Source organism: Myxocyprinus asiaticus, chromosome 13, assembly GCF_019703515.2.
Source record: "Myxocyprinus asiaticus isolate MX2 ecotype Aquarium Trade chromosome 13, UBuf_Myxa_2, whole genome shotgun sequence".
Classification (NCBI taxonomy): domain Eukaryota; kingdom Metazoa; phylum Chordata; class Actinopteri; order Cypriniformes; family Catostomidae; genus Myxocyprinus; species Myxocyprinus asiaticus.
Window position 1 is genome coordinate 33923914 of NC_059356.1, and position 72089 is coordinate 33996002.

A 72089-nucleotide genomic window follows, 5' to 3' on the forward strand; every position below is an offset into this window, starting at 1 on the left:
TGCCCCGATTGCTCAGTTTGGCCGGGTGGCCAGCTCTAGGAAGAGTCCTGGTGGTTCCAAACTTCTTCCATTTACGGATGGAGGCCACTGTGCTCATTGGGACCTTCAATGCTGCAGAGATTTTTCTGTACCCTTCCCCAGATCTGTGCCTGTGAAAGGTCTACAGACAATTCATTAGACTTCATGGCTTGGTTTGTGCTCTGACATGCACTGTTAACTGTGGGACCTTATATAGACAGGCGTGTGCCTTTCCAAATTATGTCCAATCAACCGAATTTACCACAGGTGGACTCCAATCAAGTTGTAGAAACATCAAGGATGATCAGTGGAAACAGGATGCACCTGAGCTCAATTTTGAGTGTCATGGCAAAGGCTGTGAATACTTATGTACATGTGATTTTGTTGTTTTTATTTTTAATAAATTTGCAAAGATTTCAAACGAACTTTTCACGTTGTCATTATGGGGTATTGTTTGTAGAATTTTTAGGAAAATAATGAATTTAATCCATTTTGGAATAAGGCTGTAACAACAAAATGTGGAAAAAGTGAAGCACTGTGAATACTTTCCGGATGCACTATATATAATATATATATATATATATATATATATATATATATATATATATATATATATATATATATATATATATATATATACACATAGATATATAGATAGATAGATAGATGTGTGTGTCTTTTTTTTTTGTTTTCTATATATTTACTTATGTTTGACCACAGGGTTGTTTTTTTTGGGGGGGTGGGGTTGGGGGGTTTAAAATGTTGTTATATATCTCCTTGTTATTGTATGATTTAATAAAAAAAAAAAAAAAAAAAAAAAAAACCCACCACATAACTGTAAAGTCTAACCCCTTACTCAAACCCTAAACCTTGCCATGACTTTAATAGGTTGTGTACCATGGAAGAAAGAAAATATCAGGTTTGGAATGAGACAAGTGGAGCTTATTAGAGGTTATTGACAGTTATTTGTATTGCTAAAATATGAAATGAGCAAAAAAAGCAAGAATCTAACCGCATGACATGCAAGCAAGCAGAGGCCGGCTACACACAAAACGCCAACTGATTGCACTTCTGCTAGCCAACCGGAAATTCCGCCCACCTAGCGAAATGCAGTGGACTTGCTGAGAATATTGTGGATACTGCATTTATGATTTATTTACTACGCTAACTATGCCCAAACATGTTGTCTAGGTAGGCAGCTCACTATGTTTTGAGTAGGGGCGGATCTAGACATTTTTGCAAGGGGTGACATGCAGACTGTGAGGGGTGGAACACCAAAGCAACCACCCATGCATAGTTCTTATGGATCAAGGTACCAAGCTTCATTGCAACAAGTACTAGTTCATTAACTGGAGTCAGTATCAAATTATAAATATCAATGAATTTGCGATACAACTGCATTTCCACTGGAACCACAAATTTGCTACTGATTTGCCAACATAAAAAAAAAAAAAAAAAAAAATCTCCAGAGCACCAAGTCATTGTCTATTAAACACATCAACAAATTGTAAATGTTCCTTAGCTTGACATAAAACTGACAATCTGGAATAAACAATGTGGAATTCACATTATGCAGGCCAAATTGTTTTGTGTTAAGTGTACCCGTGGATGGAGAGTGCATGCATACCCAATGTTATTCTGCTAATAAAATCCTGTAGGCCTATCAACCTTGTAACAGCTAGAATAATCCATTTGAAAGCAAACATTAACACAGAATTAGTTCAAAAATAAACTCTAGGAAAACTGTACTTTGCGTGGCAGTGCTGCAAAATTCATGAATATTAATTATTTTGTGCACAATAAAAGATCCTTTTAAATCACCTATTTTGATAAACAGTCATTTTTAATTATCAGTTCAAGCACTCAAATAGATATTTCACATAATATGGTTATTTCATCTCTACATCTGCCACCATCAGTCTTGGAATTTTGTTAGTCAGTAGATGAACACATAGATCAGCAATTTAATCAAGAACATAACTGACTGGTCTAGTGGTTAATTTTTGCATCTAGTTTTTAGTGGTTCTGGTTTCTAATTCACCCAAATATAACTTTATTTTAATAAAACAAGATTGCATCTGTATGTCAGTGGATGGGTGTTACACTTTAAAAATAAAATGCAATAAAAGATGCAGGGAGACGAGAGTAGCGGAAACATCCGAGACACATTTATTGACCGTTCTGTATTTTAAAAAAAACAGCTAACTCCGAAGTTCAGACAGCAACAACCACAAACTCTCCGCTCCAGCAGCGGGAATCTGCACGAGAGCAGGACCAAGATGACACAGCTCACGAACACTCATTTTCCATTGCACAACCCAGCCATGAAACACTCTTATATGTATACTTGTATATAATTATACTTATATAGGAAGGAAACACACTGCACACCCGGCGCGCCTCATCAACAATCAGCTCACCTGGATACCCCTCACCTGAGAGCGATTAAGAGAGAGGGAGATAAAGACAAAACACACACTCTACATACACACAAACAATACGGCAGAGAAGGCCATCACAATGGGGGACATATTTTGCTTTTCTATTTCCCGTAAGAGCGTGAGCTGCAGAAAAAACTGCTGACACTAAACGACACTAATAACAGCAACAACAAACATTTATCATAAAATTAAAAACAACACATTCCAGTGCCGGATCGCCAATCAGAACATACACACAGATGAAATAGATACTCCTATTCTGTGAGAACTGGAGATATTTCATCTGGATTATAAACATACCTGACGAAAGCTATTTCAGAAAGTGCTGAGGACATGTCTCAACTGACAGCAATACATTGAGTAATCATTCAGTGAAAACATGAGAAAATAAAAATAATCTCTTACCTCTTTTTCTCCATGTATTTGTCCATATTGTCATATTGTTGTTGTGGAAATAAGCTCAAAAAACCTAAACCAGCGAGTACGCGATTGGCTGCTGCTGTAACTCATCACGCCATTGACCACTGAAATAGTTTCACGGGATTGGTCGCTGCTGTAATCAATCACGCGATTAGTCTCTGTAGACATTTGTGCGTTTGGTGAGAATTGAGGCAGTTAGACATGAATAAACCCCTACACAATGTCAACATCTTACATTTATATTTTATACATTTGTATACTTATACTTGGGTGGCAATGCCTTTTTTTAGGGTGGCATTTGCCGTCGTGTGCCACCCCGGTATATCCGCCCCTGGTTTTGAGGCACAGCCAGTGTGTATGTGTGTATGGGGGAGGTACAGTCCGAGCGCAGCAGTACGCAGATGTGAAAGCTCAGCGTGACAGTGTGCGATCTCATCTGTGTGACTGAACATGGGACATATTTGGATATTCAAGAGCATTTACAGCACGAGAAATAATATCCAGCACATCAGATTATCTATTAATCCCTCACCTTCCGCGCTTGGCTCCAGAACCGACTCATTTCTCGGAGGGGCAGTGTGAAATTACATGAATCTTTGTTATTCAGAGGAAAACAGAGAAAAGGAGCCATGGTTTCTACCAGACGCGCTAGCATTGGCTGCTCAAGCTAAATTAAGCCCGATTGTGGATATTCTCACTCTCTTTAAATGTCTTGGGTTTTCCTTAAATTTCTAAAGGGATGAATTGTGTTTTTGCGACTGTCTGCTGCACTAGTTGAATGAAAGCAGCGTATTAAATCAATGTTACGCGTTTGTTGTTGACTCGCGCTAAGCTTGAAGCTAGCGTTAGCCGCCGCTGCGCTGCTGCTCGCATCTGAACAACTGCTCGCTTTAATACATTTTAATTCGTTTTAGGATAACAGATATTTATTCTCGTCGGCCATATTTGTATAACGGAGTTGCTAAATAGAAGTGAGTTTAGATAAATTATTTCTTGACATTTGGCAGGCGCGTGCTAACAATGCAATAGCTCCATAGCTTTTATTGTTGTAGCAATAATTTGCCGTGATAAAACAGATGTATTCGGCAATTTCTGGTGATTTTTAAGTGTTTTGTTTTTATTATGTTTCTGTGACTATCATTTGAGCGTGTGTGAAGAAATGTAAACAACCGAGCAGTTTGCCAGTCACCACCAAGTGTTTATACACAGGGTGATATCATAAATAAAAAAGTTAAGGTCAGAAAAGTTAACAAGGGTGGACTTTTTAAAGTTAATAACCTATAAACGACACAAGGTTGCATTTTTGCATTGTTGAACCTGGCTTGGAAGGGTGGGAGATGGTTTGAATGGGTCTGTCTGCTGATTTGGCTTAATTACCCATTCAAAGTGAGCAATCATGGGCACTCAGGGCAGCCCTGTGAAGAGCTATGACTACCTGCTCAAGTTCCTCCTGGTGGGAGACAGTGATGTGGGGAAAGGAGAGATCCTGGACAGCCTTCAAGATGGATCTGCAGAGTCTCCATATGCCTACAGCAGCGGTGAGTTGCCCAACACTTCCCACACATATGCACAGCATGCTTGAGTAACAGATCTCTTTCAGCCAGAATAATCTAAGATGGCATTACAGAACAAAGCCATCTCTCAAAGTGACTGAGTCAGAAATTACTGTGGCTTTAACAGGGGAATTGGCAAACATTGCCAGCTCTGTAGTATTACTGTTGTGTATGGTGGTGAGTCTAGGTGGCATATGCTGGCTTGCAGGGGGGCGGAACCATTGCAAGTAGGAATTTACTGTCCTGTTTGTATCTGTTACAGTATTGCATATTGTTTAATCCTGACTTTATGTTGTTCAGATAAAATATAAATAGATTTGTGTTAAAGGTGCCAACCCAGTCTCACAATGAGCTAAATTGAATTTTGGAATACAGTTCATTTTAATAACATTAACCTTCCCAGTCATAGATAAATGTAATGAAGCCCACCTGCCCACATTCCTCAAATCTTTTTATTAAAGGGTCAAAATTAACTCATTAACTAAATCACACAAATTTGCTGGGAATAAAATACTCAAATACTTAATGCCCTGTTTAGGCCACTGGAAAGCGCCCGGCTGGAAAGCCGTTACTGGGCAGTACGCTGTCAGAGCCAATACTTCGGATTTAGACCAATTGACTCTGTATCCTGAGAACTTGGAAAAGGAATTAATAATCCTGTTGAGACAAGGCATAGATCTAGTGGGGTCTGAGACGAGTAATAAAATATCATCTGTGTAAAGCAAAAGCTTATGTGCCATACCTTCCGCCACCACCCCTGGAAAATCAGCTGCTAATGGTTCCAGGGCAAGACAGAACAATAATGGGGAAAGAGGGCATCCCTGCCGGGTGCCCCTATCCAGAGTAAAATTATCTGAAATGAATTCATTTGTTTGTACCGCTGCTACCGGATGTCTATAAAGTAACTTGATCCATCCAATATTTTGTCTCTTCTTTAAAAAGAGCAAAAATGGAGGTTACAGTGAGGCACTTACAAAAAATTTAATTGAATGGGGCCAATTTCTGGAGGGTTTAAAGGCAGAAATGTAAAACTTACAATTTTATAAAAGCACACATTAATTTTTCTGTTAAAACTTGTGTGATATTTAAGCTGTACAGTTGTTTAAATAATTGTTTTCATGGTCGTTTTGGGGTTAAGGGTTTACAGCATTAGATAAAATATATACAGAAAAGGTTAGTAAAATATTTTATCACACTAAAAGCATGTTAACATACATATTGTATACGTCTTGTTGTGGCTTTACTTTTGAAACATTGAGTATTTTAACATTTACAAATGGGCCCCATTGACTTCCATTCTAAGTGTACACTGTAACCCAGATTTTTGCTTAGGAAAACGACTTGTTTGGAGCATGGAAAAAGAGAAACATCAGGGTTTTGATTGGGGTGGGTAAAAATATAGTTTTTACGATTAAGCGCAATCTTCTTTTGAATGATTTCGATATCGATTCTTAAATCCCAAGATCAATCTTTCACTCAGTGCGCAACCTTCTACTACAATGAGAGGAAATCACTCACATTTGCAACCAAATTTCGTGCTATGCGACTAAAGTGAATATATTTGGCAACTGGTTGGTAAATGTTTAACATTTCACTCACCAATAATTGTGTAGGCTATTTGTGAAGTGTTCAGAAGCGAGATCCTTTCACAGCGTGTTGAGTGTAACAGTTGTTCTGTGTAATGTGTGTCCAAGATGAGATCCATACAACCCATTAGTCATTGAATACCATCTCTTTTGATACCCTTTCTGTTCTTTACAGTCAGGTGTTGATAAAAAAAAAAAAATTCCAGTGCGCTTTTAAGTCCTCGTGGTGGTGTAGTGATTCGCCTCAATCCGGGTGGCGGAGGATGAATCCCAGTTGCCTTGTTGAGTGCGTTGCCACGGAGACATAGCTTGGAGCCACCAACCACGGCATCTGCGCTCGACTCACCACGCGCCCCACCGAGAACGAACCACATTATAGCAACCACGAGGAGGTTACCCCATGTGACACTACCCACCCTAGCAACCGGGACAATTTGGTTGCTTAGGAGACCTGGCTGGAGTTACTCAGCACACCCTGGGATTCGAACTAGCAAACTCCAGGGGTGGTAGCCAGCGTCTTTTACCACTGAGCTACCCAGGCCCCCCACAAACTTTTTATTTGTACTTTTATTTTTTTATTCTAATCATGCATCGCACAGATGAGGTAAAGCCATTCGAGTCCTCTCTAGTTAACATGCAGTCATTTAAAGGCGCTGTTTACAGAAATGCCATTTTTTTTTTTTTTTTTGTTTGTTAAAGAGACGGTACAGGTTTTAGCATGTGTTAAATCAATGTAAATACTTGTAAATAGTACAAATTATGCAATTTAACAATAAATATGTAACAAAAATAATATATAAAATATAATATCTTATTTGTTGATTGAATACATTTATGTTTGTTTTTAAAAAGCCAAAATGTGATCAAAATAATGATAAAGTAATAAAATATGAGTAAAATGAATTTTTTCCTAATATACCTACTTAAAAGGTCCCCAATTAATAGCATTAGCTGGGAGATCTTTTAAGCAAATGGGACATTATAACTGAAATAAACCCATATGAATCCATATTGAATCGAAATTGAAATCAAATTGAAAATCTGTGATCAATAGCCAGCCCTAGTTTTGATCAAGCATTATTTCTGTACTTAACCATGATTGAATTGGAAGATAACTTGTGTGTACCACAGAAGAGAGGAAACATCAGGGTTTTTAAGGAGACATGAGAAGTTTGTTAGGTACATCAGTCATTTCGGATTGCATAAATAAATATGGAATGAGTAACCAGATTTGTTCACAGACGTTTCATTTCTTGGATTTCTTTGGATTGGTGGCTAGCTGAAATTTGATGCCTGTATTGTATAGATTTGAAATTCTGTTTGTTGATTTGTTGGTTGGTCCTAAAGCCAGTCGTACGAGCCAAGTCATACAATATCTTATGATTTTGCCATTTTGGACGAATTATCACGAGTTCTCATGACACTTTGACATTTTCCACTAATTGGTTGTTTAGCATACAGTTTAATGTTTATTTGTCAAAATTATTCCTGCTGTCCATGAAATTTCCAGGAGTTTGCTTCTTAACATCTTGATTTTGCAAACAGTTTTTTGGGTGTGTATTTAAGAGCTGTGAATGCCCTCAGAATACAAAAAAAGGGAATAGTTGTGTTTACATGACTATGTTCGTTGAGCTTTTGAGAAAAAGCAGAACAGGTAGCCACAAACTCTGTATAGCAAACCGTAAAGACCAGTTTTAAGCTTTTTAATTTTTTTATTTCACAGCTTTCGTTTTGCTGTGATGAGATAATCCACACTCTGTCCTAATGCTGAAATGAATGAGGTGATCGAGAGACCAGTTTACTCCCACTAGTAAGGACCTATGCCTTTCATATTCAAATGAGACGCGTGTGTACAGGCAGGAGAACCGGACCCGAGTTGCTCTTGTTCCAGACCTTTTCATACAAATGTGCTGCTGTTTATCTTGTTGGCTCAACGTATGAGGGAGCAGTGTGTATTTTATGAGTGTGAGAGCTCTCACAACGACAACTCTTGCCTGAGCTGTCCTGGGGGAGCTTGCTGGTCCAGCTTCAAAAGAGCTGCTTTGCACAATCACTAAAAATCAACACAGATGTCTGCATGAACCATCCATGGATTTCAGCCCTAATAAGGCTTGTGACGGTGAATAATAGGGGTGTAAATCGGACGTTTCATCACGATACGATCTTGAATGGATTCTCTTGGCCTGCGATCTGATATTTGCCGATACTTCAAAGTCTGCCGCGGTACGATTTGATTCAGTGGCCTGCGATCAATATTCCGATATTATGTGCCTATTTTACACAATCAGTGAAATTGTTTTTTTGCCCTCAAATGCAACCAAAATATAATTTGATTATTTTATTCAGCTCTCTCAGTACACATTGGGACATCCACAACAAAATAAGGAACTTCAGATGTTGAAAAAAATTATACAGATAAATAATATAAAAAATTAAGTCACGCACAAGTAATTTTTCAGTTTAGTCCAATTCAAAGTACTTACATACCCATGACTTGTTTCCAACTATCTGTGCTATCCTTGGTTTTCTTGGCTACAACTTCCACAGTTGTAATGAAAAATTCTGTTACCGTTAACTGGGATAAATGTTAGTAAGGGGGTGCTGATGTGTAGATGTGTAAAGTCTTATAACTGATGCTGGAACTGAGCAGGTGTTTCTATTTCCCTTGTTAGTGCTGTTCAGAATGTCGGTGTCGTCAAGATGTTTCACATGGTTGAACTTCTCAATACTTTAAAATAGCAAATTCTCATGTAAAATTCAAATGGGTCGCATGTGCAACAATATAGATGGAAGCCCGAATTAATCGTGCATTTGAGCCACGCTCAAAGTGCTTGGTTGATGCGCTCGCACGGATCCTGTCAATGCAGCTGGCATTTCGCGTGAAGCTCGGTTGATGCATGCGCATGGATACCAGAGCACAAAGACCTCGCGCACATCCGTGTCCCACATGAAAAGCAGATTTAGCGCTCATAAAGGTAAATTAATGTAATACGGTTGCTTCACTGCCTGAAGGAAATGCGTACGGACGAGGCTGACATGAGAGTATTAAAATAAACGTACATCTTTAAAAAATGTCTATATTGATATTTACGCGTTGTATCGATAACATTGGATCGTTGGTCATTGGATCGATGCATCATTACACCCCTAGTGAATAACGCTGTAGGCATATGTCCCTGAGGGACATGCTGTCTTGATGTGCTCAGATGGTTTACACACACACAGTTTCAGAATGGCACATTCTAACTTTCTCTCTGCTTCCTGTCACATGGAGATCAGCGAAATAACAGCAGGAGTATCGTGTGAACATAAACAGACTGAATAAGGATGCGATCCATAAAGTAACTTTTCCCTGTGTATGTGTGTGATTGTGTATTTTTCCCGTTGGGGCTTGCCGTAGAAAGTGTTATGGCGCTTATGTGAGAATTTTCTGTCTGTAATTGCATTGTTTTTTTACACTTTACCGTAAATTATCCTCATTTTAGTGTATGAATATCGCAGTGTTGCATCACGCCTGGTGTGGACAGACAGATTGCTTGTCGCTGGAATCTTATCACATCATGTCTGGGTAGGACAAGATGTAAGGGACGATCCATGGACCACCACCATGGTGCCCTTGAGCAAGGCACTTAACCTCATGTTAAACCAGGGGGACTGTCCCTGTGGTAAGTGTACTGTAACTTGCTTTGGATACATGCAACATCTAAATGGCAAATTAGTAATTCGATTTCTAGAGTGTTCTAGTTCAAGCAAGCCAAAAACCTGAGTATATCTGTCCTATATTCTACTCGAAGCATTGTAAAAAAACGCCTTGCCCTATGAATTGATTTTGGATCTAGCTGTTTGTGAAAAAAATAAAAATAAAAAAAGTGAGTTGTGTGTTGGTTCTTCTGTGTTTACTCATTTCATGCTGGTTCAGAGAGGACATCTGTAAATATTTAGAGTAGGGATGCACCGATCATGATTTTTCAATGGCGATTCCATTTGTTTTTTGTTTTTTGTTTTTTTTAAGCAACGGAGAAGAAAGAATGAAAGAGTTAATCAAAAAGATTTATTTTACAGGCCAGACTGGCATTAAATGAAAAAATATCTGTAGCTATGTGAAATTTGAGGCAACAACTGCATATTAAGCACTAGTGGTGCGATACGATTTCCTATTTTTTTTAACACTAGAAAAAAGAAAAGTGCCCTTTGCCACACTTTTGCAAGTTATATGCTGCAGTTATGTTTATGCCCCACACAGTAAAATTACAGTAACACTTTACAAAAAGATCTATGATTTGTTTACTGTCTTTGGCACCTTGTTGTAACAAATCACTAATTATTAAGCAAATGTGTGGAGACGCAGTGCCTTTATTAAAGTTTAAACAGTTACATCTGTTATTATGACTAATATTAATCTGATTTAAATTGGGATCCTCAGAGAATAGCACTGGGATGAGTGACTGAGATATTGAGAGCATGTATGTTTGATTGACACTGAGAGCGCTCATGTTGAAGAGAGTGAAGCTGAAAGTGATCGTGATCGCTCAAACAGTCTCTGTGTTTATTTCTAATGTTTATTTGTTGTTTAGTTCATTTTTATACCCGTTAGCAGCCTCTTTATCCTCGTCCTGCTCACTGTGTAGCGAGTCAGAATTACTACCGTAACGACTCTAGAAAATGGGCAACTTAATATTCATACACGTGTAATTCTTACATATTTAAAATACAAAACGGCATTTTCATCTGAATTACAGCATGTCTGAAAGTTTAAATTCGTGAATGCTTAGAATTCCCAACTCACCCTCCAAAGGCCACTCTGTCATGCATCGAGGGCTGAGCAAGCGCTCATTCATTAGAGGAGCAGTGTATGTGTGATTCCCTGCGCTGCAAAAAAGATCAGTCCTAAATCTTGGCATGATCGGCCTTAAGACTAATATTGGCTGATTCCGATTGGTGGCCGATTGATCGGTGCACCCCTAATTTAGAGTCTAAAGTTGAGGAGAAATGCAGACTGCTGCTAGTACTAGTGATAGACAGACTAATTTGGAAGATAGCTCAGTGGGAACTACATAACCACAGAGTGCTTTTCCTTTCCCCTTCTATGTTAATATTTGAAGGATGAATCTTTAATTTCCATTGGATTTTTGAGCATTTAAAGACCAAGTAGTCCAGTCAGTGAAGATATAACTTTTGTAAATGAATTCCATAGTTATTTGTAAGTTCATAAGGAAAATGGAGAGTTTTTTTGCAGTTACTGCACTGATTTTTTTGGGGGAAATCTGCGGCACTCTGCTGAAGGGATTTAAACATAGCACAATGTATCAAATGAGCCTTAAAATACTACTCTCTTTTTGGTGGCTAAAAGCATCATGAAATTAGCCAAAATATTTAATAAACAAACATGAAACATCTCGCAATTCAGAGTTTTCTGCAGAGTTCAGATTCCGCCAGGGCTGCACTTCCCAAAAGCATTGCAAGCTTAGCTTAAAACTTGTAACACTAAAACATACAACAAACTCACCTAAATGTCACTGCGGGGGGTGGGCATACTTTTCTCTATTCCTGTATAGGTCAGATGGAACCAGGGTCAGAAATCAACTTTTTCAGTGAGGGGCAATATTTGATTTCCAGGTACATTTTGTACCTTTACAATAGGGCTGCAACTAGCGATTATTTTAATAATTGACTAAACTAACGGTTATTCGACCGTTCGGTGATTATTGCAATGATTAATCATTAGCTCTTAACCGACTATTCAGCTTGTGCCCCGACTTAAAAGGTTGTATTAAACATGCTTACTAACAATAAAGAGAACAAAATCATCTTTTAAAAATACCTCTAAATGACATGCCCTGAATTAAAGGAAAAAAAATACTTTTTATTAAATTTAATTCAGTAAAAACTTCACTGCAAAAAATCCTATTGTTATCAAGTGTTTTTGTCTTCCATTTAAAATAGTCTAAAAATCCTTAAAACAAGATACATTTATTTGAGAAGCAACATATAAGATATTTAGACTTGCTTTCAGAGACTGTATCTTAAATATAAGTGTATTTCTTCACTTGGTTATACTTCTGCGAGTGCAGTAAAGACAAAATATATTCAAGATCTATTCTCTAAAAGCAAGTCTAAATATCTTATATGCTACTTCTCAGGTGAATGTATCTTTTTTTTAAAGGATTTTTGGATATTTTAAAATATTTGTATTTTTTATATTATAAGTGCTCCCTCACTGCACGAGCTCACACTAAACTCAAGCGCTCAATACGCTGCTGACAGCTGCACGTGAGAGAGAGAAAGAGAGAGATTGAGCAGATTTACTAGCGCATCTTCTGAAATTTCAATTTGATAAAAGTTTATTGATTTTATTTGTTCCTCTGTATCTATTGGTTTAGTAATTCACAGTTGCACTTTAAAGTGAATGTGGAAAGTGAACGCGCTGAATGTGGAACTTGTGGGAATTATTAAAATTGTGCACAATACTCTTAATCCCGTGCAGAAGTTTGGTGGTTCTGCTTTTTTAGGCTCCCTTGTTTCAAATCACTGATAATTACACAACTTAATAACTATTTTCAGTGTCTCTACAGGCGTCTTTACACAGCCGAGTTGAGGCTGCCCTGTTCCTGCTCAAAATTCTGTGTTATGTTGCAGTGCTGCCTAAAAGCCAGACTAAATAATGCCTGCTCGAACCCACCTCAGCCCCTTGTATCAAAGGCAGTTCTGATGTAGAGGCCTGCACTCCTGCAGGATCCACAGAACCCAATGCAACAGAGTGTGGTGATCGGTGATAGTTGCTTTTATCTGACAAAACCGATACATCTGTGTATCTTTAATAGTTATAGTCAGTATTGTCAATAGATCTGATCTCTGACCAAACTGAGGCATAAAACTGTGAACAGCTAAACCTTAGAGTTATTCTGAGAGTGTGATTTGGAATCTTTTAAAAAGGCTTTACATTATGACACTGCTCTCATCTTATGTACCTTTTTTTAGTGGAAAGAGATTCTCTCTAGTTCAGAGTCATACTAATTATAAAGTGATTATCAGATGGAAGTTTTGCTCAGTGTAAAGTGATAGTCTCCATGTGTGCTGTTTATCCTGCCAAGTGCAGAGTAAACACACACACATGCTAAATCTGTTGCAATGTTGGATCTCAGTTAAACCAGCTTTTCTACCCTTCTTAGCCTCAGGCATGTATGTTTTAATGCTTTCATGTGCTCCAGCATTCTTTTAGATAACACTCTCAGACTCACCCTTGCATGTTCAAAGCTCCTCAGCATTCATAAATATATGCATTCCAATTCAGAGCTTTAAATATATCATGAACGAGCACAACGAGACACAAAGAAAACATGCTCTGTTCTCTCATTCACATTTGTATTTGACAGTAGAAAAATATTACATTGAAAACCGTCCTACTGTGAAAAAATCCAACGGCACTACATTCTCCAATTGTAAGCATCTTTGTTTCCTCCATTCATTAATAATAATAATAATAATAATAATAGGCTGTTCAAATTGAATTAAACATGCCCGCACATGTCAGTGTACACTTGATCCCTCTTAGGTGTCCTCAATTATATAACGTGCTCTGCGAGCTGAAAGCGCGGATCTCTTTCCAACGAGAGATGAGGGACTGCTGCATTATCTGCCTTACGGAAACTTGGATGTCTGCGGAGATTCCAGACTCGGCCATTGAACCCGCGGGGTTCTCCGTGCACCGAGCGGACAGAGCGAAAGACCTCTCAGGTAAAAGCAGAGGTGGTGGTGTATGTTTTATGATCAACAAATCCTGGTGTGATCAGAGGAACGTACATTCTATCAAGTCATTCTGCTCTCCTGATCTGGAATTTCTCATGCTTCTGTGTCGACCATTCTGTCTACCGAGTGAATTCACAGCGGTCATTATCACAGCTGTGTACATCCCGCCGCAGGCCGACACAGACCGGGCACTCAAGGAACTGTACGGGATTATAAGCAAACAGGAAACTGCGCACCCTGAGGCCGCGTTCATTGTGACCGCGGACTTTAACAAAGCCAGTTTCAAATCAGTTGCACCAAAATACCACCAACACATTAGTTTTAACACACGAGGGGACCGGGTTTTGGACCATTGCTACTCTCCCTTCCGGGATGGCTACAAATCCCTCCCCCGCCCACCATTTGGCAAATCGGACCACTCTTCCATTCTGCTTCTGCCCGCTTGCAGGCAGAAACTGAAACAGGAAGCACCCGCCCTCAGAACGATCCAGTGCTGGTCTGACCAATCAGATTCTACGCTACAAGACTGTTTTGATCACAAGGACTGGGGGATGTTCCGGTCCGCCTCTGATGACGACATCGAGCTTTACGCTGGTAGCATAACGTATTTCATCAGAAAGTGCGTAGAGGACGTCGTTCTGACCAAAACAATACGGATCTATCCGAACCAGAAGCCATGGATTAATAGCGATGTTCACGCGGCACTTAATGTGCGGACCTCCACTTTTAATTCCGGGAACGCAGAGGAGCATAAACGAGCCAGTTATGATCAGAACAGCAAAACGCCAGTACAGGAACAAGATTGAAGGACAGTTTAACACCACCAACTCTAGAAGCGTGTGGCAGGGAATTAATATCATCACAGACTTTAAAGGGAATAAAAACACCGCCATGAACACCGCTGCCTCTCTCCCGGATGAGCTAAATACTTTTTATGCTCGTTTTGAGGGAAATTACACCGCCCTCATGGAGAGAGCTCTCGCGGCCGAAGCTACAGAGGTTAGTTCATGCTCCGTCTCTGTAGCGGATGTATCCCGATCCTTCCGACGGGTGAATATCCGCAAAGCCGCGGGTCCAGACGGCATTCCGGGCCACGTCATCGGAGCACGCGTGAACCAACTGGCTGGTGTTTTTACGGACATTTTCAATCTTTCCCTCTCTTTGTCTGTAGTCCCCACATGCTTCAAAACATCCACCATTGTGCCTGTTCCAAAGCTGGATCCTGGACTTCCTGTCAAGCAGACACCAGGTGGTTGGAATAGGCAGCAACATCTCCTCATCGCTGACCCTCAACACTGGAGCCCCGCAGGGCTGTGTTCTCAGCCCACTCTTGTATTCTCTGTACACACATGACTGTGTGGCAACACATAGCTCCAATGCCATCATTAAGTTTGCTGATGACACGACGGTGGTAGGTCTGATCACTGACAATGATGAAACAGCCTACAGAGAGGAGGTGCACACTCTGACACACTGGTGTCAGGAGCACAACCTCTCCCTCAACGTCAGTAAGACAAAGGAGCTTGTGATGGACTTCAGAAGAAAAGACAGAGAACACAGTCCCATCACCATCAATGGAGCACCAGTGGAGAGAGTCAGCAGCTTCAAGTTCCTGGGTGTCCACATCACTGAGGAACTCGCATGGTCCATCCACACTGAAGTCGTTGTGAAGAAGGCTCATCAGCGCCTCTTCTTCCTGAGACGGTTGAGGAAGTTTGGAATGAACCGCCACATCCTCGCACGGTTCTACACCTGCATCCTGACTGGCTGCATCTCCGCCTGGTACGGCAATAGTGCCACCCACAACCGCAAAGCCCTGCAAAGGGTGGTGCAAACTGCCAGACACATCATCGGAGAGGTGAGCTTCCCTCCCTCCAGGACATATATACCAAGCCGTGTGTGAAAAAAGCTCGGAGGATCATCAGAGACTCCAGCCACCCGAGCCATGGGCTGTTCTCACTGCTACCATCAGGCAGGCGGTATCGCAGCATCAGGACCCGCACCAGCCGACTTCACGATAGCTTCTTCCCCCAAGCAATCAGACTTTTGAACTCTTGATCTCCCACAATCAAAATACGTCAGCACTGCATTTTATTACTCTTATATCTCACACCGGACTATCATAAATTATATTATTATTATATTAGATTCTCTCTTAACAACTTACTATCAGCCGACAGCCGAATGTCAGTACAGTACAATACAACCTACTGTACATTCTATATATACTATGTATTGTATGTATTGTATACTGTACAGTGTATGTTATTATTTGTATATTGTGTTGTGTGTAATTATGTGTATATTAGACTTTAATTGTGTTGTGTTAATCTGATGTTTATTGTAAATTGGTATATGTCTCATCACTTTCACGACTGCTATGTTGCTCGGAACTGCACCCAAGAATTTCACACACTATTGCACTTGTGTATATGGTTGTGTGACAATAAAAGTGATTTGATTGATTTGATTTGAACTCCAGCTGGATCATTCACTTCCAGGCTCTTCCTCAAACCCAGCTGCTTTAGGCTGTTTTTGCTCACTAGGCTGGGAAGGGTTAGTCAGCGCCCCATTAGCTGGAACCTGAGATGATAATTACACTGTACTGCCTTTGTCGGGCCATGTTGCAGAGACATCTGCCCATACAATTACCCAAAAGTGCAGAGGAGGGGGGATCGAGGAAGGAAGTGTGATGCGTCTTTGGCTTAGTGTACATTGGTACCTGTGCAAATCATTTGCAGGATGGGGAGGTTGAAGAAAAGCAAGAAAACAGCTCCCATATTTTTTTTTATTTTTTTTTTTAAGTGCGACCCATGTAGCTTTTGTTACATTCTCTTTAGATATTTAATAATTAAGGATAAGCAAACCCTATGGGCTCAAAACCAGTCGCTGTTCGCCTGTCAAGAGCTCTTAGGGTGCCTGTCTAGCTGAGTGTGAGCAGAGACCCTTCTACAGGCATGTTCTGTCACAAAGTCGTCAAAGCTTTACGAAGGATCTTAAAAAAAGGCCCCATCTTTCCTCTTTCGTCTCTCTACTTAAAAGCCTCTGCCATGTCCCCCTCCTTTTCTGCCTTAAAGGGACAGTTCACCCAGAAATGAAAATTCTCTCATTTACTCATCCTCACACCATCCCAGATGTGTATGACTTTCTGTCTTCTACGGAACACATACGAAGATTTTTAGGAGAATATCTCCACTATGTAGGTCCTTACAATGCAAGAATGGTGACCAGACATTTGAAGCTCAAAAAATCACAAAGGCAGCATAAAAGTAATCCATAAGACTCCAGTGGTTAAATCTATGTAATCAGAAGCGATATTATTGGTGTGAGAAACAGATCAATATTTAAGTCAATTTACTAGAATTCTTCTCTTTCACTTTCAGAATGTGAAAGTGAAAGTGGAGATTTATTGTAAAAGGAAATAAAAAGATCCTTTTGAGATTTTAGGCAAAATGTTAGCTTCAGTCACCGTTCACTGTATTGCATCTTTTTTTCCATGCAATGAAAGTGAACGTTACACCACGCATACTCGTATTTGTTCTGTGTTTAATTCATTGTTACGTCTGTTTGCATGTTATTGTCCTCTTTGTAAATGCTCTGCTACCCTAATACTATTTTTTATAGGAGCTGTTTCATTTACAAAAAACAGTTTATCCTTAGTGCCTTTCAATGAGAGAATGAATTTTCACACAATTAAATTAAGTTGTGCAAAAGCAAACAGTACACCAAATGCAATTATGCTACCTGGCCACAGCTTTTGAGTTACTATGAATCATCTGTTTTAGGAATTATCTTTACTGTAGAAAGCTATGCCTGATTTCTGCTGGTAGTCTAAATGTTCTCTCTCTCTTTCAACAGGAATCGACTACAAGACCACCACGATTCTGTTGGATGGGCGAAGAGTAAAACTAGAACTTTGGTAAGTAGATCGTAACCCCTTTGCACTATACAACACATACATGTTTTATGTGTTTTTGGGGGGGAATGTGGAAGAGCACGGGGGAAAGTTTTATCTCCATAAGAGCTTTGAAAAGAGCTAATAATGCAGCGACTTGTTTCACTCGTCAAGATAAAACAATGCATCACTGGCTTAGAGAAAATATATGCCTGTTGAAAGTTGTCTGGTTCATAGTGATGAGTCAGTGGCTTGACTTACAGTGGAGCTCCATTCCCCAGGCTTTCTTTGCCATTGCATTGGAAATTAAAAACCCTGAGACAGACGGGACTTGATTTACAAAGCAATAAATCACTGCACATGTTCATCTTCCGCACGGATATGGGTTTAGGCTGTTTCCCTGTCAGTGGGACATGTGAGATAAGGAAATCTGTGGTGCAATAAAAAAGGGATGCAAGTAGCCTTATATTTGTTTTTTAATAAGACATAAATAGCTCATAAATAACCAAAGGTTCCATTAACTGAAAGTGGCTGAGAAGTATCTAGCTCACCGCCTGCAGGAAAACCTGTTATACATCCATAAAAGCATTTAGCCATTTCCCCAGAGACAACGAAAATTTTCTTGATCAGGAAGGCATTGTATATTAAGACAGCAGAATTACACATTATGAAGACAAACAACAAGCTAATTTGCGTTCACACACAGGGTTGTAAGTGCCTGAGGAGTAATTCTTAAAGCCCTTGAGGAAATTGCCATGGTTTGCTATAATGTACTGGGATATATAATGGAATGCTTTATTGTAATGTGCCACATACAGTACATTCCTCCTTTTACCAATGACTCTCAAGCTCCGTTCCTAAACCTAGTGAGCTGCCTGCTGCCTCCGCATGGGAGACTCATCTGTTGAATCATTTCAAAAGAGATGTGATGCTGTACTCTAATAACAAAGGAGAAAAATAAGCCATTTTTAATTGCACTGAAGTATTTATTGGTATTTTTCATTATTAAAGGCTATAAAAGTTTAATTTGTAATCAACATTGCTCTCCCCTCGTCCGCCATCTTGGGTTTATGTTTTCACCGAGCTTGTTGCAGTGTATTCTGTGATTGGCTTCTTTACAAAGGATGCAATGCTGCCTTAGGGGCCCTTCAGATCAAATGCGTTCTTGCGTTTAAAAAAAGCTATACGTAGCGCAACAAATGGAACAGAATACAGCTGTCTCGAAACACGTTTTGAAAAGTTGAAGTTCTTGAGATTTGACACAGCATCTTGAAAACATGGCGCTCCTGCACGAAATGCTGAAAAAACAGCGAGACACGGCATAACGGTCAAAGAGGTCCATCAAGCGCATATTTACATAGAATTTTTTTTTTTTTTTTAAATCTCTGATGGATGCAAAAATGTGAACTGCCCCTTAGAATTTGGTCAAAACAAGTGTCTTATGTGGCAGCAATAATACGTTTCACGTTGGTAGCGCACCTATGATGCCTTAAAATGCTGTTTCTGTAGGCAGCTCACTAGTTTTTGGAACAGAGGATCCAATCGCTTTTTTAGGGCTTTAAACTCGACCTACATCTTTTCCAGCACATGTTTCAGAGCTCCCAGGTATCTGAGCCAGGTATATCTGATGAACTCTCTGATGTGAATGTGGCACTGCAGCGGTAAACAACATGGATGCGGTTAATGTACCACCACTTCGAAAAGCCAGCCGTCACAGTAAATCTTTGTGCAGATGCATTTGACCCATTAGGGCCAGTTTAACTGTGTGAGAAAGTTCTCACAGATAGAGCGAGTAGGCAGCTGACAAGGTTGTTTGGGTGCGGGTGTGCCACAGTGGAAAACTAGTTTTTCTGGGTTGTGACGCAGACATGAGTGCCTGAGTCGATTTGTTTTTGAGTTAACTTCAAACTCCATGCAACATCCTAAACATTCTAGATTTATTTTCCAAAACCTAGTGAGCTGCCTTGCTGTCTACTGCCTACATAGGTAGCTGCCATCTAAGGCAGCGTTCTAACTGAAATAGAACCTCATTGGTGACTGATTTAGGATGCTCCTCATAGGCAGTTTTGAGCAGCACACAAATAGCTCACCTCAAGTGAAATGCACGGGAGACTAAACTAAATTGATTCTAATAGAGTTGGACATTAGAGGAGGAACTAAACTTGAATTTTTACCTTAAATATTATCAAAAATGAATTAAATTAAATTTTAAAGTCACCAGGGGCCTCATTAATAAAGACTTTCATAAAATAATCTTAGATGTGAACGTACAACAATTTCCTAAATGATCCTACAAACGATTTATAAAATGTTCGTGTACACACATTTTTTTTCTAAAAGCATCCAACTTTATATATCCCAATTAATCTTAAAAACTTGCATATGTGAACAAGCACACAGACTCCACCTACAGAACGCCCACACATATCCTAATATGGTGAGACAGAATACAATAAAAGTGCATGTGCAAATTATTCATTCATTTTTTGTGGAATATTCTTGTATGGTTGGCAAGGTTTTCTAAAATAGTGAGTGTAGCTACCGGTTTCTGCACATATGCAGCCTATTTAACAACTCCTCATCAGTTATTCATTTTTATTATCAATAACAAATCCATTCATTGACCATGTTAACTGTAAATCCACACTATTCAATCAATGTCCATATTCTTGCTAAACCTTAATTTCAAAAAGGAAATATTCATATTTCTACATGGCAATCGTGTTCTGTATAAACTACATGCTTGCGCAGCTGGAAAGCTCTCTTCCCACTGTTCTCTTCTGCTCGCTCTTGCCATAGATCAAAAAAATAAAAATGTAAACAAGTTTTATATGAGGCTGTTGCGGTGCTTTTTAGCCATCTGAATATTGATTTTGCTATGTTTAACTATAATCTCTCCTCTTCACTCCAAAAATGTGCTTGATATAGTTCATACCGTATATTACACCTGCCTGTTATCGGTCTCAGAATTTTTTATTTTTTTTTGTTTTTTTTTTTTTTTACGGAAATGTGCAGAAAGGGCTATAAATAAATATTCTGTTGCAAGGGATATCCAAAACATTTACATTACGCATACATAATCTAAATATGACCACATTCTGACTCGTATCGAAATGTTCTTGTTCACGTTAACGTTCTTACTCATTTTTTTTTTATTTATAAATTTTTCTCCCCAATTTGCAATGCCCAATTCCCAAAGTCCTTGTGGTGGCGTAGTGACTCGCCTCAATCAGGGTGGCGGAGGACGAGTCTCATTTGCCTCCGTGTCTGAGACCGTTAATCAGCGCATCTTATCACGTGGCTTGTTGAGCGTGTTACCGCAGAGACATAGCGTTTGTGGAGGCTTCATGCTTTTCTCCACGGAATACATGCACAACTCGCCACATGCCCCACCGAGAGCGACAACCACATTAAAGTGACCAGGAGGAGGTTACCCCATGTGACTCTACACTCCCTAGCAACTGGGCCAATTTGGTTGCTTAGGAGACCTGGCTGGAGTCACTCAGCACGCCCTCTATTTGAACCTGCGACTCCAGATGTGGTAGTCAGCATCTTTACTCGCTGAGCTACCCAGGCCCCTCTCATTTATTAATAAATTCAGTCAGTCACTGATATGTATTTGCATCACTAAAAATAAAAAAAATCAAGTCAGTGCACCCTTGCTCTGGAGCATAAGCACAAAAAAAATTTGTACGCATGCTTGTCAGTTGATGTACTCATTTTCACTTAAGTTTCTGCCTTTATAAATCCCGATTTGTTCCTCAACTTTGGCATAGGATCAAATCCATAAAAATTTAGGATCAGCTCTGATGGTACATATGTTTTATAAATGAGGCCCCGGATTTTCAAATTTACGTTGTTTCCTTAGTCCACAGGTGGGCGCAACTAGGGGGTCAGGAATTGGCTGGTTAGCAGGTCCCTGTTAGCACCTGCTGATAGATGCTGGAACTACACCACCCGATGGCAAAAAGCATGTTTCTCCATAGACAGCCATTCAAAAGTAGCCATGTTTTATGACGAAATAATACATTTTCCAAGAACCATTTCAATTATTTCATTACATTATAGCTAGGGTGACCAGATTCCTGCTTGTGGAAATCAGGACAGCCCCTCCCGGCAAAAATGAAATTGACGTATCCTTACCTAGGCACAGATCAATGCGAAGTAGAGGGTGCATCCGCATCTGTAACTGTTGTCACCTTGTACTTTTCACCAGCAGCAATATTTCTCTGTCTTTCAAGAGTTTATCGTAAACTGCAGAGCAGTCCAGTCCAAAATTAAGACGTATGAAATGCATTGCCTTCATGACTGAGTCAAGATTTATCTGGTGTCCATGCTGCGTTCATTAATGAGAACACACACTCCACAGATGCAGATGTCCCAGGCAGGCATAAAACAAACTCCACGATTTTGGCTAAGACTCAAGTTGATGGTCTTGCTCTCCAGCTCATGAAAAACGTCTGTCCATCTGTTCCACTCAGTAATGCTACGAGTGACAATGTTTTTCACGCAAGCCCACTCATCAAAGAGCGTGGTTTCCTCAATCAAACTGAGAGTAGGGATTCTGAAGTAGAAGTGTTTGAGGCTGCTCTGAATGTCTTTCCACTCTGGGATGTCACTCTGTAGGGCCCACTCATGTTTTTCTGTGTTCTCCAATAAGTGGCTCCAATTTTGTAGGTAATCCACCGATGCTGAATAGAAGTTTCTGTCTGCACAAAAGAAATCATCCGCTCACATGACACTAGCTTCAGCCAGGGCATCCAGATGCTTTTTAATGTCAGAGGGTATGAATGATTCCTCCAACCTGGCCTGCAAGACTTTTCTAAGGTCATGAATGTGCAAAGCTATGGCCATGCACAACAGAATGATAAGCAAAAAGTCCTTCACTTGTATGCACCTTGTCAGATTCAGAACTTTGCTTCACCAAAAAATTGCTAACACTTGGTGTGGCACACTTACTTTTAGCAGCATCCACATGCTTTTTTGTATGAACATGCTGCACGATGTCGGTGCGGCCTCCTTGGGCGATGGAAAAGCGAGCTCCACAAATCTCACACCTCATTTTACTCTGCTCTGTCTGTGACTCCTTTTTTAGAAATTTAAACTCTTTTTGAAGATCCTCATAAAATGTACATGCACGCTTCCTTGACATTTTTCCAGCCGCAATTTCATCTACGTGCTCTTTCAAACTAACTCTTCAATCAGTTCACTAACTGGACATCTATTGATAGGGGATTGTGATTGGATAGTTTAATCCAATCATGTACTTCAAATAACACGGTGTGATTTTATTGGTTTTACAAACCGTATCCTTGGCTACCTTTGATTAGAATACTTACGTGACTGAGAAAGCCGCATAGGCGATCGAAGTTTTAGGATAGGGGAAATGTGGGACAAAACACGATTTTTTCAGAATAAGTTGGGACACTAGGAAAAAGTGCTTAAATACGGGACTGTCCTGGGAAAAACGGGACTTCTGGCCACCCTAATTATAGCACATCATCATCTGGTGACGGATTGTTTTTGAAGGGCTCTTAAAAGCGTAAAACTGATTTATATTTTTCCCTATCTATTCCCACTGACGAGTGATCAGTCAAGTGACACCCATTCCTGGAACTGAGTGCTCATGAGCAAAGATGGCAGCCTCCATTTCGCTAGATTTCTGGGAACTCTGCGCTAGCTGAGCACAGTCATAGTGATGAATGGGGATGCTAACGGATAGCTCTCTCCAGGTACTTTATAGCTCCATGGGTGCAACAAATACATTCAAGTCAAAAAAGCACTGTTATATTATTGCAAAGAACATTCTCGGCTGTGCATTCCATTTAATGGGGGGAGGGGTGGAGCTTCAATAGACAGTTCTATGTTAACATACTTATACTAGATGAAAGTCTTTAACCGTTTTGCAGCATTTTGTTGTTTATTCAGCATCTCGTGCAGGAGCAAATTAACTTTTTTTAAATTAAGACAACTGCGTTCTGTTAAACTCTATTTGTTGTTCTGCAACTAGCCTTTTATAGTGCAAGAATGCAATCGTCTGCAGTCATCGTCAGTGGTTGGCACATATCCAAAATTCAAATGCACAGTTTTAGCGTTCAAATGGGTGTTTTTATTTGGAATTTGACAAATATTTGAATTTAGAATTTTAATTTGACAGCCTTGTAACACAAACATTTTGGGTAAAATAATCAATTTTCGTGGAGCTATTTTTATCTATACAATACATTTATAATTTACATTTTTTTTTTTTTGCCCTTTTGGATGAATTTTTCAGTGCATTCTTGAATTGCCTTCTCTGCGAAGGATACATGCAAATCTGTCTCTGGTTTTGGCCAAATTTTGCTGCCTACCTTTTGGAACAGCCTTCATATTGGGATGCCTTAATCTACTGCCTAGGCAGCTCACAAGGTTTTGTAACCGAACTCATGTGTCAAGCTTAACTGAGGTACTGTTGACAGACTATGTGCTCTGTGACATTGTCCTAACTTGTCTGTGTTTGGTTTTAGGGATACATCGGGACAAGGCAGGTTCTGCACAATTTTCAGATCATACTCCAGGGGGGCACAGGTAAATGCACATTAGCTGTGTCAAATGTCATTGTTTGATTCGTGTTCATAGAGAGGAAGTTTTGCTAAGTGCACTGTCACAGTCTGCACCAATAGACATATTCACTTACTGAAACATGAAACAAGTCTAAGTAGGATGCCCCAGTATGTTATATATCATTTGAATTTTGGCCTGTAAACAGTCTAAGCCTTTCTGAAGAAAACTCTTAATTCTCTATTAATAAAGTCTCCCAATTATGAGTGTATTTTAAAAATATTCTTTGTGTTGAAATTACTGTACAGACTGGAGTTCATGTCCTGTCACTGCTGTTAACCTCCCATCTCACTCCATGAACAGGATACTCGCTAACAATAAGTGTTTGTTTGTCCTCTACAGGGGATCCTGTTGGTGTATGACATCACCAACCGTTGGTCGTTTGACGGGATAGACCGCTGGATCAGGGAGATTGACGAGGTGAGGATATGGCTGATAACAGGAAGTGAGAGAACAGATGTTGAGAGGTTGAGACTGATAGGATACAGTGTATGTATATGTATATTTTGTTAATGCTCCAGGTCTCATCTGAGACCTACTGTAGATCAGCAGAGCTCAGACATGTACCACAACACGCAGTGTCACACTTACTTCAGATGACATCCTCCCCTTCCTTTTCCTCGTGCTGCTTTTGGCCCAGTGCTTGATATCCAGAGAGGATGTCCTCTCTTACTGCAACCCTCTTTCTTGTAGATTACCCCATCTCACTCTCTTCCTTCTATCCTCCTTGGTTGGTTTGAGTATTGTATGTTGTTTCTGTATATTTAGGTGGATATTTGTGAGAATATCTGTGCGTGATGGGGGTGTTTGTTGAATGGATGAAGATTTATTTGTTTCTCTTCTGCCAGGGTTGGGCAAAATTCAGAATTTAAGATTTGGCTCCCTTTCAGTTCATGAATTGGAATTTTTTTTAATTGAATTGGCCATGCCCCACAGGATGTTGATTTGGAGTTTGAATTGGCATGGTAGGAAGAGGAATTTACTGACTTGTAATTCAAAGAATGTCATCACAGATACATGGGAGGAATTTAATAATGCTAGTTCAACACAAAAAAATAGACATGAAAACCTGTTTCTTGTTGTTTGGGTCCATTTTGAAGACCTTTAAGTAAATTAAATAATTCTGGGAGATGATGTGTTATTCCAACCTTGGTCCATAAAATAAAAGTTAATTGATTAAATATGGTGAAATGTATGTAAATTAAATAACATTTTCTATTGGTGGCATTTAAAAATTGTATTATTATGGTAATATCATCTAATGTTTCTTGAAATACCCCGTAATTGTGTGTATGATATCATCTTTATGAGTAATTCACACTGAAAAATAAAATATATGATTAGAAATTACACTTCCAGCGTAAAATGAAATTCTTTAAATGTAATCTATTTTAATTCTTCCTTAAATTAACTTTTAAATTATAATTTTGGAAACGTTATGCTACCTTAATTAAATTCTGAATGGAACTCAACCATGTGTGCTCCACAAAGAGTTGAACAAAGAGAGATAGAGTAACTGTATAAGTTGGCACCAGAAGCAGGCTTTTGATCTGCTTTGGTAAATATTATAATACTTGAGGCTTTACTTTGACTTTGCTGCAACTACTTGTGACTTGACTCAGAATAAGTAATTTCATTACAAAATGAGCTTTGACCTTGCTGATCTTTGGAAGGGCGCATTATGCAGTGATTTGCAGAAAATATTACAGAAGTATAGGAAAAAAAGCTTAGTGTTCGCAAAAATCCAATAATGTGGATTTAAGAGTATGATTTAGCTTTATAATTACACACGACTTATCTCAAGACTGTCTCACTAAAATGTCAGATTTGACTGACTTGCACAACAGTGATTTGCGGCTGGCACAGTCATTGCCCAGTTCAACTCAGATGAGTGAGTGCTCTTTATGCGTTGGACTAGAGGAGAAGACAGAGAGACAAGAAAGTGGGAGATACCCAGATACACAGGAGGGCACAGGCTTGTCATATCTGTGCCCTCCTGTGTATCTGTGTATCTCCCACTTTCTTGTCTTCTGTCTGTCTCTCTCTCTCCTCCCATCCCTCTTTTCTAAACCACCTTTTTGTTTCTTTTCTCAGCATGCACCTGGTGTACCTCGTATTCTTGTGGGTAACCGGCTGCATCTGGCATTCAAACGGCAGGTGCCCACAGAACAGGCGCGGGCGTACGCGGAGAAGAACGGCATGACGTTTTTCGAAGTGAGTCCTCTCTGCAACTTTAACGTCATTGAATCGTTTACGGAACTCTCGCGCATTGTGCTGATGAGGCACGGTATGGAGAAGTTCTGGAGGCCCAATAGAGGTGAGTCTTTCTCTTCGGGTGAGCATGTGTACATGCATTTGTTCATTAAGAGGCAAACTCTAACATCATAACTAGTGGCCAATATTTGGCCATTTTGATATTATTGGCCTTAGGCGAACAACAGAAGTTGTATTTCCCCTTGTGTCAATTCCAAAATCTGCCAACAGCCTTGTCAATTAATAGTGTTTATAAATTTATAGTGAATACTGTCTCAGCAATTTAATGCATCTCCTATGCTAAATCATTAAAGTGTTTTAATTATATAACACCATTATGTCAGCCATTAGCCATCCTGATCTCTAGATATTGGATATCTTGCATAATTTCTTGATCCAAATCCCGACTTCTGGATCATTTCTCGTCTTCTGTAGTTTCAAATGAATGAAAAAAAGACCAAAACTGCCTTTCCTGGTATTTTAGACCATAATCCCACAAAAAACAGTGGAAACCTTTGCCTTTAACCCTAACTTCTCTATTGAGACCATGTGCCTTTTCTGCTGCTTCTGGGTGATGCAGGAAGACTGCCATGGTCAGCATAGCTTTCCATTAGTTCAAGAAAACCAAACTGAATGTCATCCAGAGCTATGTAATTAGAGGCAGAAAGCTTTCAGTGAAGCACTTCTTTCTCTGTCTGTTTCTACTGTGTTGTGAGATTTTCCCATGAGATTCTGTAGTGCCCCAAATGAGCTGTTTAGCAGAACAGCATCCTGCAGTTCTGAGAGCAGGAAGTGCTGCTGATGTAGCCTTTCAAAATGGCAGCAATTTACATTCCGTCTCTCACTTTATCTTTTTGTAACTTTATTGCAACACATTGTTTCACATGTTTTTGCTAAATGCACAGATCAGCCTCCCTAGAATAATTTTTTTTTTTACATAAAGATCACATGCAGTTAAAGGCACGATTCACCCAAAAATCCAAATTCTTTCACCATTTACTAACCCTAATGTTGTTTCATACCTGTATGACATGGGACACAAAAGATGATGTTAGGCAGAATATTTGCCCTAGTCACCATTTAATGTAATTGCATCTTTTGGTGACTGAAGCCCTGTTCACACCGCAAACAGCATTGTCGCTTGGTGTTGCTACACTCTGCAGTCTGTCTCGCTAGTGGGTGCCCGTACTGCTGTCGCTTTAACGTTATTGCCCGTTATTTGTCTTGTCGCCCGCCGCAGCGATATCTGTTGCAAACGGTTACTGCAGCTCATGTCACCATCATTGAAAATGAATGTGATCAAGTCGCTTTGTGGCACGATGCCGCCTGTGGTGTGAATGGCGCTTGAGGCTAACAACATGAAGGTGAGTAAATGATGAAGTTTCATTTTTGGATGAACTATCCCTTTAACTGAGGCTCCCATCTCTCAGGCTTGCGTTGAGTCTAGTCATTTCCATTTGATTCTAACTGAAAAGATATGCAGGGAGTGCATTAACATCTGCTGAGGGAATGTTGAATAATTTAAAACATTCTCATTACTTCTGTAAAGAGAATAAAATATGATCTCAGTGTGTAGATGCATCAAGGCAGCCACTGGGAAATCCCTAGAGTATCAAATGCTTTTGCTTTTTATTTATGATATAATGTAACTGTTCAACCTTGAAGATGTTCTGATCACAGTCTTTTGTCTTGTAACTCAAATATATGTGTTTTTCTTGCAGTATTCAGTCTACAGGACTTGTGTTGCCGTGCCATTGTGTCCTGCACTCCTGTGCACCTTATTGATAAGCTGCCACTTCCTGTGGCCATCAAAAGCCATCTGAAGTCCTTCTCCATGGCGAATGGCATGAACGCTGTCATGATGCACGGCCGGTCCTACTCGCTGGCCAACGCTGCTGGAGGCAGCAAAGGCAACAGCCTCAAACGTTCAAAATCCATTCGGCCTCCTCAGAGCCCGCCCCAGAACTGCACCAGGAACAACTGTAAGATCTCCTAGCTGGTGGGCACAGGGGCGGGGCAAGGCCATCCCTTCCCTTTCATAACACCGGTGCACACAGACAAACACACAGGGGCCGGGTCGATGTGCCACTTCCCAGTGTAGCAGAACAGGTTGTGAACAAACTTCCTGTGCCCAGGGACGGCTACACTTTCTCCCCCACCTTGCTGCAGTACATTCAGTAGGCACATTCAGACCTGTTTGATTTCTCACTCGCAGACCATGACTAAAGGTCAGCTGTTCATCAGACTCCTTGATTTTGTTCCAGTGACCACTGATTTTATGTTTTCCTGCTGCACTAGCTCCCTCTGCTGGAGAATTAATGCAGAACAAACCCCTGAGTTGGAGAGTCAACAGACATTTTGCTTTACTCTGAGTGAAGAGGCCTCTTTTGAAGTTGTTTTATCGGCTTATTACGCTTTGTGTTCACATTGTTTTGCACATACTGTACATCCTCAGTAAATACTGTGCTTTTCAAATGTTGTTCCTCCTTTTATGGTCTTTGTATGGGCCTGTTCTCCATACAAAAACTGAAGTATCTCTAAGGGTCACATGGTCTTGCATGCTTAAAAATAATGAGTGTTTGAGGGCCGGTGCGAAATTACTTGTAGTGCGTAATTCTGAACTGATGTATTAAAATTTTATTTGCACTGCAAATGGTTGGTCTCTAAATTGGTCAATGCTGCACGATGGCTTCTACAAGATAGTGAGTATATTGTTGAATGTGGACTGTTAAAATGGGACCACTGATTGTTTACGAGCCCAAGAGCGAGAGCACAAGCATTTCCAGGCAGACAGGGATACTTCATGATACGTCACCATCTCTCTTTGCTGGAAAGTCCTTGAAGATCCTGAAAATGATTAAATGATCCCTCTTAAGATGGATACAGAAAATTCTTGCTCAGGGGACATTGTTGGCCAAGAGTTTTTTTTTTTTTTTTTTTCTTTTTTTTGTACCCCTCACTTTTGCTCTTTTTTTTTTTTTTCTGCATGTCTTGTGGAGCATTCTTCACATTTACAATAGTTTTTCCCTATAATGTATGTAATCACACCTGAGTTCAGTAAACCGGCCAACCTGATGCCCAGTTCCCTCATTCAGAATCAAGCATTGCTACACATTCAGCACCATTTTAGTACTTTCCATTTTACCTTCTGTCCAGGGACAATTTTTTCACCCTCAAAATGTTTCAAAGCCTATGTGTTCCAGTGTTCAGTGTTGTAGCATGAGTTCAAAGCCTAAAGGGTCTTTGCTTGAAGCCCTTTTAACTGCACATACAGCAAAGCATGGTTTCTGTATAGTTATACTGAAACAATGTCACAATGAAGGATTACGAACCCATTCAAGCTTGCGTCTTAATATCAAGCACAAACTTAAGTGACGTCATCAGTGCTGGAATTTGTTGGTAGCAGAATGTTAACTGCTGTTTTAATCTACATACGTCCTTTTTGCTTTTCCCTGTGGTATCAAATCCTGACAAAAGCAGCAGTGCATCTCGTCCAGGTCTGATGATCCATGGTTGTTGAATAATGGATGCTCCTCTCGCAGATCTCCAGAGATTTCACTTCATCAACCATCCCCCGCCCCCCCGGCCGCTCCCTTAGTTGCCATTTCTGTTCATAGCACCAGAGAACAGCTCTTTGCCCCTTTCTCTCTTCTCCACCCCTTCTCTCAGGGACGAGTCCCAGCCTCCAGGAACAGACCTGCCCAATGAAGCCTGTTTAAACCAGGCTGAGCAACAGGCTGCCAGCAGGGGGCCTTTAAACTTTCCCCGGAGAGCTGTGAGCTCTCTGTGTTTGACCTATAAGCTATCTGCTACAGGGCTTTTGCAGTCACCAGAGCTAATAGAATTAACTTGGCACTTGCTTTTAGAGCAGTTGTGCATATTAGTGTCCATCTGTTGTGTACACAGTGGGTGACGTTAAAACTAAAGCATCCACATAAGGTGTTACTGGCCTGAGAATGGTTCCCCCTTAAAGGGATAGTTCACCCTAAAATAAAAAAATTCTGTCATCATTCGCTTACCCTCGTGTTTGTTCTGAACACGTTTGACTTTCTTACGATGAACACAAGAATATGCTGGGCAGAATGTTAGCTTCAATTCACTGTAATTGCTTTTAATCTTTTTTCCATACAATGAAAGTGAATGGTGATGAAGATAAATCCACGAAGAAATTAAGCCATATAGGTTCAGAACAACAAAATGGTGTGGGATTGGTCACAGAATTTTAATTTTTGGGTGAACTATTCCTTTAAATCTTTAAAGGAAATGCTACAAATAAGTTTTATTCCTTTTTGGGCATCTTCAGAATCTGTAGGTAGTTTGAGCCTCTCATCTGAGAGCAGTGGTTGTTGTTCTTTGTAATGCACACCATATGATGCAAAGAAAATACGTGACTTAGCTAGAAAGTTCAATTTCAATGGTTTTTTTTTGTTTTGTTTTTGTTTTTTGGTAAAGTGTTCTTCCTCTTACCTAAAGCCTCCAATGTTGTTCTGATTTTTTATATATATATATATATATATATATATATATATAAAAAACATGCTCATATTAAGTGTAACAGTGGGCAGTCAAGCATGACAAGACCCTCCTGCTGTTGTAGGAAGGTGGTCTCCTCTGTGCGAGCAGAATAAAGGGAAATGTGATTGGTGAAGCAGTAGGGACACAATTGTAAACACTATTTTCCTTTGGTTGAAGCTAAAAGCTGCTGAATAACGTACATAAAGAATGATCAGATATCAGATTATTCTTGCAACAACAAACAACAATTTTTTTAAATTATTGATTGTACAGTGTATGAAAAGCAACAACTTTTTCACAATAAAATTGATAGTTATCTTTAAAACAAAGCTTTGCAGTTCTTTTTATTCAGCATACTCATCACCAACAACACTTTAAATATTTATTAAAATATATATTTGTTAATATTTACAAGGATAACACTTTTAAATTTCAGAAACAACAGTCTGCTACAACTGTGCCACCTATGTATAAGGATATTTATTAAAAGTAAAATGTTGACAAACTGTTCGATTAGTACTGTAATTTGCCCAAGTGTCATGAGGAAAAATACTGTCACCTGCTGAACAAGAACAAAATATCATTGTTGTGCCATCACTGTTGATGTTTCCAAATGATTCCACTTTCCATCCAATGACAGTTAGAACTTTCTGAATAGGTTACGTCAAAGAGCAGTGTTATACAATATTTACAGAAAAAGGCAAGTACTGAATAAAATAATCTGAGAAGAACGTGTCATCACATGTCCAAGGGGAGAGTATTCATCCAGCTTGAGTTGAAATGTGGTGCCTGGTCAAAATCCTAAGTAATAAAAATAATGGAATATGCCGTTATAAATAATCAGAGAGATTGAGAATGTTAGAAATGCTTTCGAGTAAACAAAATCTGTGTTCTCCCACTGCTTGGTTTTAAAGATGTAAAGAGAGCAAATACTTAAAGGTGCTGTAAGCGATTTTAGCGTTCTGAAGCTTTCACTTGACTGAGCCGTTGAATTAACCACACCCCTTCATTCCAAAACCCCACCCTTCAAAGATCATTTTGAGACCAAAACTGAGCAAAAGAGCAGCATTATTTGTTCCTGTGGCTGTCAAATTCAACAGTAGCACAATAGCACCCTCAACTGACAAATATTATGAATCATAGCCTCAGTGATCCACTTCAAATACAACACTATGAGAAAGAGCAAAATGATTGACAGGTGAAAAGTGTCAAAGAAACCGGTGAGATATCTCAGGACACTCATTTCATTAATATCTTTAAGGGATTAGGAACATTTTTTGCATACTTAACCATGAAAAAATTGCTTACAGCACCTTTAATGTCAGCTTTACATACTGTGTAAAATACTTAAATACCTTCAATTTTTGTACCTTTGCCTCTACAGATCACCAGTTATATGGAACAAGATAACATTTAGTTTAAACAGGTTTTACTTAAAAATAGACTATGTTAAATACCTACTGCTTACTATGCAGTATGTACTATTACTGCCTACATTTTTTTTAGAAACATTATATGAAACTACACAATATGCAACGATAAATGGTTAAACAAAATGTATGCTACATTGTCACATGACCTCATTATGGAAAGTCCTGAGTTTCACACATTGCGGGATACAGTTTCCAGTGCAGTAGGCTTTTGTATACTGCATATTTTGCCAAATGTAGTGCAGGAAGATTTGCATACTATTCACAGTACACATATTGCAGAAGTAACTACTAGTATAGAATAGTATGCTAGTATTCTATTCCAAATATAGCCACAGTATTATTCTAGGTGATTTTGATGCCTGCTGCATTGATGGATTGGGTGTATGCTCCCTGCCTGTTAAGTAGTTGTGGAGACTGAAGGCACCCCTGGCTATAGAGTATCCTCAGTAGTTTGGTGCCCTATTCTGGGGTTTCTCTGAAGCCTTCGAAGGACTGAAGTACCCTGAGCTCTGCTTTGTCTGGAGAATTGTGGTGATGTCTCATCTTCCGCCCAGCATTCCAGTCTACCTCGCTCTCTAACTCTTCCTAGACCACTTCCTCTGGGCCTCAGGTTTCGCCCCTGACCTGCCTTCAAGGCTTTGGGTTTTGGAGGCAGAAGCAGAGCATCTGGTGACCTCTTAGGCGGAGCATCTTTGTTCTGCCCTACTGTTCTACTTGTGCCTGCCCTCTCCTGTCTCTGTGAACTCTTTGCTGATCTGTGGGATTCCGATGCCCCCTTGTCTGTAACTGAGGCTTGCCTGTCTGTCGTTTCCTTAGAATGAACCTGAAATGTACAAACCAACTTATGCATGTGTACAGAAATCTTCACAATCAAGTTTTAAGCCTTGATAAAGGCCTAGGCCTTGTCAGAAAGTCAATTTGGTACCGTACAGACGGTACGAGAGGGGCACTTTCTACGGATTGTGATTTCTACCACCAGTCTTTAAAAGACAATTATTTTATTTTGTTTCAGACTGCCCTGATTTGTTTAACAGTGTCATCTCTTTCGATACAGTATAGTATTTTACAGCCAATTCTATTGAACTCAAACTAGCTGCAAAATGACACGAAAGCAGTGGTAGAAGGTGTGTGCTTAATTTGTGCCTGCATTTCATTAGTAGCTAGTTGGATTAGGTACTGTTCACACCGATTAAGTTTTTACTTACTTGAATAATTACTACTTATCTGCTCTGTTTTGCCATAGCATTTCTATGTAAACCTTTGATAGATGGACGTTTTTGACTGTTCCTCCACATCCCGCCGTTATGTAGAAAGCTTCATTTCAAGAACTTTTACAATTTTTCAAAACATCAGGTTTTTGTTCCATTCATTGTGCTCTGTCTAGCTTTTTGTACACATTCATGTGAACAGCTCTTAGACCTGCACACCTAAACAGACAGAACACATGCAAAACACTTACCTGGGGTCTGAATGGTGTGATCTCCCTTTTCTGCTTCTGTATATTCTGTAGTTTACTCAGGAGAAAGGCTTTGTCCTTTCCTTCCTGACAGATAGATAGATGAAAAAGAAAGGAATTACAAAGGATAAAACTATTTCCATATATACAGGTATGCTCAAAAGTTTGCATACCCTGGCAGAAATTGTGAAATTTTGGCATTGATTTTGAAAATATGACTGATCATGCAAAAAAACTGTCTTTTATTTAAGGATAGTGATCATATGAAGCCATTTATCATCACATAGTTGTTTGGCTCCTTTTTAAATCCTAATGATAACAAAAATCACCCAAATGGCCCTGATCAAAAGTTTACATACCCATGAATGTTTGGCCTTGTTACAGACACACAAGGTGACACACACAGGTTTAAATGGCAATTAAAGGTTAATTTCCCACACCTGTGTCTTTTTAAATTGCAATTAGTGCCTGTGTTTAAATAGTCAATGAGTTTGTTAGCTCTCACGTGGATGCACTGAGCAGGCTAGATACTGAGCCATGGGGAGCAGAAAAGAACTGTCAAAAGACCTGCGTAACAAGGTAAAGGAACTTTATAAAGATGGAAAAGGATATAAAAAGATATCCAAAGCCTTGAAAATGCCAGTCAGTACTGTTCAATCACTTATTAAGAAGTGAAAAATTTGGGGATCTCTTAATGCCAAGGTCAGGTAGCCCAAGAACGATTTCAGCCACAACTGCCAGAAGAATTGTTCGGGATACAAAGAAAAACCCACAGGTAACCTCGGGAGAAATACAGGCTGCTCTGGAAAAAGACAGTGTGGTTGTTTCAAGGAGCACAATACGACGATACTTGAACAAAAATGAGCTGCATGGTTGAGTTGCCAGAAAGAAGCCTTTACTGTGCCAATGCCACAAAAAAGCCCGGTTACAATATGCCCGACAACACCTTGACACAGCTTCTGGCACACTGTAATTAAGTGCCATAAGTTAATGTTTGGAGAGGGGTCAACAAGGCCTATAGTGAAAAGAATACCATTCCCACTGTGAAGCATGGTGGTGGCTCACTGATGTTTTGGGGGTGTGTGAGCTCTAAAGGCACGGGGAATCTTGTGAAAATTGATGGCAAGATTAATGCAGCATGTTATTAGAAAATACTGGCAGACAATTTGCATTCTTCTGCACGAAAGCTGCACATGGGATGCTCTTGGACTTTCCAGCACGACAATGACCCTAAGCACAAGGCCAAGTTGACCCTCCAGTGGTTACAGCAGAAAAAGGTGAAGGTTCTGGAGTGGCCATCGCAGTCTCCTGACCTTAATACTTAATAGTGTGGTTCATGCAAAATGATCAAAGACTTTGCATGACCTGGAGGCATCTATACCACCTATACAGTATATACCAGCTATACCACCTGCAAGAATTTGGGGCCTCATGGACAACTATTACAAAAGACTGCACGCTGTCATTGATGCTAAAGGAGGCAATATACAGTATTAAGAACTAAGGGTATGCAGACTTTTGAACAGGGGTCATTTCATTTTTTTCATTGTTGCAATGTTTTATTTTATGATTGTGCTATTCTGTTATAACCTACGGTTGAATATAAATCCCATAGGAAATTTGTTTTGCCTGCTCACTCATGTTTTCTTTAAAAATTATATATATTTTACCAATTCTCCAAGGGTATGCAAACTTTTGAGCACAACTGTGTGTGTGTGTGTGTGTGTGTGTGTGTCTATATATATATATATATACAGGTGCATCTCAATAAATTAGAATGTCGTGGAAAAGTTCATTTATTTCAGTAATTCAACTCAAATTGTGAAACTCGTGTATTAAATAAATTCAATGCACACAGACTGAAGTAGTTTAAGTCTTTGGTTCTTTTAATTGTGATGATTTTGGCTCACATTTAACAAAAACCCACCAATTCACTATCTCAAAAAATTAGAATATGGTGACATGCCAATCAGCTAATCAACTCAAAACACCTGCAAAGGTTTCCTGAGCCTTCAAAATGGTCTCTCAGTTTGGTTCACTAGGCTACACAATCATGGGGAAGACTGCTGATCTGACAGTTGTCCAGAAGACAATCATTGACACCCTTCACAAGGAGGGTAAGCCACAAACATTCATTGCCAAAGAAGCTGGCTGTTCACAGAGTGCTGTATCCAAGCATGTTAACAGAAAGTTGAGTGGAAGGAAAAAGTGTGGAAGAAAAAGATACGCAAGCAACCGAGAGAACCGCAGCCTTATGAGAATTGTCAAGCAAAATCGATTCAAGAATTTGGGTGAACTTCACAAGGAATGGACTGAGGCTGGTGTCAAGGCATCAAGAGCCACCACACACAGACACTACAGTTGTTGTATTCCTCTTGTTAAGCCACTCCTGAACCACAGACAACATCAGAGGCGTCTTACCTGGGCTAAGGAGAAGAAGAACTGGACTGTTGCCCAGTGGTCCAAAGTCCTCTTTTCAGATGAGAGCAAGTTCTGTATTTCATTTGGAAACCAAGGTCCTAGAGTCTGGAGGAAGGGTGGAGAAGCTCATAGCCCAAGTTGCTTGAAGTCCAGTGTTAAGTTTCCACAGTCTGTGATGATTTGGGGTGCAATGTCATCTGCTGGTTTTGGTCCATTGTGTTTTTTGAAAACCAAAGTCACTGCACCTGTTTACCAAGAAATTTTGGAGCACTTCATGCTTCCTTCTGCTGACCAGCTTTTTAAAGATGCTGATTTCATTTTCCAGCAGGATTTGGCACCTGCCCACACTGCCAAAAGCACCAAAAGTTGGTTAAATGACCATGGTGTTGGTGTGCTTGACTGGCCAGCAAACTCACCAGACCTGAACCCCATAGAGAATCTATGGGGTATTGTCAAGAGGAAAATGAGAAACAAGAGACCAAAAAATGCAGATGAGCTGAAGGCCACTGTCAAAGAAACCTGGGTTTCCATACCACCTCAGCAGTGCCACAAACTGATCACCTCCATGCCACGCCGAATTGAGGCAGTAATTAAAGCAAAAGGAGCCCCTACCAAGTATTGAGTACATATACAGTAAATGAACATACTTTCCAGAAGGCCAACAATTCACTAAAAATGTTTTTTTTATTGGTCTTATGATGTATTCTAATTTTTTGAGATAGTGAATTGGTGGGTTTTTGTTAAATGTGAGCCAAAATCATCACAATTAAAAGAACCAAAGACTTAAACTACTTCAGTCTGTGTGCATTGAATTTATTTAATACACGAGTTTCACAATTTGAGTTGAATTACTGAAATAAATGAACTTTTCCACGACATTCTAATTTATTGAGATGCACCTGTATATATATATATATATATATATATATATATTAGTATTTTCCCCCCGTTTTTTAATGAGAATGAAGTGCACTGGATGCAAAAGTAAGCAGGCCTGGGGCTGTTCAGTGACATCAGCACTCACATTTACAATCTGCTCTCTCAGAGTCTTGATTAGCTGTTTCCGTCCCTGAGTGACTTGCCACAGAAAATAAGTGATGACTCTGAAAGAACAGAGAAAGGAATGAAGAAAAATGTGACAACACACTTTAATATCTGATCTGCCCAAGACAAAGGCCAAGTTTGAACTTTCTTGAATATTTGGGCATAGAAATAGACTTTTCCTATGGCCTAACAGTGCATTAAGTATGCATGGGATATTCTCAATTTCTGGCTTTTAGCCTTACAGGATGATGAGGGTAATCAAATAGTAGAAGAGCTCATTTCTCAGCACATTTGCAAATATCCACCAGACCCAACTGGTTCCTGGGAGGTTCCGGATATAATCAGTCCAAATGACAATGGCCATGAAGGGCGTGTCGAGCCCCTGAAAGGGCCCACACTGATCTGAAGGCTTTAGACTGCAAGACAAACAAAAGCAAAAGTAACATTTAAAGGGACAGTTCACCAGAAAATGAAAAATCCATTATCATGTACTCTTCATCATGTTCTTCCTAACCCGTATGACTTTCTCTCTCCCACAAAAGCCGATGTTTGGCAGATTGTTAGCTTCAGTCACCATTCACTTTCATTGCATCTCTTTCCATACAATAAAAGTGAAGTATCTGAAGCGACTGTCAGACCCTAACATTCTGCCCTTTTGTGTTCTAAAGAAAGTCATATGGGTTTGGAACAACATAAGGGTGGGTAAATTATAACAGAATGTAAAAATATATACATAAGGAAGAAGATAAAGTATCACACCTCCACACTGTGTATGCCACCATGGACAGCGCACCCACAAACGAGGGGAAGAAGAGTAAGGCAATGAAGACGGTCTGCATCTGGGCAGCTCTGCCAGTGTGTTTGGGAGGCTGGCAGTTTATACTCAGACTAATCTGAAACAGGAACCAAAAGACTGAGGACAAAGTTCTCACCAGACCAGTACACGCTATATGTTCTTGGCTACAAGGACAAAGAGATATAATGTCGCTTACCTTTTTCATGTAAAAAATTATAAACAGTTTTATGACTTGCATTACTGGAAGGAGGGGGGAGAAGTAAATTCCAATCCTGGGGTGACAGTAAGTGACAGATAACAGAGAAAGAGACTGGAATCAGATGAAAGGTATACAGTATATGTATACCTATATATGTATATAGAACTGAAGATATATCAATATGGGCTTACCAAGACAGTGTCTGGGCATAGATCAAATCAAGTACATTCCTAGCAATGTCAAACTCTGGGATGCCAAGACTCTGGACACACGTGGTTCCAATTACACTAGCAATTTTGAAAAGTGAAATGAGAGTGAATATATTTATTTTGTTTCAGACTCAATCAGTAGTTACTCATTTCATATGATAGAAGCCACTGTATGCTCATGAATAGAACTGTAAAGCAAACCAATTACTTTGACTTTTTTTAAACTCAGTCTATTAATACAACATTTCTAGAACAAAGTGGAAAATAAATGTATTATTTGCTAAACCTATAATTAATCTTTGGAATAACAGTGAAGCTACAAAACAGTTATTTATTTATCAAACATTACTGTTGAAGAAGATGGGTTTATTGTAAGTGTATTATCATTAGGATTTATCCCAACAATGATCTGGCCTTCTAACTTAGATTACAGGTTAAATCCTAAGTAAGAGCGACCATTATCTGGATAATTACAGAGAGCACATCCCTCTATCTACATTGTAAGAAGCCATTCACACAGAACGTGTTTTTGGCATACATCGCCACTCTTTTGGAATTGTTTTTCTACGTCTTTGACCATTGCAGTGCGTATCACTGAGCGCAGTGCTAAAAGAACTGTAACTTATAAAACCAAGTCTCCAGAACTGCATTCTGTTCCATTCATTGCGCTGACTCTAGCTTTTTTTTTTTTGTGCCACTTAGGGCACCTACACACTAGAGATTACATTACATCAGAGAATGTTGTGAATCCATTGAATTATTTGTGGAAGGTGCTTCGACGCACTTGTAGACTTGTTGACCAATGAGAATTTCAGAGAGGCAAGTCAATTTGTGCTTTTGGAAATCCAGTTTGCTGTATCACTGCTTGATTTTAAAAGTGAACCGGCTCTTTGCACACCCTCAAAACAGATTTTTTTCATTCATCCAACACTCCATCAGCGCATTCTCTAGTGTGTAAGTGCCCTTACTTTAAACAAAGCACTTAAACCCAGGTTGCTGCTATGGGGCAGTTCCTGCAGTTGCTGACCTACGTCGCTAAAATGGTAAGTAGAAAGTAACTAACTTTTACCAGCTCTGATCAGCTAAGGTTTTGAGTTAATGTTACAAAGAATATTTTTATAACCAAAATATACTTGACTTCCTTAATTTGGCTCACTTGCGTAGGAATTCCCCAAAGAAAGTGCCAAGTAGGCAGAATATGAAGTCCGTTATCAGCAGTCGATACACACTCTGGCCCACAAATGACTCCCAACACTAGATCAAGAAAATATTACAATACACACAAGCTTTTAAGCAACTTAGTGTAAAGAGATACATAATCATGCTGGACTAGTAACCTATAATACAAAAATAACTTTCTGTCCACCTACTGAGATTCTCGTAGGCACAAAATTCAGCCAGTAATAGCAAAGAATTCCAAGTATGGACATCTTTAAAATAACATTTCTAGGAAAAAAAACAAACAAAACAAAAAACAATAAGTTATGGCACAAAGGTGAGATCAGCTGAGGAAATCTGATGCTTCTCTTTGGGTGTGGTGACTGTAACATTATAGCGAAGATCGCACCTTATGATGCTGATGTAAATCTTTGCCCGCGGGTTGGTGTAATGCTCCATTTTGTTAATTAGGGAGTAGAGAAGAGGCACAATCATGTTGATGAGAGACACGACCACAGGAAGAAGCAAAGTAGATGCCTCAGCAACCAAATCATTTGGACCGTAATTCAACCTGGATGTCTGCAGCACAACAGAATTGCAAGAGTGGTAAATGCAGGCAAAAAAGATTGAAAGTAGAATACCAATAGAATTTAACAGCGCTCAATTCAACTGGAATTGAAATAAATTTAATTCTAGGTGTTTCTAAATGCTAAGAACACAGAGAACGGACTTGCCAAGCTACCTTGGAAGAATGAACTCGGAAGGACAGCAGGATGTAGAACACATCTATTGTGAGCTTTGAGATGTGCTGCAATCTTCCTGTTGTGCAACTGACCATCCCAACACATTTGTAGCCAGTGGGAGAACTACTGGCATTATCATACACGATCAAGAACACATCCTGATCAAGAACACATCCTATGCATTCTCGGTCCTTAATTAATTAATTCCTTACATTTATCAAGAACTCAAAGTGGGGGAATCTCCTCAACCACCACCAGTGTGTGCAGCATCCACCTGGATGATGCAACAGCAGCCTTTTTGCGCAAGAGCGCCCACCACACACCAGCAATTGGTGGAGAGGAGAACACAGTGAGCTAATTTGGCCAGGACACGAGGTTTACACTCCTACTTTTTACGAGAATTTCCCTAGGATTTTTAATGACCACAGAGAGTCAGGACCTCGGTTTAACGTCTCATCCAAAAGATGGTGCCTTTTTACAGTATAGCATCCCCATCAATATACTGGGGCATTAGGACCCACATAAACCACAGGGTGAGCACCCTCTGCTGGCCTCCCTGATACCTCTTCCAGCAGCAACCTTAGTTTTCCCCAGGATGTCTCCCATCCAGGTACTAGCCAGGTTCAACCCTGCTTAGCTTCAGTAGGTAACCAGGTAAGAGCTGCAGGGTGATATGCTGCTGGCTGCTTGCATTCTTGAGTATTGTAATTGAACTTCGGTAGTAGATAATGACGTCGAACAAGTCCACGAGAATGTAAGAACACATAAGAAAGCACATTGAAAAAACAGCCTCTGTGTTAGTAGTTCACCAAGTCCTAATAGTTCATTTTAAATTAGCTGTGCTAAAAATATTATGTAAAACTGTCATAAGCACACTGTGATTGCACATTTGTGAACTTACCAACTGTTTCGTCCCTAAGAAGTAGATGCCTGCGCAGCAGCCTAAGGCAAGTCCTAAAGAGAGGAGCCAGGAGAGTAGGTTGAGAGATAGATGCTTTATCCTGTCAGACACAGACATTGTGTTGTTCTTCTGTAACCTTTCTGATAAAGACTCCTGGAAGACACAGCCAAAATGATCCAATGTAAACAAGGGATGACACTGAAGGATGATCTCAACAAGACTGTCAGGTATGAACCTTCAACTGAATGCCAAGGTTGTTCTTGTTGTTCTGTATGGCTTTCTCATTGACAACACTAAAATCCCAGCTGCACAGCAGACGCCACGCTCCTCCAGAGACAGGTCCTGACTCCAACACAAAGTTCTGCTGAAAGGATCTGGACATACTGAAGAGGTGGAAAACAATACATTTTCATAGTGCTTACTGGCTTTGCATCAGTCACAATATTATCCTCATACCCTGTCTCCATTATTAAACATATTATTTATACATTTTTATTAATTTTGTCAAAATTCTAGTGATGGCTACTGGTCTGAGTGACCTTTTTAGGGAAAGGCTGTCACAAAATGCAAATACATTTGCTAACACAATCATATTTTCTGGACAACACCCATACACCACTGACTTAAACACCTGTAAACAAATACATAAAAGTTCCATATGCCATTCAAATGTGAAATATTTCACAAGAGCAGTTTGGGAAATGTGTAAAAGCTAAATAATAAGAAAGCCATGCTGACAAATGCATTCAAGATAAAACCAAATACAAAACTACAAGGCAAGCCTTGAATGGTCATAAAGCATTAAATCTTATTAACCTAGTGTACCACTAAATACCTTACCTGTAGATAAGAGACACGCCACACAACACCAGATATGCAGCTATAGTGAAAAAATAAGCCAACTGCATGTTGTAGGCTGGACTGGATACAATCACCTCACCATTATAACCACCATAGAACAACACTGTCTGGTTGAAATAACCCTATGGACACATATTGAATGTCATTCCAAATGCAACAGATCTTGATAGCAAAAGTTTTGTTTGAAGGGGTCATGACATGAGGAATCAAATTTTCCTTGATCTTTTTACATATAAAAGGTAATTGTACTATAAAAACATACTGTAAGTTTCAGAACTCAAAACTTTCTCCTCACAGCAAAAAGATTATTTGTTGAAAACAAGCTGCCAAAACGACTCGTTCTCTACTCCCTCCACATTGTGATGTCACACTGAGATAGACATTTGTATCTGACCACCTCCACAACACATCAATGCCTACTTTACCTTATCACTTCCTCAGTCCCACCCAGTAGTGTTGAGCGGTGAGATGGCAAGGAGAGAGCCAATCATAACTGGATGTTTACAGTCAAGTCTTAAAGGAGAGGCAGCACCAAAACAGAGCATTTCTGACAGAAGGTCAGAATGAGGGTGGAAAATAACTTGTTTTACAAATACATTACTGTTTTTTGTGTAAAAAATCTTTACTAATATTATAAGTGAATCTAAAGGAACATATTAAAATAATAAAAAAGGCATGTCAGGACCCCTTTAATGAGTGTAGTATTTAGACTCACCACTCCAGTGAGGAGCTCAAGACCTCTGAACCCTGTGATACTAGTAATATTGGGTGCATGCACAATTTGGGGGATTGTGATGAGGCAGAAGTTGATGATCAAGGAGAAGAGGTTGAACTTCAGCAGCCATTTAAGAAACAGGAAGTATGAGAGGACAGAAGTGCCAAACCTGCCCCCTATCTCCTTTAGAGTGCCTTGCCATACAACCAAATGTTGCCTGGCTGATGCCAGGGTAGCACCAAATCTGCGGAAGGACTGAAGAGAAGGCTCTGTTAGAGATGCATGCAGCACTTTGAATTTGAAACATAATAAAATCTGATTTTGAAAGTGGGTGTCCATCTACTTTAGGGCTATAATTTTAAACACCACACCTTTGAGTGTATTTTGAGCATTTATTTGAAAATCATTGGCATTAATGGGGAGCTGTTCCTCCCTAACTGCTTCTATTCTTCTGGAAAGGCTTTCTACTTCCATTCAGAGCAACAGGTCATGCACTGACAGGATTGGGAGGGTTTCTTTTGAAATGTATTCCACTACAGATTGCAGAATACATTCTGTAAAATGTAATTTGTAACGTATTCTGTTAGATTACTCAAGATCAGTAATGTATTCTAAATACTTTGGATTACTTCTTCGGCACTGGTAGATTTTTTCACTTGTTTTGACTATAAAAACTCTGCCAGTACAGTAAGACAAAATACAAGGATTTTTAGATATTTTTATATGAAAACAATACAAAAATGATCATCAAGAATATGATTTTTGCCTTAATATCAAAGGTCTTACTAGAAAAAAAGAAATTATGATCCAACGTGAATTTTCTTGATAAAAAAATATGATCGCGCCTGGTAACATGTGCATGTAAAATGGCTAGAAATAGCATTTTAGCTTAGCGTAAAGCTGACAATTTACACAAGGTTATTTCTATTTCTTCTGCTCCAAACTTACTTCAAATGTACTTCTCTGTCTGCTCGTATGAATGTAACACATCAGAAAGTGTTTCACCGCTGTTCAAATGCACTTTGGATCACATCATATATATGTATAAATGTTTTCCATCTGAAAGGACTCAATATTAAATGAAACAAATGACAATAAAATGCAAAGTAATCTCTTCAGTAATCACAATACTTTTTGAATGTAACTGTATTCTAATTACCAATGATTTAAATTGTAACTGTAGTGGAATACAGTTACTTATATTTTGTATTTTAAATACGTAATCCCGTTACATGTATTCCGTTACTCCCCAACCCTGTTCACTGATGTTGGGAAATGGGGTCTGGCTTGTGGTTGGCCTTCCAATTCATCTCAAAGGTGTCCAGTGGGGTTCAGGTCTGGGCTTTATGCAGGCCAGTGAAAATTGTCTACACCCAGTTTAGTAAACCATTTTTTTATTGATCTCGCTTTGTGCACATGCTAGAGAAATAGGCCCTCCCTAAACTGAGCACAGTTCTCTAGAATGTCATTATATGACACTACTACACCACTGCCCCCTTCTAATTATATATATATATATATATATATATATATATATATATATATATATATATATATATATATATATATTTAACCTATGCAATTAAACTAAAAAATACTGCATGTTATTGCACCTGTGCTAGTTTTTGATACTCTTTACAGATGCTGGACAACTGTGTCCCATAATTATATCAAATATCTTTTTTTGTGTGCCTTTTGCTGCTGTCGGTGGTGCCTTTTTCTCATAATATGATATCAATCATATTATGAGACATTACAGTTTGAATGTAGCCGTCACAAAGTCTTGTGACAGGGCCCTTTGTGAAAAAATGGACTTTCTTAATTTTGTTTGGAATTACCCTTTGAGTGGTGTCCCCTTCTCAAGGTGCCCTTCAAGTGCGCAAAAATACAGATTGGAAAATGACCAGAATCTCTGTACACTTTTTAAAATAATAATAAAAAACACAATTCACTCGTCATATGTATCATTACTTATTTTAGGTGGGCATACGCAATTCCTAAGAAAGATAGGTGGGCATATGGCGTATGCCTGCGTATGCCCTAGACTACACTACTAGAAGGGGGCATCAACATTTGGCCAGTGTATTGGTGTAGTTCTCTTTAATCCTCTTACCCGCAAGACCTGCTGACTACAGTCCACAGGGAGAATGGTCTTTGAGAGTTTGACAGAGATCACTCTGCTCCTGTTGAGGAAAGTGTAAATTCGAGTTAAGAGAAAAGCTAGAATTACAGGAAATCCATATTGTGTATATAAAGATTTAACCTGATTCTTCTCCTTTCATTATATGACATAGGCAAGGACCGTATGGCTTGAATTCTGGCACTGGCTGACAAGTCAACAAGATCCGATACCAATTCAGATGTATCTGTTGTCACATTTAAGAAGAGGCTGTCTTACTAAACACAACATAGCTTATTCATTCTGTATTCTTTTCTGTCACACAATATAAATTCTATTTAATCCTATATATCCAATTTATGCACCACCATCCATATCAGACAAAAACATGGCTTACTGTTCTCAACTTCCTGTTGGATTTCATTCGCAGTAAGTCCCAGGTTTCCCAGAGTTGTGCCATTCTGAGGGAAGACACTCATTCTTCTCATCCTCCTGATTAGATCTTATATTTGTCCGGACAGGAAGAAAAAATATCCCTTTTTAGATGTTACATTTGTGTACACATTCCAATAAGAGTCCCGGTCATGAATAACAGACTTCTGAGTTCGCTGGAGGAACAAGGAAGTAGTGGTTTAATTGTGCATAATACAAGGTACAAGTGGGCTGTATCTCTTTTTATCATTGTCCTGTTGTCTGGGTGACAGGTTTCCGCAACCAATACCATGCAGGGGGAACTCTGTGGCCAGGTATTATATTACATTTTAAAAGGTATTCATCAGTTATTCATTAACTGTCTTCGGACTCGTCAGCAGCAACTTACGCAGTCAACATTAGGCATATACTGAAAAACAACTGTTTTCTTTTTTCTTTTTTGAGTAATGACAACAACCATTAGCATTTGGCAGGAAGTTGTAATTGTTTTGTTGTTGTAAGTAAGTTTGGAAACACTTGAACTCAACTGTTATTGCTTGCCACTTTTACTATTCAACTGTGTCCACTCTTGTACAGATATTTTCTGAAGATGGCAAACAATCAGTTAAATCAAAATAAAATGTTAAATCTTGTGATTTTGATGGATAAACTACTCACTTATTCTTTGCTGTATAGGACTTCCAAGTTGGTCTGATAATAGTCTTGCCTTAATTCTGTTGATCTAATTTGTCCTGTCTGAGATCTTTATGGCTTTATCAGGTGGTCCTGCTGAAGAACACAAAATCACAAAACGTTCAGTCAAAATGTGCCACATTTATCCTGACTGGGAAGTCTTAGTTACACAACGTTTTGATCATGGTCAGAAATTAAGGGGGCAAACACTTCAGCAAAAATGACAAAGTACCCCAAAATTCAAAATGTTGGGGCAAAAAAATAAAATGAAATAAAAAATCCTCAAAATAAATTATTCTGGGTTGTTTTTTACTTGTAACATTTTATATAATTCTTAATATTTAATTATAGTCATAGATATACATATTCTATAACTATGAGTTAATGTTGGTTTAACTCTTTGAGTAAGAGGTAATAAATTCATATTCTTGAGAATTTGTATTCATGAATAGATTAAATGAATGTATTTGTCATAAACAGAAGAAACTCAGTTTATGTTTTAAATAGGCCTAGTCTGAAAACAATTAATAAAAAATATGCCCTCTTAAAAGTAAAAATGAAATGAAAAAAGTCAAAATCAGGCATAATGTGAAACTTGTTTTCTAACACTGTTTTTTAAGGCCATTTTCATGTATTATTTATCATTTAGGTTACTTGATCAGGGGCTAGCCAAGCAATACGTTTTTTTTTCTTCTTCTTCTTCTTTTTTTTTTCTAGTTTATCTTCTAATTTCTGATCATATTTTTTGACGATTTATACAGTATATGCGAGGACATTTTCAAAGTTTGTTTAGGGTGTGACAGAAGCACAACCGTTAGGTAAACAGCAACATCTAAATTATTATTATTTAATTAATACTAGACTATTACTATCTTAGTGTGGTAGTTGTTTGTGCTGTTGTTACGTAGGTCAAAGGACAAGAAGAAAAGGTAGACAGTCATTTAGTTAGCATGTCTGTCATAAATGTAAATCGTACTTCACTAGGTTTCGCCATTTTCCTTACAAAAAGCCATGGCAACAACAGTTATAATAACTGTAGCGTCTGGCGTATTTGGCGGACATTTCTGTTAGCATGGTACCTTTTTGTTATGGTTGACAGTAAAACTTCCAAAAAAGTTTTACCATTTACTTCATAACGGTTACTGATGATTTGCAGATTACTTGCTGTGCCGTGTGCGACGTCAGTCTTGATGTATGTTTTAAATGTAAACAATCATGCAGTAGATGGCAGTATTTGAGCATTTTTTTCCCCTCTCAGAATTCAAGAATTTGACAGTTCTCTGATGGTAATGGAATAGAAAGTTAAAAGACTTAAAAGTTTGAATGTTCTCACATATTAGAACTGAATATACATAACTCGAGGATCTTCAAGCTGTCTGAATGCTTTTAGTCAGAGTTAAAACAATTACACAATTTAAAATGGTAATGGTGTAAAAGTGAACATGTTCATTTTAAATTTCATAAAACCAGCCAAGATAATCTATTCCTTTTCTTCCTTACAGGGTGAAAATGAATACTGATAAACATGTTAGGAGGTTAACTGTGCCCCTGCATACCGGTAATGTAATAAGGTGAATCTTTCATCGGGATTGTTTTTAAAGATACTATTGTGCAGAAACTGCGTGATGCTGGCTTTATGATATTATTACTGTCCTTTGTCTTCACTTTGTCTTTATAGTACGTGTCTTGCATTTGTTGATAGCCCCCCCCATTTGCTCGCCCCATGCCATCTCAGATGTGTATGATTTTCTTTCTTCTGCTGAACACAAACAAAGATTTTTAGAAGAACATCTTACCAAATCTTTGAAGCTCAAAACACACACATAACGGCAGCATAAATGTAATCCATATGACTCTAGTGGTTAAATCTATTTGTTTTCAGAAGTGACATGATAGTTGTGGGTGAGAAACAGATCAATATTTAAGTCCTTTTGTTCTATAAATTCTCCTCCCTGCCCAGTAGGTGGCAATATGCACAAAGAATCTGAATCAGGAAAACCAAATATGGAAGTATAAGTGAAAGTGGACATTTACAGTAAAAAGACTTAGCCTTTCGCACGTACATCAAAATGGTGTGATTACACAAGACTTGGCTCAGACACGTACAATCAAACCGGTGCGATCTGCATTCATGCTGCTGTTTACCAATAGAGAGGGACTGAAGTGGTTGTCATAATGAATCAGCTGCTCATACTTTTTATGTTACAAATGTTCAAATAATCATAGAATAAATGTATAAAACTGTTATCGTCGGTGCTGGCTGTTTTGATGCAGCACTGCGGCAATGTTTTTGGAAGTCAAACAAAGAATATATAAACTAGTTAGTCCACTTGAGTCTTCTCCCATTCCATCCGTCACTAATTCTCACCACTTGTTGGGCTGGAAAAGTGGAAGGACAAGTTTTTTTGGAACCTTCTATGCTTCTAAGCTATGATGAACTAAGAATCCCATACTGCACTGCATAAACAATATGGCGGCACACATACCCGGCAATCGCTTTCGTGATCGCATCTTATCTATCATAATCAATCATTATAAACATCTAAAAACCACATTATATGTTTGATAATATACTGTATAATCTGTCCTCCAATACATCTGCTGTGAAGTGTACGGTGAATTATTATTTTTTAATTACAGCGCACATTAAAGTACTCATGCTGGGGGATCCATCAGAACAGGAGAAATTAATGTGTGAAAGGGTTAAATATTGATCTGTTTCTCACCCACACTTATCATATCTCTTCTAAAGATATGGATTTAACCTCTAGAGTGTATGGATTACTTTTATGCTGTATTTATGTGCTTTTTTGAGCTTCAAAGTTCCAGCCACCATTCACTTGTAAGGACCTACAGAGCAGAGATATTCTTCTAAAAAAAATATTTGTCAGAAGAAATCAGAAGAAAGAAAGTCACACATCTGGGCTGGCATGAGGGTGAGTAAATGATGAGAGAATTTTCATTTTTGTGTGAACTATCCCTTTAATGCTTTTTTGTTCAAATTAATCAAACATTGAAATACAGTAATGTAACATATTATCTGACCACAGATCAGGCATATGATTCCAAGGTCCATGTTATTGTAATTGTGTCATTACTTTGCCCAGAAATGTCCAGTAAAATCCCTTTCCACACTCAGCTGACCCTCCCTTTCATGTCAGTGAGGCTGTGTTTAGTCACAGCTGATAGTATTAGTCTGACATGTGACTCGAAGGCAAGGGCCAATTAACTGGTGTGAACTTTTCAGCAGCAAATCCAGGCACTGCCAGAATCTCAACTGCAGCTTTGTGATGTGTCTGACCTGAGTAGCATGCCTGTCCAAGGGCAAGCCATTCACACACACACACACACACACACAGAACTGCTTTTCACACAGAACAACATGCTCTGAAGGATATGCTGGTCGATGTGCCTACACTAAGCTCTTAGTACTTACCATGTGTCACATAGCATCATGCACAAGATGTACAGTAGATCCAGTCTGCTAGATCCATGGCATGGACCAGGGCAAGTCAGGGCAAAGCAAAAAATCTAGCAGATTCCCCTCAGCTAAATGTCATGCAAATTATTTAAGAATCACCTTCTTTGACCTCACTGTATACAAACACATTTGGAGAAATAGCTGCTTGGGTGCACTTATTCAGCCGTCTTTCGGACGATCATTGTGGCAGAGAGCGTCACGGCCATGACAAATGTCATTTGCTTTGGGGAGATTGCGTAAATGTGCCAGAGCAGTGACCGTTCAGGGCAGGGGTGACACTGAGGGCAGACAAGGCAATGGGCCATCTTCCACTTAGCAACCAGTCACATTTTGTTGATGAAGACGTAAACAATGTAAGACAGAAGGGCAGGGGCCGCTGAGGGTGGGGGGTCATTATGGCGATATGGCTTGAGGATGACAAGCAAAAAAAAAAAAAAAAAAAAAAAAAACCATCATCAGATTAATATAAGGCCTCAGTGACTCCTTTATTCTGTCCAAATGATTCATGAAATATTTATGGCAATAATGGGAAGGATTATTCTAGTGCAATTCTAGTGAAACCCGATCAGAATGGGTAATGTATCCACTGCCTCAGTGCTGGCTGTGAGTGGAGTGGGGGGTCGAGAGAAGAGTCGTGCCTCTAAATCAGAATCAAATAGTTCAGGCAAGGGAACACTCTCTGTCACTGCAATGAGAAGCAAATCAAGGATGGATGATACTTGGCATAATTAAATGATGTTTTGGCCTCTTCCTTTGCCTGTGCACTCCTTTTACTTGTTTGTTATTGTTCATGTTCTGTTCTGTTCTGCCTCCCTGTGCTTCAGCTCTCTTATTTGGCATTGGGAAACTTGCATGACCCTGGGTTAAGAGCTCTGTGCTAAACATCACAAGCATACATGTACATCATGCCAGGAGTGGACAAAAGAAATAGATTATTTATGGACTTTTATAGGAATTTAAGGTGGAGGTCTCTTTTGAATTCTTACATTACATGAATTCTTTATTCTTTCTTTACTGTACTGCAATATAGTGGGCTCCCCATATAGGGTCAGAAATAAATTACAAATTTCAGGATCAGAAATTAACCAGGGCTGGGGGCAAAAATGACACTAAAAGGGACAAAAATGCCCCAAGTCAAGTAATTTTTATTTTTATAGTGCTTTTTACAACACAGATCGTTTCAAAAAAGCTTTACAGAAAATATGCTGTAACAAAAAATTATGCTGTAATATCTATAATGCCTTAAAGTCCTCACTGAGCAGTTTAAATGAAAAACGTGATTAAAATCATGCTTAAAAATGATTTGCCATTAAGCCCTCAGTGAGCAAGTGTAACGGGAGCCAGCTGGTACGTGATAGCAGTGCGGTATGTGAAACCTAACTCCCCTGGTCTCAAGAGGTGCACAAGTGACCAGGGGCAGTGGTGGCTCAGTGGTTAAGGCTCTGGGTTACTGATCAGAAGGTCAGGGGTTCAAGCCCCAGCACCACCAAGATGCCACTGTTGGTCCCTTGAGCAAGGCCCTTGACCCTATCTGCTCCAGGGGTGCCATATCATGGCTGACCCTGCACTCTGACCCCAGCTTAGCTGGGATATGTGAAAAAAAGAGTTTCACTGTATATGTGCGAAATGTGTGATAAATAAATACAATTATAAAAAAAATATTATATTATAGTGATTGATGCTAGAGGCTGTAGCTTTTAGCCTCCTCATTAGCACGCACACCTCCCATGCTGGCTGACACCGGTTCGAATCCTGCTCGGAGTGGGTCAAGCAGGACCGGTTACAGTGGTGCCGTGACCCAGGTAGGAGTGAGGTTTGGGGGGTGAGTGTAACGGGAGCCAGCTGGAACAAGATAGCTGTGCGGTATGTGTAAACCTCACTCCCCTGGCCTCAAGAGGTGCACTAGTGACTGACACTAGGGGCTGTAGCCTTTAGCCTCCTAGTTAGCTTGCCCGCCTCCCATGCCAGCTGACGCCAGTTCAAATCCCGCTTGGAGCGGGTCCAGCAGGACCCATCACACAAGCCAAATTGAAACGCTCATTTTACACGTACATGTACTGCACACTGGACCACTACTCTGTACTTTAAAGACATACAGTGATAAGGTCTATGCTGTTAATTTAATTCAGATGCAGAATCAGCATTAATGTCCAAAGACATATGTACAGTTTACAAGGTAATTTCAATTTTCTTCCAATTCAGTTTCATGGTTAATTCAACAACATTTAAAGGGATAGTTTACCCCAAAATTAAAATTCAGTCATCATTTATTAATCTTAATGTTATGTAATGTGTATTACTTACTCTCTAACATAGAACGCAAAAGGGCAAACTAACCCTTTAAACTCATTGTTCATCTAAAAAGTCGTAGGCATAGATGAAATTACCGTAACATCACAAAGCAGTCGCTGCGCTTCCGAGCTGTTCAGAGCAGTAGCTTTTAATGGTGGATATGAGCAGCCCTGCGGTTTTCATATATAATGTAATGATGTTTGTTAATGTTTATGAAAGTTATTATAATGGAATATCTATGGTTTGTAGTGAATAAATATATGTTTGTTCTTTTTAAACTATCAACAAAACCAATTTTAACTTGGTTCAATACGTTTAACACACTTCTAAAGCCTGAGAAATATGGCTTATAAAAATGAAAACTGCCACCAGAGATGCAGTTTGCATCTTTACTGCTTAATTTATTGGTCCACATACAGTAAATAATAACATTTGACTGATTCAATATTCAAAATTAACAACTGATTGAGATTGAACAAGTTACTTACTGCATTCAAAATAAATGCAAAGACATAATATTAGAAGTAGGACATTATTTTAATTTGCATATCCTTTTACAGTCAGCCAGTATGTGCTGTGTTGGAGGCGGCAGGGTCCCGTTAGATCCATATGGTGGACTTGTTCATATAACATCATTGTTAGATCATATTTGGCCTCTTATCTTAACAGTTTTGCTTTGGTAATTAAAAACAGCAGTTTGGAGCTTGTGTGACTGCTCAGTGAAAAGTTAAAATCTACCAAGAGCACCTGCTGGGCAGTTGGGTATTATTAGAGCAGATGCAATAACAGTGATTGTGATCCATGAGATATCATAATTTCTGTTATCCCGAGGTTGCCCTGATCCATCGATCCAGATGAAAATGTAAAAGTAGCCCAAATCTTCAATTATCTTTCAGAAACTGGGTGTTTTAACACCAAAAACAGCTCTTTTTGGGCATTTCAATTTATACAAGCCACCCACTGAAAGCAGTTCTTTTCTGGGGTGCCCAAAGAATGTGAAAGTGCCATCACAGAGTATTTGAATGTTTGAACTAACTTCAAATGATAAATTGCCAAAGTCACCTCTGGTTATCTGGTTTCAGACAGGTTGTGTTCTAACCTCCATGGCTGGTAACATTGTCCCAGCCTCCGGACCATGATAATATTGTATTAGGTCCATCACGGTTTTTTAAAGGACAGTCAGATTCACAGCAACCGGTGATATTGGGATGAAAAACATTGAACCTATCCTTTAAAAAACTCCCAGTTAAGCATGTCCCTCTCTTTTACCAGTGGCTCAAACAAGCCTTCATTCTACATCAGTTAATAACTCAGGCGTGGGGGAAATTCAGCATGGGTTTGGTGGCTGCCTCAGTCTGGATTTAGGAGATTTCCTTCAGCCTATCAACATGAAGAGAGAGGAGATAGCATGCCTGCCAGAATGTACCATAGCTTCTGCCTTTTACAAACCAACGCCTCTGCTTTAAAGAAATATGCTTTGCTGTCTCAGCCTTTACTGGATGAATATTTTACATTTATCAAGGCTGACAAGATTTCAGTGACATAATTTATTTCCTCCTCTAAATGAATTTTAGAATTAGTGCATGTTGTGTTCCAATTTATAAGCCCTGTGTCTGAACATGTGGAGAGGTGAAGTTCTTATATCTGTGACTGCATGAATTTGCATTATTTTTGCATTTGTTCTGCATTGCAAAACATTAAGTCCACGCCATAAGGAACATCAGACAGCCTTCCAGCTGTGTGTTGTCACCATAAATATGCGTTGTTCAGGAAAGCTCTTAAGCATTAGATAGGCAAGATGTGGATTTAGGTGATACCGCACAGGTGGCTTTGTGAGCCGCGAGTCTGTTTTATCTCAGAGTGAAGGAATATCATAGATGTTCCTGAGGTCAGAAGAACCTCCTTTGCTCTTCTGATCTTCGACATTGCATAATGAAAGTGGTCTCGATGGTTAATGAATGGTTCATGGGAGGGAGGTCTCTTACTCACCCAATGCTTGGCCTAGAAATGATGTTGGTGAGTAGCATCGAAAATGCATAATTTGAAATTCTCGGGCAGCATAATTTGTCAGGCTGGCTGCTCTGTCATTACTCACTGTGTCAGGTCAGGCAAATATTTATTGGGTGCCTTCAATAATAAATGGAACATTGGAGCATCTGTCACTTCGGGTTTGGGAGATGAGTAATAAGTTCACATTCAAGGGGCCGTACGGAAGGTGCCCTATTTGCTTGGTAAAGCTCTACTGATATGAGCCCCCCCCCCAGCCCATCAGTTAACCACCGCCATGGTGTGTTAGTCATGAATGAGCTCCAAAATAATATCAAAGCTTTTAATGAGGTGAATTAATAAGAATACAGTATAAGGAGTGTGTCTCTGTATTTAAAATGCATCAGTGTTCAATGTACCCTGAATTCCCCCGTCTCATCTTTGCACATTTATATTTGCCTGGTTTTTCCCCTCTGAAAGAGGAACTAATGGCTGCAAATATGAAGCCCCAAACTGCAGTTTATGACGGCCAAATCTTATGCTCTTGAACATCTAATGTGGCAAGATGGGTCATTATGATAATATTTCTGCCAGTGGAAGGACAGTCGGTTTTGCTTTTAAGACCCGCCTGTCACAAAAGCCCCACAAATGTTAGTTTCTTTGCCCAGACTGCTGTCTGAAATCCTACTGAAAATATGTGCCATCACTCTCCTGAAAATTACAATTCAGGCTATTTGTTCAGGATCCCATGTAACTAAAACACAAACTGGTTAATTCAGATTCATGCACATTGTGAATAAGTGCATAAATATCAAATAGACTGTAAACAGCCACCTGTATTATTTGGTGAGTTCAACCTGGATATGGTTCATTTAATTCTGACCAGTTAGTGCAAAACTCTACAGGGCTTCAAAACAAACATTCGTCATATGAGTAAAGGCTGCTTAATATCTGTCCTACCATGCACATGTGACCAAACATAAAGCAGGAGCTGCTCTCCTGAGTAGAATGTCCACAGGCCAAACGCATTTCGACTTCATCATATTTATCTTTTATTCATCTGTTGAAGAATAGCAAGTGTCCCCCTCCACTAACACAAATACCATTATGCATATGCATATGCAAGTTAATTCATGTACATCCATTATGCCATCATTACTGTGATTAATTCTCATAACAAGCACGGTTGCCTGCAGAAAGCAAAGTTTTGCCCTTCAGTTTTGTGCTGTTGGTGAGAATTGCTCAGATATGTTGGAAGGATGCTTTTTTTTTTCTCAAGAAGGCAGCTCATTATCATCTGTGCGGGGCTGTGATGCTCACAGTAAGTGAGTCAAGTCCAAAGTGGAGTCAGAAAGCCCTGCTGATGGCAGATGGAGAGACAGTTAGGGCTGCTTGATAAGATCAGTGTTTAAGATCATTTCATGATCCTAGGCACAGTTAGGTTGTTAAAGTCAGAGCCTATTGTGGATAGGAATATGGGATGCTGGTGACATATTATCTTTGCTAGTCTCGTGTAGCCATACGTTTAACTGTATGACATAAGGTCTGGCCCACAATGCAGATTAATTCTGACCAAGGACAACCTACTTAGACTGGATGCATCTGTTTGACTGACTTGTAAATAGATCAACCACATTTCATTTTGTTTTACATGCTGTTTAGGCGAGAGTTTATATGAAGACCAACAAGTAAAGCAGTCTTTGCAAACATATATATATATATATATATATATATATATATATATTATTATTATTATTTTTTTTAAGGATTTCAGCTCGTCCAAAAGTAATAAGTACTGATTATTTCACAGACATAACTCAGAAAAAAAAAAAAAAAAAAAAAAATAGGAGTATACAATTCTGCTATTGAATATCTAGTTAAGTTACTACTAGTGCCTCAAACAAAAATCTACGAACCTGACCAACTTTGGCAAATCAAGTGATTAGTTCTTCAAAAGTGTTCATTGTACCCATACCCAACCTCAGTACCATAAACAAAACTTTTTGTTTCTTGGTGGACCAAAATCCTGTATGTCCCAGACAATCAGATTGGAGCTTGCCAGATTTAGAAAGTGATTTCCAGTTGTGTGTGCACATCAATCAGTGAATGGACTTTAGGTGGTCCTTGTGTCATCCCACTGATAAAAAATAAAAGGTGCAAAAGTCTTATTTCTGTAAAGACTTCAGCGCTTTCTAATGGGCGGAATTTGCCTTAATTGAATCCAGCTAATTTATACCATGCAGATGGTAATTTGCAATGTCGTTGTCTAAACTGCATTGGTTAATTTGTATTTATATTCTTCAGCAAAACAAATAGAGGTGGTGTAGATGTTCCATGGGATTGCAAGCTCATTTTGCAGGCAGAATTGATCTTCTTGGCTGCCGGGAGGCACAAAGGGCTTCTCCAGGGATGGGGTGAAGAGGAGCCAGAGACATTTCACTTAATTGAGGCTTAAACTTGACTGCCTCCTTTGCCCTGCTACAATAAAGGCACCTCGGAGCATTGCTGGTGAAATCGCAGGGTATTTGTTTGGGGGTATTCAGATTCTTCCAGGCCATTAATCTAATTATTTTTCCAATCCAGATCCCTATTAACGATAAACTTCTTGGCACAAGGCTGAATCAAATTTGCACATCATTTGCAAAATTTGAAGATTAAATAACGCAGAAGTCACTCTCTTGATGCACACATACACGCACCCCTTTTCTTATACATTCTCGCTCCTGGTCAGCTGTATGTGATATTGACTAACTCCATGAATTATTCATTCAGCTAATTACAGAGATATGCATATCTGATTCTATCTTTTTTTATGTCTTGTGACACCTGAGCAAACCTTGCTGATGTATGTTGGCTGTACTATTTAAAGATCCTCTTACCTTTTCTGCAGCTGCTATCGGCCCCTTTGACAGAAAACAGAGCTTTAAGGTCGGTGATAGCAGGGGAGGGGCTCATGGTTTTTAAAAGGTTGATAGCTTTTATTTATATGAACATATAGAGGTGACAGACCTGTTATAACTGTCAATGATTTATTTAGGACATTTTTACAGAACCATGTCATGGAAATAAACTATTCATTACAGTTATTCTCAGTCACTTTGACTCAATTCTCGAATGAGAATAATGTTTTTCAAAACATTAAGTTCAAAGCTCTGAACAATTAGCTTTTTGTTCACACCAGATTTGAATTTCTTATTCATTTAAACAAATTTCACGTGTTTTGGCACATGTGAGCAAAAGAGTAAGTACAATTGTCTACAATTTGCACAATAACTAAATGCACATGGCTTGCTGATCAAAACTGATGAGTTGATTCTCAGAGGAGGTTGGTAAAAGTTTTGAAAAGTGTGCGAGTGTTCGATGAATTATTATTATTTTTTTTTTTCTACTGATAGTAGGATGTTTTAGTAGTGGAAATGTTAGCAGAGGAGGAAGAGAGCAGTGACTGATACCTACTCAGGTCAACTGAGATTTGGGGTTAAATACTGAATGACCAGGACATGTTCTTCACAGGTTTTGTGAGAATCACCCAAATACTGACTCAAGTTGTTGTGACACAAATAATGTCATTCTATGAAAACCACTAAGACCTTACTTCAATTTAAGCACGCTCGAGGTCTTCACAGATTAGATGGCATTCTGACCTTAAATCTGTTCTATGTGCTGCTGACATTGTTTTAGGGACCTTAATGTTCTGTATATTGCTGTTGTCATTGCATGTCCTCTTCCGAGCAGAGTGCACAGTCTGTGTTCCTCTCAGCCAATCATAAGATGTAACAATCACCAATGGAAGCTCGCATTGACCTAACCTTTGTGCATATCTTTAAGTTTCCTTTGTAATCATGTGTTGTCGTTTCCTGTGGGAACGTTTGAAATCTTATTGCTTTCCTTTTACATGAAACAACCTCTGTTTCTAAAGCTAAAGTTCCTGCTGTGCATTTTTTTATTTTCGAGTGAGCATGCAGACTGTAATGGATGATAAACTTCATGCTACCTGCTGCTAAGGTGGGCGCAGCACTCATTGTTCACCATTACGTGAATAGCAGTGTAGGAGTTTGTTCTGTGCTTCACAACACGCCACATCGTGCATACATCAAATGAAGCCAACCTGATACCCAGAAGCACTTGACACTGAACTCAGTTAATATGAGCAGCAAAAATGGGGAATTTGTCAATACTCACATGCTCGATCTGTCTCCATTTCCCATTTGTGGGGAATATTTGTTTCAATGAGTGTAATGGCTGCTGATTTTTCCACATCAGAGGGGTAATGGAAGGTTTTCCTTTTAGCTAATGGGAACGTAAACATCATCCATTTGAGTTTATATAAATGCACAGTCAAACTGTACAAAACTCAAATTGAATTTTTCACTGTTAATAGTTATTTGAAACCACTGGAACAATCTGACCTTATTTATGGGCACAGAAATCTCATTCCCTTTTGTGTTTGTGTGTGTGTGGGTCAGGTTTTTGCCTAAATTGTGGGGACCAAATGTCTCCACAAGGATAGGAAAACCTGATATAACCTACAGTACATTGTCAGGAACATCAGTCCTCATGAGGAAAACAGCTAAATAAACATACTAAGTCTTGTTTTAATGAACATCTAAAAATACAAAAAAAGTTTTCGGAGGGTTAAGGTAAAATATATCATTAGCTCATTATAAAATAAACAGAACAGAAGTCAATGGAAAGTCTCCACCATGATAGACTAACAAGCATGTGTGCGTTAGTGTACATTTAGCTTTAGTTTCAGAGTGTGTTTCTCTATTTAGACAACAGCAACATAGACCTGTTGCAGTGTCTTATGTGCTTGTACAAGCAAATGTTTTTGCATTTGGGCATTTATAGGTGACTGTACGTGTTCACATACAGTATGTGTAGATTTATGTTTCCATATGTCTTTGCATATGCCTTCTTCTGTTACTGTTCTTACTGAATGTATGTCTCTATATACATGTGTATTCACATTGAGCAGGGAGCTGTGCTCAGCTCTGGGCAGGTGGCACAGCAGGACTTCCTGTCAGGGCTATCTGACAGCTGTTCAATAAGGTGTGATGTGCTGGGCTGCCAGCGCCAAATTTATCTTCTGCCCGCATCTTATCTGCAGTGTCTCAGCACTGAGAAAGTGTCAGGCATTAATCAGTTTCATCAGTAGTTAATACTGCCCTCTGCACCCCCCACCGCACACAAACACACACACACACACACACTGTTCATCTGGTCTTGTGTTCTTCCACTCTCTGGCAGTCTGCAGAGGGGTGGGAGTTTTCATTAGCTCCTTGTCAAACCATAGTCTAATCGAGGCAGTGTGTCTGAAACTGCAGTGCTGTTCTCTCTGTCAATCAAAGCAGCTTTGCAGTTTTAAGGGAATAAAGCATTTCTTTTTCATTAATCATGCAGCCTAAAGTTTGGGTGTTGCCCCCGAGAACCAGGTTTCATCAATACGTATACATTTTTAATTAAATAGTATTAATAATGCATTGATGTATCACAAGTCTCTGTTTTGTTTTCAGTCAAACAGTAAATAAATAATTGAGTAGTGAACTACAGGTACTCATGGACAGTGGTATTTTGAAAGAAGCCTAAAAGAATTTTGAGAATGTTTATTTTAGTTGTCATCTGCCAAATGCCTCCTTGTCATACAAATTCCTTTGTAGCTTGTAGAGCTTTGCAGACCAAAGCATTACACTGCTGTGTCAGGATCTTACAGATGTATGTGAAATCTCTTTAGGGACCCTACAATTTCTCCATATTTGATTTTTGGGTGGATCTTTTAATTTCGTCCCTCCCTTGATTTTAATCATGGATACTGTTTTAGAACTTTACTGCACACTTTTTATCACAACCGCTACATATTTTGACAGAGATTGAAAGCTCAAAATTTTTTAAATAGGGAGGAATGCCCCCAGTGCAGTCAAGATTAATGTGGCCACCTGGCAATGAAAAGTGTTTGCCTGAATAATTCATTTAACTTCCTTCCTTTACTCCTCATCATTAATTTATTCTCTCATTTTATTTCAGAGCAATTACTGTAGCCCATGTCCTGCTCATCAGTCCAGAGACTATTATTAAATCCCCATCTCGCCTCTTGCCTCCTCTTTGTAGCTCAGGTACAGAGCAGACCAGAGGTTGCGCCCACCTGCTTGATTTAAGACTAATTCTATTCCTCTGTCTCCTGTGAACAATTAATGACAACGTCACATTATCACAGACAGGGAGAATAGGATTTGTTAATTGTTTTTCAGCATGTAAAAATGGGCACTGAGGAATAAATTAGCTCACTATTGACATGTATCACACATTTCCTGTCCACATTCAACCCTACTTGCAGTCAAACAGGTACAAATACAGGGAGCCACCCAAGATAAATTGATTTCTTTATGTTTCATGTGCTTACAGGATACATGTTTTTAAAGACCATTATCACAGTCTATTTAAAAGCTACAGATAACTTGTGGAGTCCATCCAATCTCAAGTGCATGTTGTTAATAAAGAAAAGGGTGCACATCTAATACTCAAAGGACACTAATTCTTATAGTCATGCAATTTTTTGACAACCCTTTACAATATGGTTGTGTTAGTTAACATAACCTAGCAATGAACAACACTTTTGACAAACATATTCATCTTACAACACTTTTATACAATACTTACTAATCTTGGTCATTGTTAATTCCAACATATACTTGTACAATTTTTCATTTAATTTTCCTAATGCATTAACAATGTTAATGATTCAAACTTTATTGTAAAGTGTTACTAACTTCCAAGGTGCTGTAAGTGATTTTTTGATAAAATGACAAAGAAATGCCCCTATTACCTGTCACTGAAATAGGTGCCATGAAATATCACACCTGTCTCTTTAACAGCCCATGGCTTGGTAAACAGCGAGGAAAAAGATGTCCACAGACTGCGGTCAGATCCTTTGTTTCTGCTTGTCAATCATTGTGCTGGTTTACAGGGCAGCCCAGATATGTTCATACATGTGCCAGTTACGGTGTCCTGCTCCCAAGAAACGCTCAGGGCAAAGCTTCCCTCTTTGTTTTGGAAAGAGGGGGCGTGGCTAATTCAATGGCTAAATCTAGTGGAGGTTCCAGAATGGAAAAAAATGCTTACAGCACCATTGCTTACAGCACCATAATTTGTAACCAAAAAATGTAGTATTACATTAGAAAAAAGCAAAAAAAAGCATGCAGGACCTTTGTGAATTATGAGTAATTGTGAGTAAAGTAATTACTGTTCAGAGAGAATAATTAGTTAAGTAATCCCCATTACAATAAAAAAAAAAAATTATTAGTTAAATGCTTTAAGTAATATTCCAGGTTCAATACAAGTTAAGCTCAATCGGCAACATTCATGGCATAATATTGATTACCACAAAAATGTATTTTGACTTGAACTTCCTTTTCTTTTCTGGGTTACAGTCAGGCACTTACAATGGAAGTGAATGTGGCCAATCTGTAAACATTAAAATACTCAATATTTCAAAAGTATAGCCGCAAGACATAAACAATATGCATGTTAACATGATTTTAGTGTGATAAAATCGCTTACTAAACTTTTGTGTGTAAAGTTTTTGTGTGCAAATTTACATAGTTACTACTTCGTTGCCATGTCAATGTAATATTAACAAACCCTAAAACAATTTTTAAAAATGACGATTTAAACCACTTTAAGAAGAATTAATGTAAGTGCATTTATTAAATTATATGCTTAACATTTCTGCCTTTAATTTCTCCAAAAATTGGCCCCATTCACTTCCATTGTAAATGCCGCACTGTAACCTTCATTATTTTATTTTTCTTTAAAGAAAAAGAGGGAGAGGTTGAATTTTTTTTTGTGGAAATCAACATTATGCTACAAATGCTGTCGATTGAGCTAAACTTGTATTGAACCCAGAATATTCCTTTAATTGAAGTAACTTCCCCAACACGACTATAAAATATAACAGTGTAATGGGGTAAAACGGAAAGGAAGAGACGAGAACCGGCTTGACAATATAAATAATCATTTAATGATTAACTTAAAGCAAAAGACATATAACACAAATGCACACAGGGCAGCTGTCTGTAGCTCTCTCTCTCTCGAACTGCCACCTCCGGCCACCTTTATCCCTCTTGTGGGCTTGATTAGCCTGATTAGGGGCTGGGCATGCGTCATCACGGCCCAGCCCTGCCCTCCTCCTTGCCACACTCCTCCCTCCTTTGCTTCAGGCCGGGGAGCCCCCGGCATGACGTACACCCCCCCCCCCCCCCCACCCTCCTGCCCTTCCGGCATCGCCTGCCAGCAGGTCTTCCCCTCCTTCTCGGACCTGGGAGGGAGACAAGGGGAAGGAAAAACAACAACAACAAAAAAGAGAGGGAAAGGCCAACACGGAGCGACAGTGGGAGAGAGAGAGGAGAGAGAGAAAAAAAACATATTCGCCAGTTCTCTGATACACCATAGCCTGGTCCTCGGTTTCTCCTCCACCCTCTAGTGGATGACAGCCGCTCCTCCCCGGGTGGATCGGAGGCAGTCCTCTGGCCCCTGGTGGACGGAACGCCCCGCTGCATTTTGGTGGATGGTAGGGGTCTCCTCCACCCCTGGCAGCAGTTCTCCCACTCCAGGCGGTCGGCAATGAGTCCCTCCCCGCTCGCGGACGGCGGTCTTATCTTTGACCCCACTGCGTTTTAGCGGCCGGTAGGGGTCTCCTCCAAACCTGGCAGCGGCCCGACCACTGCAGGCGGTCGGTAGGGAGCCCCTTCTCCCCTCGCAGATGGCGGTCATTCCTCCGCTTTCAGGCGGCCGGGTTCCTCCGTCTCCCGGCGGATGGCCGCGGCTGCTCCTTTAGGGTGGATGATAGTGCCGGGGACTCTACTATGGTGCATCCCTACTTCTTCCTGGGTTTAGGTACCAATGTAATGGGATAAAAGGGAAAGGAAGAGGCGAGAACCGGCTTAACACTATAAATAATCATTTAATGATTAACTTAAAGCAAAAGACATATAACACAAACGCACACAGGGCAGCTGCCTGTAGCTCTCTCTCTCTCTCTCGATCGAACTGCCGCCTCCGGCCACATTTATCCCTCTTGTGGGCTTGATTAGCCTGATTACGGCCCGGCCCCACCCTCCTCCTTGCCACAAACAGTGTTCATCATTTGTATATATTCACTTATTTAAATATAACTAATTGCATTGTTGTAGTATGATATTGTGAGACATGAAGCTCCCTAGAGGGTAAAGATTTGGCAACCTACCTCAGTTGTTCACTCAGAGCTGTAGATCAACAGCACACTCAAAAGACAGGGACACTTTACATCACTTTTTACTGACGTCTGACACATTTTGCCACCTTTCAATGTGAGAGACTGTGTTATGTGAACATTATGCTCCATCTGGTGCTTTCCTTTTTCTCTCACTGCTTCTGTTAAAGAGCAGCAGGCCCATTATCCTCTTATTTGTCTGACATTGCTGTTCATGTTGGTTTAATGATTGGAAACAGCACGGCTCTTCATTGGCAGGCTTGTCATTGTGTCACAATTGATGAGGTTCTGTAATTAACGCTGTGGAATTAGACAAGCTCTGTCAAACACGGTCCTCAGAGGTTAAAACTGCAATGCTCATCTCACAAAAAGCACAAGCCAGTCCTTGAGTGGGGTGGGCCCGTCTTGACTCACTGACTCTAACATGTGTTATGATTCAGATTGCCAATGTTTTAATGAAGTCTGTTTAAATTAGTTTCTTGTTTACGCTCGCTCGCGTCCTTGCGGCGGTCATTTAAAGTCACACGACCAACTTTTGTACAATGATCAGGGAGGGCAGATGTCACAATCAATTAAAGGGATAGTTCACCCAAAGATGAAGATTCTGTCATCGTTTATTCACCCTCATATTGTTCCAAATTGTATGACTTCTTCTGTGGAACACAAAAAGAGATGTTAGGCAGAATTGCAGCCTCAATCAGCATTCACTTTCACTGAAAGGAAAAAAAGATGCAATGAGAGCAAATGGTGACTGAGACTGTCATTCTGTCTAACATCTCCCTTTGTGCTCCACAGAAGAAAAAAAATTATACATTTATGAATCAACATTGTGACAAATCTGTTGACGGTGTTGCTCTGGGCTTCGGCAGACCCGTTGCAGGATGGTTATCTTCAGATCTTTGTACACCAGGAGGTTGGATGCAGGTAGTTGTTGGGCCGCGAGTTGGATTCCCCGGACAACAGTAGCATGAGGTGGGCCGCCCACTGAGTGCTGGGCCAGTTCCATCCTCCCGTCATCTGCTCAAAGAGCTCAAGGAATGCCTCCGGGTCATCCTAAGGTCCCATATTCATCAGCTTTACGTGCGGCACAGCCATAGGTGGGTCCATGGTCGTGGCTGAAGACCCCTCCTGGTGTACCAAGCTCCGTAGCACCTGCCGGTCCTCCGCTTGAGCCTGGAAGAGCACCTGGAATTATAAATTTTTACTCGTCCCTTCTTTTCTTAAAAACAAAAAACAAAAATGGAGTTTACTGTGAGGCACTTACAATGGAAGTGAATGGGGCCAATTTTTGGAGGGTTTAAAAGCAGAAATGTGAAGCTTATAATTTTATAAAAGCAATTACATTAATTCTTCTGTTAAAACTCATGTATTATTTGAGCTGTAAAGTTGTTTAAATCATAATTTCTACAGTCATTTGAGGATTTTAGGTTTTGTTGACTTTACATCGTCATGGCAACGAAGTTGTAAAATTGGCTATAACTTTGCACAGAAAAATTTAGTAAGAGCTTTTATCACACTAAAATCTTGTTCACATGCATATTGTTTACGTCTTGTGGCTAAACTTTTGAAACAGTGAGTATTTTAACATAAAAAAAATTGTCCCCATTCACTTCCATTGTCAGTGCCTCACTGTAACAGATTTTTGCTTTTTTTAAAGAAAAGGAGAGGCAAGTAAAAATTTATTTTTGTGGTAATCAATATTATGCTACAAATGCGGTCGATGAGCTTAACTTGTATTGAACCTGGAAAATTTCCAGAAAAAAAAAAAAACTGTTATTTGGCACCCCTCTAGTAACGTTAGCCAAACATTCACTCTCCTTATGACTTTTTAAACAAAACACTAAGAATTTTTGTTATATATTTGTAATATGTAAATCTAGAATAAAGTGCTAAATAATAATGATTTTTAGTTAATGTTTCATCCAATAATGAACAAACGCAAGAAGCTTAAGCAAACTACAGTTGCTATGGTTACCTCCTCAGTTGAATGCGATTTCTGCGCGTTTATACTGGCAGATGAAAATATGTTCCCTGACTAACTTGTAATCTAACTTTTGTGGTTACTGAAATGTTCAAAAACTATTTTGAAACAAAAAACAAATACACTTGTATTTTATTATTTGTGCCTTTGGACATTCATAAATAACTTTTTGTGCACCTTGCAGTATTTATATGCATACTGCTGCACGACTTGTATGCATACAGTACAACAGGCTACTGCTGCATATACTGTTTCTTCTCCAATATTATTATCCAGGCTAGGAGTAAACTAAAATATGATGATGATATTGAACTGAAACCAGGCAACAAGGACAGGAAATGTTTAGGCTATTCTTAGTCAATGAGATGGAGCTGCAGTGTTCGGGCATATTTGAGTTGACACTATGAAGTGTGCCGTTTCTAGGGCATATTGTCCTGTCTGGATGAGGCATGATTTGTTCGTTGCCTTGTTTAGGAATGTTGCCCGTGGCTGGAGAGAGACTCCTGCTGTGCATCTCTGACAAAACAGCGTGAGGTCATTTCCTCTGGCCCTTGGCCCCGAACTTGGCTCAGCTGTCCTCAGATGGGCTCAGAATCTAAACAGCTCTGCCTGTTAGCAAAATTGTTTATCCTTCTTTGCCACCTCTCTCTCTCTCTCTCTCTTTCATCCACCTTTAATTTGGCAGTCGTCTCCCCAGCCATCGCTCGTATTATTCAGCTCATGTTTGCATATACAAAACCAAACCTTTTTGTTCCCTTCTGGTTAGAATTCACATTACTCTGTTAATTGGCTATATTAACTGTGTCTGATTGAAGCACATTTGCTGAGGCAAAGAGAGAAAAACACACAAATGCCCAACTCGAGGGACAATTATCCTTAAAAGTGCGGGGACGTCTCCATTACCAGCGAGATTCTTTGTAGTTTAAATGAGTTGCTGTTATGTGGGGCTCTGTAGTGAATTTTTATTTTATTTTTATTATTTAATTTAAATAACACAGTGGATTGCGCAAGCATGGGTTCAGCTCCAGCAAGCAAGCCTTACCCAACACAGCTCCCTCCCCCCCATTTGAAATATGGCCAATTTTTTATTTTAATTGCAAGCTCATTCAAACATTAATGAGAGTATAATTTTGAATTCACCTAGCCTCTGACTCTATATGTTGACTTCCACTACCACTGTTGGGAACATAAAACAAAACAGGCATGAGGTGTTTTAAATTTAGAGGTGAAGTGTGTAATTTCTGTGGTTCCTGGGTCGAAAACAATTGTCAACCTCTGAAGAATATAGATGTTGTGCGTCTGTGTTTGCTGTTGTGTCATGACAGTGATATAGAAGATACAATCCATGGAACAGAAATTAAAGACAAACTGCACTCACTAGTGTTGTTGCAGTGGCGTCGGGTGTAACACCAATGTGGATGTTGTTTTTCATGCGGACAACTCGGGTTTGATTCCCCCTTTGTCCCAGTTTTTCCAGTCCTGTTTCCTGTCTCCACTATGAATATTGCCTTTAATATTACGTATAATAATTAAAAAAATGAGTATAAATTAAAATGAACCATCGTTTTACAATAGTAATATTGTAGTTATCATATTTTGTGGCAGAAGCCATAGTTTTAATGCAATTAACCATGGTGTTACTACAGTAATATGCTGTTAATATTGTAACCATGTTTAATTTTGTGGTTACTATGATTTTACTACCAAATACCATGGTGATATTATGGTTGCTGTAGTAAAACCATGGGTAATATTTGCAAGGGCAGGTTAGGATTAGTTTTAGGCAGTTGTTGGTGTTTTGGGACTCTAAATAAACACTGATGCCCCTATACTGTATGTTAGTATTTAATTCGGGGTGCACGCAGCATCTAACACTATTTGCACTTAGTGCAAAAAAGATGCTGTTTGTTGCTATTTTACAATTAGTGTAAATAGCATCTATCGCTATTTGCACTTAGAGCAAATAACCTCTGCTTAGATATACAGTATATATATGCCTTGATTATTCAACGGTCTATACAATTAACCAAAGATGATAAGAGGTTGTATCTTTTGACCATTAACTTTAAATAAAGCTATAGAACACTTAGTGTGACAAAACTCAGCCAGTGACAAACATTTCTTCTGACATGTTTTACACTTCAGCTTGTGAAAGCTTGCTGTCTATAATGGGTGGATTGTTCTCACTGTCAGTTCTTACTGGTTCTCGCTCTTAGGGAGAATGAAAATTCTGTCTTTATTTACTCCCCCTCCATAAGAGGAGAAATTTTGAAGACTTTTGATGCTTCTCTTTTTTCCATACGTTACATTTAAGAAGTCACTGCTGAATTTGTTACGGTTAACAAAGTGATAACCATAGTAATGGTCTTTTTTTCATTTTTTTTTTTTCATACAATGAAAGTGGATGAGGACTGAGGCTGTCAGTCCCTACCATTATTATTAACATCTGCTTTGGTGTTCCAAGGAAGAAAACTGCCTCTTTGCTCGCACACACTTTTTTTAATTCTGCCCACAAATTTTCATCAGATTGAGGTCAGGGCATTGTGATGGCCACTCCAATACCTTAACTTTGTTGCTCTTAAGCCATTTTGCCACAACTTTTGGAGGTATGCTTAAGGTCATTGTCTATTTGGAAGACCCATTTGTAACCGAGCTTTAACTTCCTGGCTGATGTCTTGAGATGTTGCTTCAATATAGCCACATCATTTTCCTTCCACATGATGCCATCTATTTTGTGAAGCTGCCACCCCCCATGCTTCACGGTTGGGATGGTGTTCTTTGGCTTGCAAGCCTCACCCTTTTTTCTCCAAACATAACAATGGTTATTGTGGCCAACCAGTACAATTTTTGTTTCATCAGACCAGAGGAAATTTCTCCAAAAAGTAAGATCTTTGTCCCAGTGTGCACTTGCAAACTGTAGTCTGGCTTTTTTATGGCGGTTTTGTAGCAGTGGCTTCTTCTTTGCTGAGCAACCTTTCAGGTTATGTCGATATAGGACTCGTTTTACTGTGGATATAGATACTTTTCTACCTGTTTCCTCCAGCATATTCACAAGGTTCTTTGCTGTTTTTCTGGGATTGATTTGCATTTTTCGTACCAAAATACGTTCATCCTTAGGAGACAGAATATGTCTCCTTCCTTAGCTGTATGATGGCTGCGTGGTCCCATGGTGTTTATACTTGTGTACAATATTTGTACAGATGAACGTGGTACCTTCAGGCATTTGAAAATTGCTCCCAAGGATGAACCAGACCTATGCTATTTTTTTTCTGAGGTCTTGGCTGATTTCTTTTGATTTTCCCATGATTTCAAGCAAAGAGTCACTGAGTTTGGAGGTAAGCCTTAAAATACATCCACAGGTACACCTCCAATTCAGTACACCTCCTATCAGAAGCTAATTGGCTAATTACCTAACGGCTTGACATCATTTTCCAAGCTGCTTAAAAGCACAGTTAACTTAGTGTATGTAAACTTCTGACCCACTGGAATTGTGATATAGTCAGTTAAAAGTGAAACAATCTGTCTGTAAACAATTGTTAGAAAAACTACTTGTGTCATGCACAAAGTAGATGTCCTAAATGACTTTCCAAAACTATAGTTTGCTAGTATTAAATCTGTGGAGTGGTTAAAATGTTTTAATGACTTCAACCTAAGTGCATGTAAACTTCAGACTCTAACTGTACTTGATTCATGTTCTTTATGCAGTTATGTCTCATGTGTTTGTGTATGTGATTATCAGGTGTGATAAAAGTGGGTGGTGTAAAATCAGGCTTTTGAGAGTCTTTCTGCATGGAGAAAGAGGTGTTGGTGTGCCGGTGTGTCTGGGGCTTTTAGCCCTGCTGTTTCAACTGTGGGGGTGAGGACACTTGTCGTTGTTTAATTGCCTGCAGCTCTGTGATGCCAACTCCTGCAAACTTTTCTTAATTAGGACCATGCTAGCTCAAACAGAAGCTACAGACGCAGGAGAGGATGAGCAAAGATATTTTGGCAATTAAGAAACAGGATGGATGATTTTCTTCCTAAAGAAAAACATCTCTACAAGAGTCCTCATTAACCTCAATTTAAGGGCACAGATGTCTTGTAATTCTTTAAAATTGAAAAAATATAGCAATGATACCTAATGTAAGAATAATTAATGTAACAATTAAAAGGGTTTGATTATAACGATTAATTAATTTAATGAGAGACAGTGGCCCCAAAAAGTATTTGGACACTTATGCCACACTTGAAATGTGTGAATTTTAATTGCTTTAGATAAATTTGTTTGTTAAAATAACAAACCAAGTGGCATCTGCAAACAAATGTAAGCTAACTTATTGTTTTGCAATAACTTTTAACCAACTGGTCTCAAGATGATTTTAGTCGATGTATGAAATCAGTTTCCCTGTGACCTAGCAAAGTAACCACAGCTGTAGTTTATCACATTAACTATGGACATTCTCCAAGTTTCACATCCAGAAAGTGTCCAAATAATTTTTGTCATAGTTTTGTACAGTATATCTATTGTTTTATCATTTAAAACCCAACAAACTTCTTCTTTTTTTTGTTTTTGTTAAAGGGTTTGCTTGAAAATTATTTCTACTGCATACAACAAATGTTTAATATTTTGTTGTCTAATGCAATGAAATTGAAATATTTTTAAGTGGGGCCTTTGTGTCCAATCATTGAATTTTACTCTATATCAAGCATGTATTTATTGCATTTGGACAAACCTGTGCTATCAGGGCACAATATCATCATGCACAATATCATCATGTTCTTACAGTAAATCATTTGGATTTGCTATATAAACTGACAAAAACAGGATATGTTCTTCTGCCGAACACAGGATATGTGGTTAAACTGTAATCACTGTAATCTCTTATAATATAATTTCTGCTAAAACTAGAAATAACTTCTGCTGATACTGATGTTTCTAAAGACAGCTTAGCTACACAACTATGAAGCATCACGGTTTCTCATAGAAGATTCATATGCCTATGATTTCATTTTTTCCTAAATTACAGTAACACAACACCTAAATCTGACTATCATCCTGGAAAACTAACATCTACCAAATCTTGTGCCACATCCAGAACATTACTTATTACCATGAAAGGAGAACGAGATCTTGACCGTCCCAAAAAAACTAAAAACTAAAAAATTATCTGACATTCATAGTGAATCATCAAGTGTCACAGTGAGGATTCAATTTGTTATATTTTTATGGCAGTGAAATGTTAAAAGCAATTGTATTCTGTAGCTAATGCCTACTAAAATCAGAATACAACCAATAATACAAAGACACACAGAGTGGTGTACTCTCATTAAACATCCACTCAGTATTGTGAGGTGCGCTGTAAACATAATACATTGCTGTTGTCATGACAACTTATTCTGTGAAAGCACTTGATTTGAGTTAAAACGTTTCTGTTTAGTCCTCTTCTGCAAACTCTTTTCATAAAACACATGATGATAGGCTTTTGTGACTGGTTAGCATCAGTGGCATAGTAGTGTCTGAAGAGGTGGGCATACTATGACCCCACCATTTTTTTGGCTATTGTAATTATAGTCTCACATGAATTTACAAAATGTATATCAGGGCAAGTTTCTTGTTGGCATGGTGTACAGTTCACTACTAAGAACCATGGTATGGTAACTTGATGTGAAATATGTATTTAAATATATACTATTGGTCTTATTAATGTTCCTTTCATATGGCTACTATGAAAATTACTCTAATTAATAAACTAATACATATATAATATGCAATAAACTGTTAAGCATTGTTTAGCTTATATGAGTGTAGTAATGTTCACGTTAACACGTTTTCTTGTATTACCATATGTAGCCTACGTAATAATTTATGGTTATTTTTGTTATTTGTGTACTATAATGTACTTTTAGTGAAATTGTTTGATTGCATAAGTTAAATTTAAATGTACAGCCTTTATATATATTTACATTATATTTAAATTTACAGCACAAATTATGGTTACTCTGGGGGTGCTTGTGCATCAGCATTAGATGCTGGAAATGGCCCGCCCATTACTGAAACGGAAAATATGATTGGTTAGCAAATATCCAATCGCGTCTGAAATTAACGTTCTGATTGGTGGATCAGCTTAGTCAGACTGTCTGTGTTGTTCTTGCCATCAGTTGCGCTCCTGCCTCCCGCTGCTCCGTGCCCGTTTAGAGAGAATCTCTGTACACTTTTTAAAATAATAATAAAAAAAATAACACAATTCACTCAACGGTGCTGCGGCATTGCGTTATTAGATTGAAAAGTTCCGGGTCAAAAGCCTACACGTTGTTCTGGTGGCCATACGTATCATCACTTATTTTAGGTGGGCATACGCAAAATCCTAAGAAAGATAGGTCGGCATACGTATGCCCTAGACTCAATGGTGTAGATTTGGTTTCAACATTGAGAGGGACCAAATGTGTGTGTGGGTTAACCAGTTTTACAATTATATGCACATTTTCTTATTATGCAACAGCACATCATAAACTTAGCAAAAAAAGAAACATCCCTTATTCAGGACACTGTATTTTAAAGATAATTTTGTAAAAATCCAAATAACTTTACAGATCTTTATTGTAAAGGGTTTAAACAATGTTTTCCATGCTTGTTCAATGAACCATAAACAATTAATGAACATGCACCTGTGGAACGGTCGTTAAGACACTAACAGCTTACAGACGGTAGGCAATTAAGGTCACAGTTATAAAAACTTAGGACACTAAAGAGACCTTTCTACTGACTCTGAAGAACACCAAAAGAAAGATGCCCAGGGTCCCTGCTCATCTGCGTGAACATGCCTTACGCATGCTGCATGGAGGCATGAGGACTGCAGATGTGGCCAGGGCAATAAATTGCAATGTCCGTTCTTTGAGATGCCTAAGACAGCACTACAGGGAGACAGAAAGGACAGCT

At 39.1% G+C, this 72089-nt stretch overlaps 2 protein-coding genes across 3 annotated transcripts; one reads left to right on the forward strand and one right to left on the reverse strand.

Annotated features, from left to right (window-relative positions):
* Positions 1 to 3284: 3284 nt before the first annotated feature.
* Positions 3285 to 31356, forward strand: rab40c (RAB40c, member RAS oncogene family). Its single transcript, XM_051713906.1, has 6 exons — positions 3285 to 4417; positions 17623 to 17683; positions 24166 to 24226; positions 24602 to 24679; positions 26354 to 26576; positions 28234 to 31356. The coding sequence occupies exons 1-6, from the start codon at positions 4276 to 4278 to the stop codon at positions 28506 to 28508; spliced, it is 840 nt and encodes a 279-aa protein (XP_051569866.1). The 5' UTR covers positions 3285 to 4275; the 3' UTR covers positions 28509 to 31356.
* Positions 31357 to 31360: 4 nt separating this feature from the next.
* tmc5 (transmembrane channel like 5) lies at positions 31361 to 45707 on the reverse strand. 2 transcript variants are annotated; one of them, XM_051713852.1, is made up of 17 exons: positions 45480 to 45707; positions 45227 to 45329; positions 45077 to 45146; positions 42964 to 43218; positions 42228 to 42370; positions 41623 to 41770; positions 41388 to 41540; positions 40153 to 40322; positions 39956 to 40031; positions 39742 to 39839; positions 38568 to 38663; positions 38374 to 38449; positions 38141 to 38274; positions 37624 to 37797; positions 37362 to 37440; positions 33920 to 34003; positions 31361 to 31828 (listed from the first exon to the last, which is right to left on the reverse strand). In XM_051713852.1, the coding sequence occupies exons 1-17, from the start codon at positions 45568 to 45570 to the stop codon at positions 31766 to 31768; spliced, it is 2013 nt and encodes a 670-aa protein (XP_051569812.1). In that variant the 5' UTR covers positions 45571 to 45707; the 3' UTR covers positions 31361 to 31765. The 2 variants fall into 2 exon arrangements, with proteins under 2 accessions (XP_051569812.1, XP_051569811.1); XM_051713851.1 differs by having other exon boundaries at positions 38141 to 38449.
* Between the last annotated feature and the right edge of the window lie 26382 nt (positions 45708 to 72089).

Bases quoted from the DNA above. Each gene is read 5' to 3' on its own strand.
- rab40c (XM_051713906.1), top strand. From the start codon at position 4,276: ATGGGCACTCAGGGCAGCCCTGTGAAGAGCTATGACTACCTGCTCAAG. The intron at 4,418-17,622 runs GTGAGTTGCCCA...CTCTTTCAACAG, and splicing joins TCCATATGCCTACAGCAGCG to GAATCGACTACAAGACCACC. The intron at 26,577-28,233 runs GTGAGTCTTTCT...TTTTTCTTGCAG, and splicing joins GTTCTGGAGGCCCAATAGAG to TATTCAGTCTACAGGACTTG.
- tmc5 (XM_051713851.1), bottom strand. From the start codon at position 45,570: ATGAGAAGAATGAGTGTCTTCCCTCAGAATGGCACAACTCTGGGAAAC. The intron at 40,032-40,152 runs GTGCGATCTTCG...TTTTTTTCCTAG, and splicing joins ATTTACATCAGCATCATAAG to AAATGTTATTTTAAAGATGT. The intron at 38,664-39,741 runs GTGAGCCAAATT...CAAAATTGCTAG, and splicing joins TTTGGGGAATTCCTACGCAA to TGTAATTGGAACCACGTGTG.